Below are 72,089 nucleotides of genomic sequence, written 5' to 3'. Positions count from 1 at the left end.
AGTAGGCATTTTTTCAATTGACGCTTTTTGTCGTTTGGCCTATTTAGGACTTTTGAGTGGCGTATGTGACGTTTGACAATGTGGTAAGCACGCAACTCGCTGAGTGTCCCTGAGCAGAAGCAGGGATTTTGAAGGGAGGTTGAGAATACACGCTGCCACGTTTACAAGTACTTACCTTCTCTTGGGGGTGGGTAGTATCACATGTAGAAACTGCTGCTGGGTATTGCAGTCTACTGCAGACCACCAGCTTTGGAGCAGATGCACAAAGAAAAGGAAATTAATGTATGGCTTGGATTAACTCCCTACCACCGATGGTCTGGGATACAGCTCCCTCTTGTTTCTTGGGTCTTATGAAGCCAGTGGTTGCAGATATCTGCATTAACCTGTTAACGGCTCTATGGAGAACTGTTTGCAGACACGAACAGTCATCTTTTTTCAATGTAGGTGCCTTAGCCGGAGAAGGAATGCATGCATGCATTAAGAATATACATGTATACGTTTTTTCCAGTTGGGGGAGAGAGACAAAGAGCTTGTAGGTATATATGTTTGTATATAGAACACTACAAAAACTCTTATTAGTAACCACTACTTAAGTTTCATGTCTTTATCTAACGTTTTTGTAGAGGGGGTTACATTGGATTCGTTCAGTTCAAACAATCATTGGCAATGCAACATAATTAATTTCAACGTTAAATATTGTCTTCTCAAACTGAAATGTGTTTTCGTTCTCGCACACCAAAAGGTGGCCGCATCACAGCGCTTTTTTTTCCAAATGTATAGCCATACTGCACAGCCATGCTGCTGTACACCATGGCTAAAAATGTCAAAGCCAACAACTCTCATAGGCGAGCTGGCGAACTGTTGTCTTGTCTTTGCCAATGCCTGGCTAAGAACATGTAACTTTGGCAATTAAGGGAACAAGGATGAGGGAATTTAAACCACCTGCTCAAGATCACAAGATGTTCTCAAGTTATGGAGCCGGGAGTATAAGTATAGGAGGCCAATTATCGCAAACAACGGTTTATGCACTTCGCTTCATCTCTTGCTGTTCAAGTATGAGCGCTAATGAATGGAGGGTTGAATTGCACGTTTCTATGCCGTTTTTCTCTACTAGAAAAGTGAGGTATATAAAATAAATGTCAGTACTCTACTGCTTGCTTCTTAAATGCATTTTTGGTTTAATCAGTGTTTATGTAAAATCAAGGTTCAGTTATATCGAAAGACTTAACAATGAGCTTGACAGAAAATATATTCTACCGCCAAATGCCTTCGGAGGAAGGGAGCACGCATACAACATTAAGTAATCACATACATTGTTATTCATTTGACCTGCTCAGTACCACTTAAAGAAGGGACAGGTGTGTTGTAAATTCAAGCGCTGGCCATACATATGATGTGAAATTCTTGGTGCCAACAGGTATATTGTTTTACTAGTAGGAGTGGCAGGATTAGCCTGGCTTTTGTGCATCTCAAGGCACGTGCCTCAACGGCAAAGTTAACCCTTGTTTCAGCAGCGCTGCACATTTTCTCCTTTCTTCTAGCCTTCTTTCATGTTTGTGCGGGATGATCCCTGCCAAAGACAAGACGCACGCACACGACGTGCTCTGCGTGTGGGCTGCAGAATCACGTGATGGGCGCGGCCTTGTCGCAGCACTTATTCAGATACAGCAGGAATGAGAAACTTTGCAGAGCTACAGTTTCGAGATTATTTAACAAATTGGGATAAAGAACAGGCGCGGCGGGCACAAGAGCGATCGGGCTGAGCGGGATGGCTTTAAAAATAAATAAAACCTCTTACCTTGCGCTCGTTTGCAAGGTAAGTGGTTTTATTTCTTTTTTCACTCAATTTTACCTATCTCGTCGGATGTCGACTCTCCCCCACCCTGCCCTGCCCCCCCTGCCCAGTCACACCGCTCTCACCTGTGCCAGCCAGCCACCCAAAGTAAAGAACCCTGGGGATTAGCTGTCAGGCTAACCCCATACACCAACAGGCGAATAGGGTGACCAACTGGCATTGGTGCAAGTTCAGGACAGTGAGTGTAAAAATTCAGGACAAAGGGTCCAAATTCAAGACACAAATTCAGGGCAGGAGGTCAAAATTCAGGACAAAACTTAAAGAGAAAAGGTACGTTTTACAGACACATCTGAGGAGGTTGTGTAATTGTATATAAGTAAGCCCATCCTTATCCAAACATATTCAAACATTTGCAAACCTATCCATCATGTATCCTTCCATCTTATCATTTCACTCATCCATCCCTCCATCCACTCTTTCACTTATCCATCCATTATCCATCCATCCACCCTTTCACCCTATCCATCTGTACACTCATCCATTCACTCTTCCACCCATCCATCCATTCACTCATCCATCCAGCCATTTACCCTTTCACCCATCCAGCCATCCGTTCACTTACTCATACATCCACCCAGTCACTCATCCTTCCACCCATTCACTCTTTCAGTCATCCACCCATCCTCCCTTTCTCTCTCCATCGACCCTTTCACTTAACCATCCTCCCTTCCACCCATCCGCCCACCCATCATTCTACTCATCCACTCATGAATCCATCCATTGACCCTATCACTCATCCATCCTTTCTCTCATCCATCTATCGTTCACATCCTTCACTCATCTATCCATCCTTGTGTCCATCTACCCTCCCTTTCTCTCACTCATCCATCCTTACATCCGCCCTTTCACTCATCCATCCATTCATTCATTCACCCTTTTACTCATCAATTCATCCACCCACTCACTCGCTCCACTCACGCGTTCATCATCCACCCTTTCACTCATCCACCCATCCTTTCACTCATCCATCCACCCTTTTACCCATTCATCTACCTTTCCACCCATACATCCATCTATTTACCTTTTCTCTCATCCATCCTTCTACTCACTCACTCTCCATCTATTCAACCTTTCATTCATCCATTCACCCTTTCACTAATCCATCCAGCCATCCACCCATCTTTTCACCTACTCACCCGCTCACCTTTTCATATTAATTATGAGCTGAGCCTTTGTCTGCAGAGTTGCAGACAGAAGAGGCCCATCAAGAACTTCACCCTGTCTGTAGTTCTTAAAGCAAGGGGTGGGGTTCGGTGGGGGAGGGTTCACTATGCACCTGCACATACGCAATCTGGAAACTTGTCATGAGTCATGCATGATGCACAGTGCCAGGCCATTTGGTGACTGTGCCATGGTGTTGTTTCTGGGGCTTTAAGTGGGTGAAAAAATGGGGGGTCTCTCCAAAGTGTGTATTCGATGTAATTACAGACGTGGCTACAAACACCTAAGCTAAAAATCTGTGCTTAGTATAGTGTACTGCCCACCACCCCTGGGGCTCTGCAGGCTTGTTTGCTTCCCAGTATAAGAATTGGCTTGGTAGTTTGGTTTGCCCTGTTCCCATCATGCACTGGGACAGGAACAAACTAATTTGCATATAGCCAGGTTCTGAGCTGGGATGGTGCAGTGAGCTAAAAAACGGTGATGGATTAAAACCATGATCTCTTGACTTGGTAAGAGTATTCTGCATCATTCAGAAGCTCTGTCCATCACCACCCCCTTTTCCAAAATAGGTTTTATCCACACTATGTGTGGGAGGGTATACTCAGACGTGAGTCCCTTGCTCATTGCACCATCAGGATTCAAGCAAGCCGGGCCGAAGAAGGCTGTGATGCCAGAAACCGGTCCCCGGAAGCTTGTTTCCTTCCCAGTATAAGAATTGGCTTGGTAGTTTGGTTTGCCCTGTTCCCATCATGCACTGGGACAGGAACAGACTAATTTGCATATAGCCAGGTTCTGAGCTCAGATGGTGCAGTGAGCTAAAAAACGGTGATGGATTAAAACCATGATCTCTTGACTTGCTAAGAGTATTCTGCATCATTCAGAAGCTCTGTCCATCACCACCCCCCTTTTCCAATATCGGTTTTATCCACACTATGTGTGGGAGGGTATACTCAGACGTGAGTCCCTTGCTCATTGCACCATCAGGATTCAAGCAAGCCGGGATGAAGAAGGCTGTGATGCCAGAAACCGGTCCCCGGAAGCTTGTTTCCTTCCCAGTATAAGAATTGGCTTGGTAGTTTATTTTGCCCTGTTCCCATCATGCACTGGGACAGGAACAGACTAATTTGCAAATAGCCAGGTTCTGAGCTGGGATGGTGCAGTGAGCTAAAAAACGGTGATGGATTAAAACCATGATCTCTTGACTTGCTAAGAGTATTCTGCATCATTCAGAAGCTCTGTCCATCACCACCCCCCTTTTCCAATATCGGTTTTATCCACACTATGTGTGGGAGGGTATACTCAGACGTGAGTCCCTTGCTCATTGCACCATCAGGATTCAAGCAAGCCGGGATGAAGAAGGCTGTGATGCCAGAAACCGGTCCCCGGAAGCTTGTTTCCTTCCCAGTATAAGAATTGGCTTGGTAGTTTATTTTGCCCTGTTCCCATCATGCACTGGGACAGGAACAGACTAATTTGCATATAGCCAGGTTCTGAGCTGGGATGGTGCAGTGAGCTAAAAAACGGTGATGGATTAAAACCATGATCTCTTGACTTGGTAAGAGTATTCTGCATCATTCAGAAGCTCTGTCCATCACCACCCCCCTTTTCCAAAATCGGTTTTATCCACACTATGTGTGGGAGGGTATACTCAGACGTGAGTCCCTTGATCATTGCAGCATCAGGATTCAAGCAAGCCGGGCCGAAGAAGGCTGTGATGCCAGAAACCGGTCCCCGGAAGCTTGTTTCCTTCCCAGTATAAGAATTGGCTTGGTAGTTTGGTTTGCCCTGTTCCCATCATGCACTGGGACAGGAACAGACTAATTTGCATATAGCCAGGTTCTGAGCTGGGATGGTGCAGTGAACTAAAAAACGGTGATGCATTAAAACCATGATCTCTTGGCTTGGTAAGAGTATTCTGCATCATTCAGAAGCTCTGTCCATCACCACCCCCCTTTTCCAAAATCGGTTTTATCCACACTATGTGTGGGAGGGTATACTCAGACGTGAGTCCCTTGCTCATTGCACCATCAGGATTCAAGCAAGCCGGGCCGAAGAAGGCTGTGATGCCAGAAACCGGTCCCCGGAAGCTTGTTTCCTTCCCAGTATAAGAATTGGCTGGGTAGTTTGGTTTGCCCTGTTCTCATCATGCACTGGGAAAGGAACAGACTAATTTGCATATAGCCAGGTTCTGAGCTGGGATAGTGCAGTGAGCTAAAAAACGGTGATGGATTAAAACCATGATCTCTTGATTTGGTAAGAGTATTCTGCATCATTCAGAAGCTCTGTCCATCACCACCCCCCTTTTCCAAAATCGGTTTTATCCACACTATGCGTGGGAGGGTATACTCAGACGTGAGTCCCTTGCTCATTGCACCATCAGGATTCAAGCAAGCCGGGCCGAAGAAGGCTGTGATGCCAGAAACCGGTCCCCGGAAGCTTGTTTCCTTCCCAGTATAAGAATTGGCTTGGTAGTTTGGTTTGCCCTGTTCCCATCATGCACTGGGACAGGAACAGACTAATTTGCATATAGCCAGGTTCTGAGCTGGGATGGTGCAGTGAGCTAAAAAACGGTGATGGATTAAAACCATGATCTCTTGACTTGGTAAGAGTATTCTGCATCATTCAGAAGCTCTGTCCATCACCACCCCCCTTTTCCAAAATCGGCAACACAGACACTGCCCACCTCCCATGAGGCTCTGCACTCAACACTAACTCTGCCCACCTCCCCTGAGGCTCTGCACCCAGCGCATACACTGCCAACCTCCCCTGAGGCTCTGCACCCAGCACAGACACTGCTTACCTGCTGCAATGGAGCCCACCCAGAGTTTGCCCACCTGAACGCAGCCACTGCCCACCTGGCCTGCTGCAATGGAGCCCACCCAGAGTCTGCCCACCTCTCCTTGGCTATGAAGCAAGCACCGACAGGGCCAGATCTCCACATACTGCTGTGTGTGAGGGGCCCTCGGATCTGAAGCAAAGAGCTTCGCCATCACCACTGACCCCCCCACGGCATCCATGTCCATAAGGGGCGGATTCAGTGTCTGCCCTTTCACCCCACGCCATGGCCGAGCCCACGGTACACCCTGCTCTTGAGAAGCATCATTAACTGTCCTGAGATGGGAGGAGTGTACCAGGCCTGGAACAGTCCTCAATACTTTGTTAATCAGTGTGGGTAGGATTGTGCCATTTCTGCTATTATTACATTATAGACTGCTTGTTTGAAATTTAGTGACAGTAATTAAGCTCTGCTCTGTGAAGAGAACAACGTAGCTGCCTCTGTGTAATACTCACTTCTTAGAGTTTAAAAAAGATTGCAGCACGCTCTTCAATTATAAAGAGTATTCACACTTATATGTAAGATCTAACATATATGCCCCACAGGAGAGCTAGTTGCAGCTTAAATCAAAGAGACTGGTTATTTGTTTAAGCTATTGTATGCCTCCAAGAAAACAAAAGCACATTAAAATATTACTTTTCATATTCTGCAAAGCAAGCCTGTCTGATAGGGTGAAGGGCCACACTATAGTAGGAGGAGGGCATGCCAGGTACGATTTATAGATAAACAAGTCCAAGGGGCATATCTGAAAAGGAAGCATAGAATCTTGCTGTTTAAAGTCAGAGGCATGGGTTATCGTATTGAATGTTTATCACCTGTTCAAAATGGTATTGGCAGGTTAGGAGTTCGAATCATGGAAAAGTCGTCTCTTCCCTCCATCCTCCCCGAGGTTGATCCATTTGAAAATAATAGAGTAACAATAACGTCTGTTATGTGAGGAATAATAGTACAATACTGCTAGGTATCTGAGCCTTGGTACTGCATCCGAGTCTGTTACGCTTGACTTCAACAGTATCGGAGTCAAGAAGGAATGTGGGTGGAAGCTGTGCCGGCTTTAAGGTGGTAAGACCGGTGCCCGTTTAAAATTAGGGACAAATGGCGTCCGTTAAGGGATCCTTCACGGACAACGGACAGTTGGCCGAAATTACGGACTGTCGGTGAAATTTACGGGCGGTTGGTCACCCTACACACCAATGGTGTCAGAATGGTGTCAGAATACAGACTAGCTGATCAAATGGAAGAACATGCACAGCTGTGAACGTGAGGCACGTGCCCCATGACCCCTAGAAGGCATAGGGCACATGACCATCTAGGATGAATGTTTTCAGGATTTCATCAGAGCTGCTGAAGAACACATGGAAACACGTCTTAGATGGGCACCAACTCAAAGACTCCCCACTCGGAACACCTGCTGAACCCTGTGGAAAGTGGGATATGAACTATATGCAACAATAGGGAATCAAATCAAAGCCCCCTGTTCCCTTGTGGTGACAACACTTCAACTGGCACATCATGGTCACCAAGAGATGATCAAGAGCAAGGCTCGTCCTAGAAAAAAAGTGTGGTTCTGTGGTTTAGAAGCTCTAGTAGAGAAGATGGTCAACAGGCGCCAACTTTACCAAGGGTTTAAAAATGTGACTACACCAACTTCCATAACAAAATAGAATGTATGGAACCATGGACGAAGTTCAGCTCTGACTTCTGCATCCTGCCTAATGCCACTACCTACTTGTGGTAGTCAATATGTGCACCATGTACCCAGTGGCGTAGGTAGTGGTCTACACATCATTTGAGCGCATGGCACCAAAAATGGAAAACATGAAAGCGAAACACCACATCCTCAGATATATCAAGAAATATAATTGACCCCCATTCCAGGGTTCAGAACTTTAAGAATATCAGTGTGATGTCAATATCAAATCCTGTGTCCACAGCCAATGGGAAGTGGAGTCGTTCACAAGCACCCTCAAGAAAACAATAAAAATAAGAATTCATTAAATTGACAGCAATATATCAAGCTATACTGTTATTCAAACATACAGCAGTACACCCCATTTTGCCACTGAATTACCTTCTGCTGCCATGCTATATGGGTGGCCAGTAGGAGACACCATCCCATTAGCCCCAGGATGGACTCTTACCACCACCGCAGCCAAAGAAAGCCAAACACAGAAGGTGCCGCAATAATGACCACGTCAATCACTCATGAGAGGTCCAGCTGCCGCCAATTGATATCGGTGACCTGGCTCTTGCCATACAAGTACCATGTATGAACTGTGATTTCAAAGGAAAGCCCCCATTATCAACACTAAGGGCCTGATTCTGATGCGGGTTGGAAAGCTTCCTGACCGAATCGGTTTGGAAATGGTTTCCAACCCACTCGGATCGGGAGAGTTCGACCGACCAGGTACGATGCATCCGGATGGTTCCAGATATGATTTGGTAGGACTCCCATTGCCTTCAATGGGAGCATATGTTCCTAACCGCATCATAATTGGGCCCTGGGTCGGAAAGACACGTTCCCGATCCGAAAATATTGAATTTGAAATATGGACTGGCCAGAATATCGAATAGAAAATATAGAGAGACCATAATATAGAATTACCAAAATATAGTTGGATAGAATATCGAAATTGAGGTTTAAAATACCGATTTGCATAATATCGAATTTAAAATATCATTTTCCATAATATCGAAAAAAAAATTAGTGTTATGTATGCTAGTATATGTGTTAAAATTATACATCATTTTTGTAATGTATGTTTAATTTTTTTAAAGTAATGAATGTTATGTTATTTAATTTTTGCATAATTTAATTCCGTAGCAGGTTGTGGGTTTATAGGGAATAGGGTAGGAAGTAATTTAATTATAGTAAATTAAATATACATTTTTATGAATTATGAATTATTTGTAATTTAATTTTGCGTTTTAGTTATGTAGCGGGTTGTGGGTTTATAGGGGAATAGGGTGGGAAGTAATTTAATTGTAATTAAGTAAATAATAATTTTAATTTATTTGTATTGATAATTTATTGCTAATTCATTATTAATTGGTAATTAATGTGTATTAATTGGTAATTAATTTTTATTAATTGATTAATTGATAATTATGTTAATTGTATTACTTTATTATTTGGAGTGAGTTGTTGGTTATAGGGAAATAGGGTGTGAAGTCATTTAATTGTAAGTAATTATTGAAATTATTTTTGTGTATTGATAAATAATGTATTGTTAACTAATTAATAATTGGTAATTTTTTGTATTACTTATTGCATGTTTGCGATTGAAAATTAATTAGTTGTTAAATAACCATGAATATTTAATTAATCCAAAAAAAGTATTCGTATTTATAATTAATTAATTATTAAATATTTTGTATATTTTGTGATTGGTAATTCATTTTAATAATTTTTTTATTGGTATTGATAGTTAATGTATTCTTATTTAAATATTAAATTATTTCTTTTCCTACTGTTGCACTCTCTGGAGTGGGAATAGTCATTTTTACCCCTACGCTATTAGTAGTAGTAGTAGTAGTATTGTGTATTTGTATAGCGCTTTACTGTCACCCCAAGGGCATCCTGGCGCTTGAGATCACTGTCAGCAACAGAACCATCTTACACTGCCCTAGGGAACAAGTGGGTCTTCAACGCTTTTTTAAATGGTAGAAGGTCCCTTTGACCTCGTAAAAAGAGTGGCAGAGAATTCCATAGTTTAGCCGCTGCGACACTAAACGAGCGTCCACCCATCCTCACTCTCTGGAATCTCTGTACCACCACCAGCCACGCAGAAGAAGAGCGCAAACATCGTGTGGACGAATACCATGAAAACATATTCTGCAGTGGGACCGGGCCCTGTCCGTGCAAAGCCCTGAACACCAGGTAGGCAGCTTTGTACTGAACATGTAATTGGACCGGCAACCAATGTAAGTCCCGGAGAGCAGCGGTGGAGGAGCTGAAGTTAGGGCGAGAGAGGGCCAGCTTGGCCGCCATATTCTGCACCCGTTGCAGCTTACATAGCAACGTTTTAGGGGCTTCCAGAAGTAGAGCGTTGCAATAGTCTAAACGACTTAAGATGGTCCCACGCACTACTTCTGGTCTAGACTGTTCAGGTAGAAGGGGCAAAACTTTACGGTGCATGCGCAACAGCATCATGCATGTAGCCGTGGTCTTATTTACATGTATATCCAGCTGCAAGTTAGGCCCAAAAGTAACCCCTAAGTTACGTGCAGACTCAGCGGCTGACACTGTCTCAGGAAAGGTCGAGGGCCAAAAGTTGTCGGGGAGTGAACGCGGTATTTTATCAGAAGAACAGTAAAGCACCTCTGTTTTTTTGCTGTTGAACTGAAGGGAGTTAGAGCGAAGCCAATCAGCTGTAGCTGACATACAGCGGTGGAATGTTTCCAACGGGACCGAGTTGTTTCCTTCCAGTGAAAAGACCAATTGGGTATCATCAGCATAATTGAATGCTGAGATACCGAATGATTTTATCAGATGGACCAGAGGGCGAAGGTAAAGGTTGAAAAGTATGGGGCTGATGGCCGAGCCCTGTGGTACCCCCTGCCCCACATTACTCACCTCCGATCTAAATGGGGGCAGCGCCACCACCTGCCGTCGGTTGCTCAAATAAGAGACCAACCAATCCCTTGCCAGCTCGGTGACCCCGCACTCTTCCAGTCTCATGATGAGGGTAGAGTGGCAGACCGTGTCGAACGCGGCCGACATGTCGAGCAGCACTAAGAAGGCTGCCCGACCCATGTCAACCCGCGAACGAAGGTTGTCCAACACGGCCACCAGCGCAGATTCAGTCCCATGCGCTGGACGGAAGCCAAATTGTGCCTCATCAAACCAGGTGTTCTCTTCCAGGAAACCGGACAGGGCGCGGGTCACTAGCTTCTCCATGCTTTTGATAGGGAACGGCAGCAAGGAGATGGGTCTATAATTAGACAGGCAGGCAGGGTCCAATGTGGGTTTCTTTAAAAGAGGTGACACCACTGCCAGCTTCCAGCACTCGGGAACGATTGCAGTGTCAAAGGACTGGAGGCAGATGGAATGCAAGGGCTGGAAGAGTTCATCTTGGAACACCTTCCAGAATTTAGGAGGCAGTGGGTCCAAGGGGGAACCCGATGACACAGTTAGTGCCAATTTGCAGAACTCCTCGTAGGACGGGCTGTGGAAGCAACAGAGCTGGGGTCGACTGGAGTAGACCGCCAAGGCTTCCATGCTGGGAGAGCAACAGCTCAGCTGGGGTCGACTAGGCGCAGCGAACGGAGCTCCCAAACTGAGAGAGGGACCACCCAGCTGGGGTCGACTGGGCGCAACGTCCGGAGCTCCCAGACTAAGAAAGGAACCAGCTATCCAACGCTTTCCCTACTGTTGCACTCATTGGAGTGGGATTAGTAATTTTTACCCCAACGCTATCCAACGCTTTCCCTACTGTTGCACTCTCTGGAGTGTGAGTAGAAACTTTTACCCCAATGCTATCCAACGCTTTCCCTACTGTTGCACTCTCTGGAGTGGGAATAGTAATTTTTACCCTCCCGCTATCCAACGTTTTCCCTTCTGTTGCACTCTCTGGAGTGGGAATAGTTATTTTTACCCTCCCACTATCCAACTCTTTCCCTACGGTTGCACTCTCTGGAGTGGGAATAGTAATTTTTACACTCCCACTTTCCAACAAATTCTTTACTTTTTCAATTGTTGGAGTGTAAATATTAATGTTATCCCCTTAGCTATGTAATGTTTTTAATTTTGTTATATTTAGGGCCTGATTCTGATGCGCTTTGGAAAGCATTCCCACCTAGGACCTGATTCTGATGCGGTTAGGAAGGCTTCCTAATGGCATTTGCTCCTTCCAAATAGGATCGGGAACTTGTCTTCCGGACCGAGGGCCCAATTATGATGCCGTTTGGAATATATGCTCCCATTAAAGTCAATGAGAGTCCAACCAAATCGTATCGGGAAGCATCCGGATGTATCATACTCCGTCGGTCAGACTCTCATAAACCGAGTGGGTCGGAAACCATTTCCAAACCGAATGGGTCGGGAAGCTTTCCAACCTGCATCAGAATTGGCCCCTAAATGTAGTGTAAACTATTAATTAACATAAAAAGTATTACTTTAATTATTTAAACTAATATATATGATTTATTTTTATATGTAGATAATAGGTTTATGTATATATATGTAAATATATTTGTAATAATCCTTTAAATATTTTATAATTAAGATTAATAATTATTTTATAATATTATTAAGTAAATATATATGTTAAACACATTTTTTTACATTACATTTATTACGTTTACATTTTAAGCTTTTTTACATTATTTTAACTATGTTTTATTTAATTGTGTTTATTATTTAATTACTTTTATATTATTTTTAATACATTTTAAAAACTTGATATTTTGGTTGACTATATTTTAACATTATATATTTTGTACTCGATCTTTTAGTACTTACCTGTTTGTAGATAGGCATTCTATATTCTGTCCCTCAATATTTTAGAGTCGATATTCTGGGCAGGCTATATTTTTTACCTCGATATTTAGTCACTGAACCCTCTGTATTATGTCGTACACTATTAATACCCAAAATATCTACTTTTTATTCACTTTTATTGAGTTTGGTTGATGATTCCTCATCGATAGTGTACGCCAAATAATTGAAAAGGTAGTGTCTTCTTATCTCCAGTGGGACCTATGAGAACAGAATAGTATCAAGACATGTATTCAGATCCATGTCCTCATTTCTATACCTAGTACAGCAACAACTTACTCAGTGGCGTAGTAAGGTCAGGTGGTACCCTGTGCAGAAAATTTCTTGTCACCCTCGGCTTGACCAAATGGCAAAAATATATGTTTAAAACACATATTTTTGCCATTTTGTCACCCCCTCAGTGATGACACCCGGGGCGGCCCGCACCCACCGCACCACCCTTCCTACGCCACTGCTTATAATCATCACAACAAGTACTGTTTAGTGTAAAAGACAAATATATATCATTATAAAATACTGTATGTTCAACGATATAGTCCCGCTATGGGGCTACACTATGACAAGCATAGCTTTTGCTGGATTTGTTTGTTGATCTTCGTTCTTGAAATTAATAAAAGAGATCTGAACATAAAGTAATGTAAACAAACAATACACTGAATCAAAATGGTACCAGTTACAATATGGTCGCTGGGCAATAGGGCCATTGGAGGGTTGAGTGCTGTATTCATATACTGTGAGTACAAACACCAGTGTGGCTAATTTGGAGCCAATACTGCTCTCTATAGTGGCATCTATAAAAAGAAGGATTGGCGATTGACTATCTATGCTATACTGAAATGAAAAGCACAGATGTTGCAGCGAGCAGGGTGCCAAATGGGGCACCCAAGACCTACCCACGCACCATTGTGAAGCCCCTGGTAGCATAACCTGCATTCAGCCAACAGGCCAGTACTACCTTTTTGGAGGTAGCTTGAAAACTAGACATAGTAGCCAAAGAAGATATCTCCTAACCCTAACCCATGCACATCACAACGACTCAGGGACTATGAACAACACCTGGACATATTACAGGCTTTATAGCAAGCAGTCTCAAAAATCCAGTATACAATGCGAAGTTGACTACAAAGCCTGAGATGGCAAAAGTTATCACAAGTGGCATGGGCTCAGGGCCATCTTACCAAGCTGTGCACTGGGTCCTGCCTACTCAACCACTCACAGGAATAAAACTGTTTAATGGAAAATTAGTATTACATTCTGGTCAGCATGGATCCCCTATGCTAATGCGGCCCCCAGGCAACTGCTAGGCGTGCCCATGTGTTAAGACGGCACTGCATGGGCTACATTACGTGTATGAAGTTTATGTAAAGAGCTGCCCATACTGCAGAACATACCAATCAATCCATTGTGCTGCTTTCTTGCCACACCAGGTGAGCCAGTTACGTGTAGTCTGGCATGAATGCTAAAAATGCTCTTGATTTCATTGGTCCATGGAGTTAGCTACTCCTCTACCAGATATAATTATTCTTTTATTTATCATTCAAACGCTAATGCCTGTCAGAGGCCACTTCCCAGGGATTGTGGATACAGGATAGATCCATAAATAGGGCACTCTGGCACAAACCAGTGAATATGAACACATGTGGGACAAAACCTTACTCCAAAATCTGGAAACCCCATTTTATATCATACTAGCAGCCCGTCCCGTCCCGACGTTGTCCGGGTATGAAATAGAATGTGTGTGTAATGTGTGTATTTGGCAAGGGGAATTTATTTTAAAATCTCGCGGTAGACAACATTTTTTGTTTCATTAGAATTGGGACGGAGAAGGCCCAGCTGCAGCCCTGGTTGATGTTAGCAGGCACTTGTAATTGGTGTAGTGATCCACCACCTGAGCCCGGCTACAGCCCTAGTTGATGTTAGCAGGCGCGTGTAATGTCGTTGAATGAGAGAGTTATCAGCCGCAGGTAAATCCGTTTAATGAGAGAGTTGAGTGACAGTGAGTAGGAGAGGCTGCAGTAATTGTCCCCGCAGACACGCTCATTTGCGTGTTCCCCCGCTTGAGACCCAGATGCAGGCCTGTTTGATGTTAGCAGGCGCGTGTTCCCCCGTTTGAGGCCCAGCGGCAGCCCTGGTTGATGTTATCAAGCGTGTGTAATTAGTGTACTGATCCGCCGCCTGAGCCCAGCTAGAGCCCTGGTTGATGGTAGCAGGCGCGTGTAATTTCTTTGAATGAGAGAGTTCAGTAACAGCGCGCAGGAGAGGCTGCAGTAACGTTACTTACCACTCCTCCAGCTGAACGCGTTTGTCATGCCCCCAGCACACGGCCACAGCAGACGATCTGATTAATGTACGACCCACATGGCATGAAGGGCGGAACGTAGCACACGCCCCCAGCGTTTCTCACGCCCCCAGCGTGCCCCTTGATGCGGCGCAATTGTGTTCACATGGCATGAAGGCCGGACACACGCCCTCAGCGTTTCTAACCCCCCCAGCGTGCCCCTTGATGCTGCGCAGCAACGTAATTGGCGCTTGTATGTACGACTCACATGGCATGAAGGGCGGACACACGCCCCCAGCGTTTGTCACGCCCCCAGCCCACGATATGATGGCCGTACCCCACGCCCCCTGCGTTAGTCACGCCCCCCAGCCCACGCCCACAGCACAACGCAGACACACCCACAAGGGACTACTTGTTGTATGTACGACTCACATGGCATGAAGGACGGACACACGCCCCCAGCGTTTGTCACACCCCTAGCACACAGCCAACGATATCATGGCCGTACCACACACCCCCAGCATTAGTCACGCCCCCAGCCCACGCCCACAGCACAACTCAGACACGCCCACAAGGGACTACTTTGCTGGCACAGTTCTTTTACCTTTTAAATGTATATGGTGGCCGTCTGCATAGCCTATGTCCTTCTGCTGCAACTGCCCTTTCCAACGCTGTATTGGATGTTGTGATTGGTGCTGTGGTTACTGAGATTACCCGCCTCAAAGGTTTGGGCTCTCTCTTTATAATATTAGTATGGATGGTCAGTGCTTCATTTGAGCCTGTGGTTTACGGTGCTCGCACCGCAACTTAACTGTCAACATCGGCGCTTATGACAGTCTGCACTGTTTACCTAAATTACAGATTAACACGACAACAGTTGTTTATTATTTCAATGAACATTAAAAATGACTAATAGCTGCTCCTCAAGTCATTATTGTCGCTTATGGCACTGGAATAGTCTGAAATGTCATACTTGTAGGGTGTGTTGATTAGTAGTTGTGTTGATTCTTTCACTGGCAGCATGTATAGGGACAATGAGTAGCGTAAACTGCAGTGTCCTCTTGATGAGGGCCCGCCGCTATTTTTTTTTTACAAATTAAGCACTGCATAAGGTTCTTCCACAGGTTCAATTGTCTGTTGGGACACCCCATAAACATTGATTAGCAGAGCTTAACAGTTCAAATAAATAAACGGACCCACTCAGTCACAGAGTTCTAGATCATTAGAAATGTAAACAGTTTATTACAAAATTCAAAAGTAAGTGGTCCAGAAATGATGCCATAATGACTCAGATGAAAAATTAAACAGAACAGGCAAAATCAGAATTATTCCAAATGAACATCAAAATCAAAAAGAACTTGGACAGCATTCCTGGTAGAAGGTGGAAGTCTACTGGCTTACCTCCCAAATCAAGGTGTTCTTTTACACGATTCCCTCATACCAAATTAATAAAACTGCAAAATCATCACGGTCCGCATGAAAAACATAATCTCTTTGGCAAATCAGAATACGTGGGAAAATACATAGCATATTGCATAAAACATAAACACCATTTGTTTGCAATTGTATAGCACAAACTCGACCCAAGGGTATTGGAGCGCTTTACATGGACACCACTTACATTACACAAGGACACATTGATTTTTGGCTTTAAGGCACAGGGAGATTAAGTGATTTCCCAAAGTCACAGAACATTGAGCCAAAACTCGAACCTGGTTCCTCAGTTCCAAAGTCTCATCTCTGGCTATTACCCCACATACTCTCCCCTATCCCATCTAAAAAAAATATTCAGCACTCTCTTTCTCTTTGCTAACACCATCTGGAGATGTTCTAACCAATAAGAAGCATTTATGAATCACTCCTGTTTTATTGGTTTGATCACATAAGGACAAACTTACAGCCACATCGCCTATAACCCGGAGGCCGGCTTTCAGCTATAAACAAACAGCCCCCCACTGAAACTGGATTCCACCAGCCCTCCTGGCCCCCACCTGCCACACCTGTGATAGTACGACCAGTGTAATACCTGTTGCAGTGCTAACTATAGTTTTGCATGTTGCTGTATCAATACAGGCCGGACATGCTCGTGACTCAGGAATCCCACCCCCGCCAGTGGGAACGACATATGCAGCAGATTTAGGTACCTGTGGCAAGTAATCTCGTTAAATTCTAGTAAGAATAATTGTATAAAGGGAACCCCCAGTTCCTGATAGGTATCCAATTTGTTTTCCATCCTTAGCGTCAGTCGCTCCATGCCTTCGAGGTGCCATATCAGGATGAAGCCAAGCCGTATAGTTTGGAATCTTACCAGAGCCCCAGAGAGAGAGGATCATGTGGTGTGCTGCTCCTATTGCTAGAGCCATTTGTTTGCCCCTTAGGGATTTCAGAGGATATGTGATGGAATTAGGCAGCCCCAGAAGCACATACGCTGCGAAGCTGGGAATTTGCGTCTTGAATGCAGAATCAATATCATCAAGGATCTTTTCCCAGAATCAAGTTAGTTTGGGACAATGCCATAGCACGTGCACCAGAGTACCGGTGCCACAGCACCCCCTCTAGCACTCTTTACTGTGCTCTACCTCCCATTTCTGTATTCTAGGAGGGGTTAAATACCAGTATGACACAATCTTAACTGCTGAGTCAATACTCTCTGTATTGCAAGCCGTGGGGTATGCTCTATAGAATATGCCCTCCCATTCTTGGTGTGTGAGGGTTCTCGCTAACTCCGCTTCCCAGCAAGTCTGACCATCACTCTTAGGCTGACCAAGGAAGGAATAAAGCTCAGAGATCAGGCAATTGTCTTTATCCTTTTATAAAAGCCATTTCTCAAATGGTGTTAATTTGGGTTGAGCCTGAGGTTTAAGAGAGGGGTGCATCACCTAATGACGGACTTGCAAATAGGGCCAGCGATCAGCTTCTGATAGAGTAAAATCTTTTTTAAGTGTGTCAAAGGATATGATCAAAAAGGTCACCAACATGCTAACTTGTGAATTGGTCCATTCAGAGTTCCAGAGAGATATCTGGGTTAGTAAAGGGGGGGGATCATTGGTGAGGGAATTGTTGTTAGTTCATTTCTCAGTCCAACTTTATCCCATTCCGCTAAGTCGGTCTTGTGATGGGGAGGAGTACAGCGCACAAGTTCTGCTCCATCAAGGCAGCCAAAGTATTTTCCATATGTGAAAGCCCGCTATGCCCTGGTCCTTGAAGCGCCAGTGTTTCTCAGATGAAGAACATCCCCACTCTACTAGAAAGCTTAGCTGCGATACTAGGTAGTATCGAATGATATTGGGCACCCACAAGCCTGCAGCCGAAGTGGCATGGTATGTTAGAGGCTGCACCATGTGTGGTCGTTTCCCTCCCCATACAAAATTATCAATCTCCATTTGCAGAGTTTTCAGTGTGTTTCTCGGTGGGGTTTTGGGAAGGGTTTAGAACCTGTGTACATTTTTAGGTAGAATAGTCTTTTTAATTGCAGCGCTGCATCCCAGTCATGAGAGGGGGAGGAACTGTCAAGTCCCCAACTCTGCTTCCACCTGCCTTATGAGTTGATAGTAGTTAACCTCGGCTGTTTAATTCTGCATAGGGCACAAGTTGCATCCCAAGATAAGGAAGAGGGTCTGTAGATCATGCGATGGGATAGTGGGCCCGCAATTGTTCTGCATGAGTCTCGGCTACTGTACAGTTAATTATTTAGGATTTAGAAAGGTTGACCTTGAACCCTGAAACCTCCCAGAAGTGCTGCAGTTCCAGAATCAGCACCGGCAAGTACATCATGGGATCTGCCAGAACTACAATCACATCATCCACATAGAGACTAATGGTTTGAATGTCCCCTCAAAAAGGCACACCTGTGATGTGTGAATGGTGCGAATGCACTGTGCTATGGGCTCCATAAGTAGCGCAAAGAGGAGTGGGGACAAGGGGCAGCCCTGTTGAGTCCCCCGACATATGGCGAAGGGACGGGAAGTTACTCCATTCACTCGCACCATGGCCCACGCGGCCCTGTACCTCTGAATACCAATCAACAAAACTGCTCCCCAAAGCCAAAGTGTTTCAGAGTGGCGAGGAGGTATATTCACTGGACGCAGCCTAACCGGCGTCAACCGCGAGCAAGAGAGTCTCCTTCTTTGGCCTCTGGACCATATCTACAATGTGTAAAATGTGTATGGTGTTATCCCTACATGTCCTTTTAGGGATAAATCCAACTTGATTGGGGTTAATCAGGTATAGCATGTAGTGGTTAAATAATTTTGCGTCTATGTTAAGTAACAAAATTGGTCTATACAAGCCGCATAGATGTGTGTCTTTTCTTGGCTTGGACAAAACTGTAATGAAGGCCTTGAACACTAACTGCTTAAGTGTTCCTTTTTCCGCAAAAGAGTTGAATAGCCTGGTGAGAATAGGGGCCAGGGTGTGGCAAAGGGTCTTGTAAAATAGTAGCGTGAACCCATCCGGTCGGTGGACTTTAAGGGGTTTGAGGCACCCAATCGCTGAGATTACCTCAGACAGTTCAATGGGTTTCTTTAACACCTCCGCTTGTGTTCGGGATAGCTTTGTTACCTGTGCCTTTTCCAAGTATGCCCCAAAGTCCCCAGAGCCATAGTTCTGCGAAGAGTATAACTGCACAGAAGTTTGTGAATGCATTCACCATCTGGTCATTCCTGGTTACTTCCATACCATTCCGCACAGTTATAGCACAGACCCCGCACCAGAATTTCCCCACTTTTGTTACCACCCAGGTAAAATCCATGTTTCAAGCACAGGACGGTGTACTCCACCCTATCCAGATCTAATCTTTTGAGTTGTGTTCCGGCTTTATCTACGGCCCTCCAGATTCTGGGAGCTCCTGTCCTCTTGTGGATAGCTTTTAGTTCTTTGTCTTCTAGTTCTGCCTTTTTGTCCCATCTGATGCGGAAGTGGCAATACTTATATCCCGGCATTTCCAAGGGGGGATAATAAGTAAAGCTGCAGAGTGTAAAGAAAGATTGTTAGCATACAGAGTTAAGCTAGGTGATCAACACCTCACACTAGCAACTGTGTATGCCCCTAATGAGCATAAGAAAAGCTTTCTCCTTCATGTTGTACCTGTGATTATTCAGTCCCCGGATGTGGCTATATTGGTGGGAGGGTATCTAAATCTAGTCATAAACAATGACATGGACAGATGGACCAGAGATAACAGCCAGACCAGGGCTCTTTCCAAAAAGAGTTGCTTTTGGCTAGAGGAGAGAGGATTGGCAGACACGTGGAGGCTTGCATATCTTGACCAGAGAGACTATATATTTTACTCCGCTGCTCATAAGACGTAGGCACATATAGATCATAACGTAGGCACCCTTGCAATGAAATCGCTGGCCCAAACTCTACACCATTGGGAGCATCATTTGTGAAATATGGCCAGTCTGATATGTGGGCAAATGTCATCTTAACATAGAAATTCAATGAGAAGTTAAGATGCTTATCATACAGAATGGCTTTGAGAATGATTTAGTAAAACTAAGATCAAAATATGGTAATCTACTAAAGGATAACTGTGTTTTCTTGGATGATCAAATTTCTTTTTTGCGCTTTTCTAATCCTGCAAGCAAAATATGAATTTCTGAAGTATAGATTTCTGCATGTGGAAGTTTTAGATGTCATCAGGAGTTGATATAATATTCCCTTGCACAAACACTTACGAAGGATCTGTTCATTGGACACTGAGGGGCATATTTACAGGGAAATTCAAAAGCGGGAGCTGTGCCAACAAACTAAAGGATTTATGGAATGATGGTACACAGTTGTAACTAAATGTTCTCTGGATGTAATTTTGTTAATCATTGAAGAGTTGTCCAGATCCATTAAAGGAGTTAGAAGAAGAAATCGACAACTGTAAGAGGCACTTATGTATCAGGATTGAGGTCAACACATGGAATAACTCTTTGGAACAAATCAATATCGACCTACAAATATGGCAAGGAACTTGAAGAATGTAAACTACGGAAATTCAAAAGAGATACCATTGATTACAACCTTAATGAAGTGTACAGCTGGGCAGAGGTGTATTCCCAGAAGTGACATAGCAGAAGTCCAACATTTCATCATATCCGATCGGGAACTGTAATGTACCAGACTGCCGATCACAAAAGACCCTGGATCGAAAGAGGGCTCTGTTAAGAGGAGTCCAGTCCTAGATCACACAGTCACAGAAATCACGGCAGATAAAGCTACATGTCATTGTCTTTTTTAGCCAAAAGCTCGGACCTGGAGAAACCCCAAGATCTTACCATATCAAAATCCACCAACGTAAGCCAAAAACATGTAGAGGAAAAGGAAAAAGACAAAGGCCACAAAAATCTGAGGAGTCAGAACCCCTAGTCATCAACATTTAATCACACAATTTGACAGAGCAACAACTAAAGATTTTGAACAAAGGTACCTCATTCGTACCTACATATAACACCAACTTATTTGAATCTGAAATTGCGTTATATAAATTCATGAGACTACTGAGATTGCGACATTTCTCTAACAATGTAATTCCCGGAAGAAACATTGTTGTAGAACCTAGGTATGCAGAATTTAAAAATAAGAGTACATTCATGCCTCCTACTTCCCGTAAAATACTGGACACGTTTGAAATTCTGGTAAAAATGGATTTACAAGACATAAAGTACAAAGGCAACAAACGCACCAACTTGTCTAAACCGGAGCAGCACACATTAAAGATGCTAGCTAAAAACCACAACCTAACATTTCAAAAAGCAGACAAAGGTGGCGTGCTAGTAATTATGGACCGGGAATATTACCTGAGGAAGGTATCAGATCCTGTCTCAGATCAATCTATCCATATCAAGTTGAGCCAAGATCCAACAAATTAAATTAAGGAAATCCTCAACAAAATGTTAACAAAGGCTATGGAAATGGATTGGATTAATGACAACACTAAGGCATTTCTATCCACACCTTTCCCAAGACGACCGAAATTGTATACGCTGCCCAAAATTTACAAAGATCTGAGATACCCCCCATTAAGGCCAATTGTGTCGGGCTGCGGATCCTTATTTGAACCATTAGGTAAATATGTTGATAAGTTTCTACAGCCCATTGTACAATCTTGGCAATCATACATACAAGACACTGCAGGTTTCCTAAACCGGTTGATGAACTTACTTAAGGAAGACATGAAAAATTGGATTTTGTGTACCAAAGATATGACGGCGTTATATACATTGTTAGAAATGGGATCTCTGGTTGGCTAAGGCTTGCGCGAAAGCCAGGCAGAGACCACCATTCTAGTCAGGGCAAGGGAGTTACACACCAAAGATAACCCCTGCTCACCCCTTGGTATCTTGGCACGAGCAGTCAGGCTTATCCCGGAGGCCATGTGTAAAGCATTTGCGCACGTACACACAGAGCAGCAACACACTAGGCACACCACAAAAGGAATTCCACACAAGGTTATATCAAAAATAACCTTTGTATTACCATAAAACACATTAGATGGTAATCACACAATATACACTGTGCCAACTGGCCCTGGGCATTATTTACAGGGGATTATACACACAAGACAGGGTCACATGGACCACCGTCAGAATCATCACTTAGTAGAAATAGTAAAAGTAAGATTTATCATAGACGTAGAACACAACCAGTAATTACTGGCACAATAATGACCTCAGCATTATCACATTAGCATTAGGTATAAAACATATCCTGCATAAACCTCAGGGGCATAAATACATTATGTATAAGCACCATAGCATCACATTAGGCATCGTATTACAGGCATAACACCTTACGCATAGGGCATCACATTAGGCCTATGCATCACATTACAGAATGAGTGAAAACAACCAGCCTCTACTGGCACAGTATCCTAAGCATAAACACATGAGGCTTATATGCACTACAGGGCCAATTTGGCCACTGTCATAAAATCATGAGCATGAACCTCATAATGACATCAGCCCCTCATAGGCATACCCATCACGTTCAGCAACAGTATATCATCGTATGTCAATACCTAATCAACAATAGAACAGTGTATCACCACAACCCATCCTGCACACCCTAACCTAAGCACATTATGCCAGCATGATAATGGCCCACTATAGACCTATACCTCCTCAGCAGGGCATTATAAATTATCTGTATACATGTAATCAGTCTGGCACCCTGGACCATGCTTTGTACGGTACACTTTTACCTTTGGTGAGGCAACCATAAGGATAGCATCCCTCGTAGGCTCTCTGGGCCACAGACCCGCCTACACCATGGAGGGCAATAAACTCTCAGGACCCGTCTTGGGCTCGCCCCATAGTGCCTTTTCTACCAGTGAGGGCTTAGGCAATGTTTAAATCCCTCCACAAGAAGTCCCCAGAGGGCGGAGAGACCTCACTGGGTCCCCCGCGCAGGTCTAGACCTGTAATGGCAGCTGCCTCCGAGTGCAATGAAGAACAAAACTGCACCGATTCCGGTACTTCCTGGGCTGGCAACGCGACCTTGAGGGATCCTGTTCCTGCCACGTCCAGCGATGAGGACACCCCCACCCGCCCTCTCCTACCAGTGGGAAACCTCCGGTGGGGCCAAGAATCTCCACAATGTGAAGGCCGGCTCCTCAGGTGCTCCCTTTGGCAGAGGGGAGGCTCCCACAGCTGGGTACAGGGAAGCCCCACTCACCGGGGCTGTCGCTGTACTCTGCTACTCTCCTTGGCTCTCCGTGGCAGGCTTGGCGGCATCGGCAGCACACGGGGCTCTCTCAGACTCAGGAGAGCCCCGCTTGGGCAGGCGCCACTTCCGTGACCTTCCCCTTGGGCCGGCTACCATTGGGTGGCCCGCGGAGGTTCCGGTTGGCCAGCTCCCAACCAGGCAGCTTCACCTGAGTTCTGGGTCGTGCTGGCAGCAGCCTGGGGGTCTCTTCACTCTGCGGTTTTACCTTCACTTTAGCCACAATAGTGGGGTGGGCACCCACCTTCCTGAGCACCAAAAGGCGGGGTGGGCACCTGCCGACAATCCCTCACACGGGGTGGGCACCCGTCCTCAAGGTGCCGATACGGGGTGGGCTCCCGCTCGAATTTGTAGCATAAATTAGCGGGGTGGGTTCCCACTAATTTTCTAAAAGGGGCACAAAAACGCGGGGTAGGCTCCCGCTGAAAACCGGCAAAACGCGGGGTGGGCTATCCCTCGAGGAGACACAAATGCGGGGGAATACCCTTTTTTAAATGCTCGCAGCTCCATGCTGTAGCTAAAACCAGAGCGGTAATTGCAAACACAACAATGATGGACAGAATGTGGATCAATGTCACACATTCACCCCAGTCCAAAGATCTGGGCCCAAATCCATCGTTTTTCCACTCCACACCACCCTGGGTTAGACAATGGCGATATGCAAATCAGCGCTGACCCTGTGCCCCATGGGAACAGTCCAGTCCGAACTACAAAAGCCATGTCCTTCCCAGAACGGAATCAAGCATCCGAGGACCTGGATCAATGTCACACATTCACGGAATGCTCGGATGCTTGATTCCGTTCTGGGAAGGACATGGCTTTTGTAGTTCGGACTGGCCTGTTCCCATGGGGCACAGGGTCAGCGCTGATTTGCATATCGCCATTGTCTAACCCAGGGTGGTGTGGAGTGGAAAAACGATGGATTTGGGCCCAGATCTTTGGACTGGGGTGAATGTGTGACATTGATCCACATTCTGTCCATCACTGTTGTGTTTGCAATTACCGCTCTAAGTGTACTGGGGATGCTCAGACGTGAGTCCCAGGCACTCCACACCACTGGAGTCAAGCTAGCCGGGCTGATGAGAGGTGTTACCTCGAAACCGGGCCGGTCCTCGGATGCTTGATTCCGTTCTGGGAAGGACATGGCTTTTGTAGTTCGGACTGGACTGTTCCCATGGGGCACAGGGTCAGCGCTGATTTGCATATCGCCATTGTCTAACCCAGGGTGGTGTGGAGTGGAAAAACGATGGATTTGGGCTCAGATCTTTGGACTGGGGTGAATGTGTGACATTGATCCACATTCTGTCCATCACTGTTGTGTTTGCAATTACCGCTCTAAGTGTACTGGGGGATGCTCAGACGTGAGTCCCAGGCACTCCACACCACTGGAGTCAAGCTAGCCGGGCTGATGAGAGGTGTTACCTCGAAACCGGGCCGGTCCTCGGATGCTTGATTCCGTTCTGGGAAGGACATGGCTTTTGTAGTTCGGACTGGACTGTTCCCATGGGGCACAGGGTCAGCGCTGATTTGCATATCGCCATTGTCTAACCCAGGGTGGTGTGGAGTGGAAAAACTATTGATTTGGGCTCAGATCTTTGGACTGGGGTGAATGTGTGACATTGATCCACATTCTGTCCATCACTGTTGTGTTTGCAATTACCGCTCTAAGTGTACTGGGGATGCTCAGACGTGAGTCCCAGGCACTCCACACCACTGGAGTCAAGCTAGCCGGGCTGATGAGAGGTGTTACCTCGAAACCGGGCCGGTCCTCGGATGCTTGATTCCGTTCTGGGAAGGACATGACTTTTGTAGTTCGGACTGGACTGTTCCCATGGGGCACAGGGTCAGCGCTGATTTGCATATCGCCATTGTCTAACCCAGGGTGGTGTGGAGTGGAAAAACGATGGATTTGGGCCCAGATCTTTGGACTGGGGTGAATGTGTGACATTGATCCACATTCTGTCCATCACTGTTGTGTTTGCAATTACCGCTCTAAGTGTACTGGGGATGCTCAGACGTGAGTCCCAGGCACTCCACACCACTGGAGTCAAGCTAGCCGGGCTGATGAGAGGTGTTACCTCGAAACCGGGCCGGTCCTCGGATGCTTGATTCCGTTCTGGGAAGGACATGGCTTTTGTAGTTCGGACTGGACTGTTCCCATGGGGCACAGGGTCAGCGCTGATTTGCATATCGCCATTGTCTAACCCAGGGTGGTGTGGAGTGGAAAAACGATGGATTTGGGCCCAGATCTTTGGACTGGGGTGAATGTGTGACATTGATCCACATTCTGTCCATCACTGTTGTGTTTGCAATTACCGCTCTAAGTGTACTGGGGATGCTCAGACGTGAGTCCCAGGCACTCCACACCACTGGAGTCAAGCTAGCCGGGCTGATGAGAGGTGTTACCTCGAAACCGGGCCGGTCCTCGGATGCTTGATTCCGTTCTGGGAAGGACATGGCTTTTGTAGTTCGGACTGGACTGTTCCCATGGGGCACAGGGTCAGCGCTGATTTGCATATCGCCATTGTCTAACCCAGGGTGGTGTGGAGTGGAAAAACGATGGATTTGGGCCCAGATCTTTGGACTGGGGTGAATGTGTGACATTGATCCACATTCTGTCCATCACTGTTGTGTTTGCAATTACCGCTCTAAGTGTACTGGGGATGCTCAGACGTGAGTCCCAGGCACTCCACACCACTGGAGTCAAGCTAGCCGGGCTGATGAGAGGTGTTACCTCGAAACCGGGCCGGTCCTCGGATGCTTGATTCCGTTCTGGGAAGGACATGGCTTTTGTAGTTCGGACTGGACTGTTCCCATGGGGCACAGGGTCAGCGCTGATTTGCATATCGCCATTGTCTAACCCAGGGTGGTGTGGAGTGGAAAAACGATGGATTTGGGCCCAGATCTTTGGACTGGGGTGAATGTGTGACATTGATCCACATTCTGTCCATCACTGTTGTGTTTGCAATTACCGCTCTAAGTGTACTGGGGATGCTCAGACGTGAGTCCCAGGCACTCCACACCACTGGAGTCAAGCTAGCCGGGCTGATGAGAGGTGGTACCTCGAAACCGGGCTGGTCCTCGGATGCTTGATTCCGTTCTGGGAAGGACATGGCTTTTGTAGTTCGGACTGGACTGTTCCCATGTGGCACAGGGTCAGCGCTGATTTGCATATCGCCATTGTCTAACCCAGGGTGGTGTGGAGTGGAAAAACGATGGATTTGGGCCCAGATCTTTGGACTGGGGTGAATGTGTGCCATTGATCCACATTCTGTCCATCACTGTTGTGTTTGCAATTACCGCTCTAAGTGTACTGGGGATGCTCAGACGTGAGTCCCAGGCACTCCACACCACTGGAGTCAAGCTAGCCGGGCTGATGAGAGGTGTTACCTCGAAACCGGGCCGGTCCTCGGATGCTTGATTCCGTTCTGGGAAGGACATGGCTTTTGTAGTTCGGACTGGACTGTTCCCATGGGGCACAGGGTCAGCGCTGATTTGCATATCGCCATTGTCTAACCCAGGGTGGTGTGGAGTGGAAAAACGATGGATTTGGGCCCAGATCTTTGGACTGGGGTGAATGTGTAACATTGATTCACATTCTGTCCATCACTGTTGTGTTTGCAATTACCGCTCTAAGTGTACTGGGGATGCTCAGACGTGAGTCCCAGGCACTCCACACCACTGGAGTCAAGCTAGCCGGGCTGATGAGAGGTGTTACCTCGAAACCGGGCCGGTCCTCGGATGCTTGATTCCGTTCTGGGAAGGACATAGCTTTTGTAGTTCGGACTGGACTGTTCCCATGGGGCACAGGGTCAGCGCTGATTTGCATATCGCCATTGTCTAACCCAGGGTGGTGTGGAGTGGAAAAACGATGGATTTGGGCCCAGATCTTTGGACTGGGGTGAATATGTGACATTGATCCACATTCTGTCCATCACTGTTGTGTTTGCAATTACCGCTCTAAGTGTACTGGGGATGCTCAGACGTGAGTCCCAGGCACTCCACACCACTGGAGTCAAGCTAGCCGGGCTGATGAGAGGTGTTACCTCGAAACCGGGCCGGTCCTCGGATGCTTGATTCCGTTCTGGGAAGGACATGGCTTTTGTAGTTCGGACTGGACTGTTCCCATGGGGCACAGGGTCAGCGCTGATTTGCATATCGCCATTGTCTAACCCAGGGTGGTGTGGAGTGGAAAAACGATGGATTTGGGCCCAGATCTTTGGACTGGGGTGAATGTGTGACATTGATCCACATTCTGTCCATCACTGTTGTGTTTGCAATTTGTAGCTAAAACCAGAAGCGCTGCTCCTCAAAGTCTTCCCAAAAGCGTTCCCAGGTGCTAGGTGTCCACAAAGTCCCCAGACAGGCAGAACCAGAGGATCTTTGGTGCTGGGGAGTCCCCAGCAAAGCACAGCCAGGCAGGCCAGCACGCAGGGACCCCCAGGAAACAGTAGCTGGGTCCTGCGGGGGTTCCTCCTGGCAGAGTGTCTCCTCAAGAACACAAACACAACAGAACTCTGGGGTCAAAGCCCCTACATTTATACACCCCTTTCCTTTGTGACACAGCACAGGGCTGGGGGGGGGAACCAGATGCAACTGGTTTGGGGGAGCTTTGGAGCACTTTGTTGTGCTCAGCTCCTCTCTCCTTTGTCAGGTGGAGACTAGGGGGCATATTAGGAAGGCTAGGCGATGATTATCGATCGGCGCTTTTAGCGCGAGGATAATTATCGCAGGCTAACGCTGGATTCCTTCACGGAGATAGCGTGCTACCAGCAACACTTATCTTCCGAGTGATAGGAATCCATGCGTTAGCTGGTAAACAGTGTGATTAACGCTGGAAATCCAGAAATAATCACACTGCAACCAGCGAAACCTTGCTGATAGGGCAGGGTGATCTTAGCCATATAATCCACCTCCCATTGGATTACATGGCTAAATCTGAAAATTAGCAGATGTAAAAAAGCAGCGTTAACCGCGGTTAGCGCTGCTTTTTTTGTCTCTAACAGGGTTAGCGTGAAGCTTGAAAATAGGAGAAATGTCGCTTAGCGACATTTCTCTATTATTTTGCTCTGGAACGCCCACTTTGCATCTCATTAGAGATGCAAAGGGAAGCTTAGTGGAAAAGGGTGTTAACATGCGATTTTGCATGTTAGCACCCTGTTGTTGATAGGGCGATGTTTTTATCTCCGCTACTTTGGCTTTTAAAGCCAAAAAAGCGGAGATAAAGCCCTTGATAATATGCCCCTAGGTCCTCAGACGCACCACAGGGTTAGGAGCCAGCATTGTGGAGGGAAGGCACAGTCCTATTCAGGTCCCAGGAGCAACTCCTCCCTCCCATCTACATGCAGATCTCCCTAGTCACCACTGGGAAGAGTTATCCTGGCTCCTGGAGCCACCCACACCATTCAGCCCCTGTCAATCACAAGCCTGACATGCAATTCACATTAGGCAGGCAGACACACCGCACACAGAAATGCCAACTTCTAAAAGTGCCATTTCCCCACCAGTCACCATACATCTGTACACACCATTGCACAGCATTTATTGTCACGATTCCGCACATACTAAATTCACCCCTGCACTCCTCTCATACCGGGACTTACCAGGGACACACATATCCCTCATGCATTCCTATGGGAGGGCAGGCCAATCTCACCACATGTACTCAGAGAGCGCATGCACTTTACACTGGGCCACAGTGCTAAAGTGCACAGAGGCCAAAAAACTACCAATATCAGGTCACAGAAAAGGCAAAAAGTTTAGGGGTGAACCTGCTAAAAGGGCCAAGTCCAACATACATCTATCCCACTTCTTAAGGGAATGGAAGCAACAGAATGGGCATTGTTAACCCACACAGCACTAAGAGCCAACAGAGTGTTTTTGCTTGATATCCTGCAATTTTGCTTACAACATAGTCATTTTGAGTGGCAAAGTGACTTTTTCTTGCAAATTAGTGGGACCTCTATGGGTTCTGGGGGTGCCGCAGTTTATGCCAACATCTTCATGGCAAAATTCGAGCCAGACCACATTTTTTCAGCGAAAGAATGGAGCGAACATTTAGTTTGCTATTACAGGTACATTGATGATATTTTCTTAATTTGGCAGCACACCGAGTTAGCTCTGCAGGCCAATATAGCAGCATTAAACAATAAACATGAGAGGATTACATTTACTCATATGACCAACAAAACCCATATAGCGTTTTGGGAAGTTTGAATTTAAATAAATGAGACTGAAATTCTCACAATTGTATTTATGAAACGTATCGATAGGAATAATGCTCTACACTTCCAAAGTTTTCATCCTCCACAAGTACTAAACAATCTACCATATTCACAGATGTTGAGGGCCAAAAGGATAACATCCAAACAAGAAGTGAGTAAAGAAGCCATAGCCAAAATTAAGCTCAGATACCTGAATAGGGGATATCCAGTGACAACCTTTTTTAAAAAAAAATCTTTTTATTAAACATAAACAAAATAAAGCATCAGGTGACTTAGTTTCACAGTAGTCAAATATACAATACCATGTTCAGAATAATACCTTAGAATAATTTTTAGGGATCACGGGGGCTCCAGGTCCTCTGACACCGCTCTGATAACCGGGGGAGTGCATGTATTCCCCCTGTAGCAATTCCAAGCGTCCCACACCTTCCCCCACTTCCGGGGGCACCCCCTAGCAACATATACTGATCTCTCCCTGAACATGCACCAGTCTAGATCTTCCATCCACTTCCCAATCTGAGGCGCCTGACTGGCACCCCACAACTGGGCTATGTTACGCTTAGCAATCATACACACCAGGGTCACCCATTGTTTCCCATATGCGGTCAGGTCTGTGGGTTCCCAGACATTCAAAAGACATCGTCGTTTCTCCAGCGCTAACTCGACCCCCATCACTTCTCAAATCTTATCGTGGATTTTGCCCCAGTAGTCCTGTATTTCTACTGAGTGCCACAAGATGTGCATGAAAGTCCCAATCTCCCCACAACCCCTGCGACACTCCCCATTCACTGACATCCCCATCCTATCCAGTGACAACCTTAGCGAAAGCAGAACAACGAATTGGACTTGAAGAACAACAAGATTTACTTAAAAAAATTGAAGTCTGAGAAAAAACAAATCGTGTTTGTTTTGAAGTTTTCCACGCAATTAGGAGAGATCAAAAAAATTATTTTGAAAAGGTGGGAACTTTTGCAAAGTGAGTCAGATTTCAGGCAAATTTTCAATCACAGACCCTTGTTTGCATATACCCGGACTAAAAACATAAATGATTTATTATCAACAGCAAAAACGTCATGGAGATAAACCCAAAAGGTGTGAGAAAATGCTAGAATTGTGTACACTGCAATAATGTGATTTGTGGGAATAACATCACTCACCCTAGGACAAAAGGAACCGTGCAACTGAAACACTCTGCATATTGTAACGTAAGGAATGTTATATGATGTATCAAATGCCTGTGCAGCCTTCTTTATATTGGAAAGACTGAGCGAAAAGTGAAGACACAGATATCAGAGGACAAGAGCACAATCTGCAACAAAAACCTGAACTCTAACTTAGCAGTACACTGGACAAATCAGCGTCATATCACTCAGTTGAGTTTTTTGGTTCTTGAAATCGTTACACCTAAGGTTGCATCAGATCCCAATAAGATTTTACTACAAAGAGAGACATTCTGGATCATGAAATGTAATACCATGATGCCATTCGGTCTCAACAATAAGATGGAAATTAGCTGTTTTTTATAGAGCTGTTTTTTATAGAACAATCTAAAGAGCGCCCTACTCACCCGTGAGGGTCTTACGGAGCTAAGGGGGAGGGGGTGCTGCTACTTGGTTGGGGAGGATGTTCTATGTCTTGGCGGCGAGGTGGGAGAAAGATCTGCCGCCGGTGGTCGTTTGGTGGAATGGTGACGAGGTCATAACATAACAATGTTTGTATTGTCATTTACACATAAGGATACAGACAAGCTGCACATCTTGAAAAATAATAATTATATTGCGTATGTAATGATGTTTATGAGTTTGCAAAAACTGCATTTATTATGCATTTTTCCCATTTGTTGGTGCATTTCAGAATCCAGCACAATAGATTGATTTACATTGCATGTTTCTTTGTTTGGATGTCACACATCATTACTAACCTGATGATGGCCGCCGTCAAATGTTAGGGAAGTTTAAACACAACACTTATTGGGAATATGCACAGTTGTCATGGTGTGCTCGTTTATATATCGGTTTTAGGACGAACTTAAAGGCACATATGTAAGACAGTGCATATGGAGTTTAGATTCCCACACTCATTGGGAAGTCATGGGTAATAACCTGTTATAAGATGGCCACCCTGTGATATTATCAATGTCACAACTTCTGTGGCGTCGTCCATTTTTATTAGTGTTGTCACTGGTAAGACGTCAAATGTACGGTCACGTGTAGGGTTCAACAACAGTAGGGTTTTGCAGCCGTTGCTGAAGCAGTCACATCATGTAGCATTTGAGGAACTGTTGAATATCGGAGAGCAGTTGCGTGTCCATCATAACAGCGTGCTCGATTTGGTAGGGTTGGTGACTCACAGTGTTGCTAATCTGCTGGTTCAATTTTTCAGTACTTAGAGCGAAGTTACATAGATGACAAAACAACTGCGGGAAAGCAGTTGGGTCCGTTTGCTCAGAAGGTACGCCTTAGAAAAGGTGTGAAGATGGTGTATGTTGTGAGATTCAAATAAACAAAAGAAATCCAACATGTAATAGGGAGGGCGAGTGATCAATGAATATTTGAAGCACTCAGTGTTTGTGAAAAATACCCCTCACACACCAACAGGCCCCTTGGTGTCATGCTTCATCATCGGGGTCTTCGCACCCCTCTATCGGGATGCGGCGTGCTGCGACCAACGACTACGTGGGAGCACTTAAGGTGTTGGCTATGTGTGGTGTACAATGTGTGGGTTATGTTTTTAAGTGAGTAGGATGTGTGGTGAAAAAAGTTAAAAAGTACCTGGCGCTAGAGTGGAAAAGAAAAAAAAAAATATTCTGTGCTCTGGCTGGTACCGTTAAAAGAAAGTGCAGGGCGAGGTCAACCTGTTGTATTAATGAACAGGACCTCTGATGTGCTTTTGTGTCGACATGTTTCGGAGACAAGCTCCTTCTTCAGGACAGGGGCACAGACTCCCTTCCCTACTCACGTCTTCTACTACATAAAAATGTGTATTTACATAAAAGTGAAAATTTTAATCGGCTAAGTGTGCCTACAGCGGTCTGCTACAAGCACAATGACCTGTAGAAAGACAAAAAATATATGTCACCTAATGGTTACCCATGTAGCGGGTAGTTCATACAGGAGCAGTCACCTGGAACCTCACCATTTGCTTATAATAAGCTTGAAGAGAAAAAAGAAGAACTCACAACACAAACAACATAAAACACATAAGGTACTAGGATTTTACTGTACGTTATATTCATACTTCTGAAGCTTGGTTTGTTGGCTTCATGAGCAATATAGGAACGTCGGGGTGTTGCTTCAATGGCTATCTGTAGTGAAGAATGATGAGGTTTTTACAATCCATTCTGTAACACTTACTTATATAGATGGTTTCAGGTGTTCCTGGCCTATTGGTACTCCATCATTATTATACTCACAAAGTCAGGACGCTTTGGTCACCGCCTTACCCCGCACGCTGCTCCGCTGTTGTGGAGTCAGGTAGCGGTTATCGTTATTTATAGCCCATTTCGTTAATTGGGCGGAAGGGAAACCGTCCCATGTATGGGTATTCCGCTCTGTAGCCATACAGGGCGTCTGTATGTTCCAGACGAGGTAACACAGGATTAGCGTCTGCGAGCGCCGGTGGTTGCTTCTGAGCATGCGCGGCCGCCTGCCACTGATCCATGGCGCATGCGTACTGAAAGATGTCTGTTCTTTGCGCATGCGCACCTAACATACGCATGCTAAAATCAGTGGCCACAATGCGCGTGTGAAGTCTACCGAATATCGATCCCATCTCGGTCCGAGTGGTGATACCAGTACAAAGTAGAATAGGAAGGAGAGATTCAGCCTCCTGTTTATTGATAGAATCCTGGTTTCGGACCCATAATCTTCCTAATTGACAGACTGACATTGTCGTTTCTTTACTGTCTACAGTGCGTGTGCTTTAATTAGAATCATTGTAGCGTTGTTATTGTCCAAGTGGGCATGATCGATTTAAGAGGGATAAACGAATAAATCCATATAAAAAGGACCATACGTATGATTACAGAATTTCAGATATTTGGAATTCGTTGTCTTTTTATATATCGCCTATCTGACACCGTTATTTAGAGTGGACAAATATTGTTTTGTTCAGTGAATGTATTGCGCAGTGGTAGTCTCTTATGCTGATAATTGACTCCATGGGACGTCATCATTGAGCCCATTCAGATGGGTGCCCAGACGGAACACCCACCGCTGTTCTTTCTGGAAGAGGCCCACATCAGAGGGTAATTGTTCAATGATGGTCCACTTTAGATCGTTTACGCAATGTTGGGATGTCAAGAAGTGCGTGGCCATTTTCGTAGTGCTTTTTTTACAACGCACATTGCTCTTATGTTCGTTCATTCGCGTTTTTATGGCTCGTGTGGTCATGCCCACATACTCCAGATTACATGGGCATTTTATAAGGTAGATCACGTTTTTTGAATTACAATTCGTGAACCTCCTTTGTTCCCATGTGGAGCCATTGCTGAAGTTGAGTATAGTACTTTTTGTAGTCAGATGACAGCTGCTGCAGTTCCCGCATGGGAAATGTCCCCAGATGCTTATGGTTGGTTGTGCGGACACCATTGTTGGTTTTGGTCGGGTGTGTACCAAAATGTCTTTGAGGTTACGTCCCCTGCGGTGAGCGAACATTGGTTTTTCCAGGTCTAGTTCACCGCATGTTAGTATCCTCCAATGTCTGTTAACAAGTTTGGACACCTCGTTGGACACTGTGTTGTACGTCGTGATACAAATGGGTCGTTTGCTTTCAGTTGGATCCCTGATTCGTTCCTCTAACAACGCCTCTCTGTTGTTGTTTTTTGCCCTCTTGAAGGCTTTGTTAATAATCCTGTTGGGATATTCTCGTAATTTGAGTTTTTCTTTCAGATCATCCGCCTGCCTCTTGAATTGGGACATGTCTGTACAGTTACGCCTTAGGCGTAGAAACTGACCGTATGGCAAGTTCTCACGCAGATGTCGGGGATGAAAACTGTCATACCTCAATAGACAGTTTCTCGAGGTTGGCTTGAAGTGAGTCGTGGTTTTCAACACCCCCGCTTCTGCGTAAATGTTGAGGTCCAAAAACACCAAAGTCTGGTCTGAAATGGTGATTGTGAAGTTCAGGAAAGTGTTCTGGTTGTTGAGCCATTCCAGAAAAGTCATTGCAGATAAGCGATCACCTTCCCATATGACCAGAATGTCGTCGATATACCTCTTCCAGCATTTTATTTTCGACCTGAATGGGTTCTGTTCGTGGAGGATTTTGCTTGTCTCGTGGTGGTGCACATAGAGACCAGCCAGGCTTGGAGCAAATGTGCTTCCCATGCTGGTCCCATGGCATTGTTGGTATATTGTGGTTTTATATTGAAAAAAGTTTTTTTGCAATGCCAAGGAAATGCATTCCAAAACCAATCCTCGTGGCGTTTGATACTTCCATGGTGTGGAGAAAAGCACCTCCTCAATAATTAACAATGTTTCATCATGAGGAAGGCTGGTGTAGAGGCTCTCCATATCGAGTGACAACAATAGTTGGGTGTTTGGGTCAAATGTTGTTTCCTGCAGTAGTTGTAAAACGGCCTTAGTGTCCTTTAGGTAGGTACTAGTAGATTGTACTAAAGGTCTCAAAAAAGCATCAGCGAATTTAGACAATGGTTCTAAAATCGAGCCGATGCCAGAGACTATTGGTCGGCCGGGCGGTTGGTTAAGATCCTTGTGGATTTTAGGAATACTGTAAAAATAAGGGATGCGTGGTTTTTTCTGCTCCAGGAATTCTCCTTCCTTTTTGCTCAACCAGTCATGTGTTAGGCCTTCCTCAATCATCCCTCCGATTTTGATCCTGAGGTTTTCTGTGGGGTCTTGTTGCAGTACCATGTAATTGCATCTATCCGACAGTAGTCTTAGACACTCGTTGTCGTAATATTCAGTAGATTGTAATACAATGGCTCCCCCCTTATCAGCTGGCTTAATAACTACGCTGGTATCCTCCGATAGGGTTTTCAAGGCAAGTTGTTCTTCCTTTGTTGTGTTGTGGAAGGTGCGTGTGGATGAAACATCCAGTTTATTAACATCAGTCATAACCGCTTTTTCAAAAGCCAGCAACTCAATAGGGAGTGCTGAGTCTGGAGGGGTAAAAGTAGACTTGGGTCTCAGACCTGTATCGGTTGTCAAAGCTTGTGTCGGTTTGTCCATAAAGAAAGCTTGTAGTTTCAATTTTCGGACAAATTCCTTCATTTCCAGGTTCACCTTAAACATGTCCGGTCTTTGGGTCGGTACAAAACCCAAACCTTTATTCAGTACCTGTCGCTGGATACTCGTTAGGGGTTTGGACGTTAAATTCACCACTAAGTCCCTCTCTGGTTGCTGGTTGATGCTTGGTTGGGCAGGGAGCCTGTCATGCTCCTGGTTTGCCGCGGGTTCCCTTGGTCTGCCTCTTCCCATGTTACATTGTTGCCTTTCCGGTTCTTCCCCCGTGTCCCTGGGCGAGAGCCTAAAAAAGGTTGTGGACCGTAGAAGCCTCCGTTGAAGTCTTGGTTCCATTGTGGGAAACCTTGGGCATCTGTGGGGTGATTGAACTGGAATGGCTGGAATGGCGGTGGTCCCATGTATTGTGGGTACTGGGGTGGGTAACCTCTCCACCCTCGTTGTCTTGGGAACTGCTGTCTCCTCTGTCTCCATCCTCCTCGGTTTTGGCGATTCTTTCTGCCACCGCTGGAATTTGAACTGGCGGTACTGTTGTCTGACCCATCACTGTCAGTATCATTTTTCATGGAAACATAATCAGCTTTAGTGTACGGGTAGGTCCCTTCAGGTGTGAATTTATCTTTGTCCTTGGCCAGTTTGTTGAGCTTGCTTTGTTTCAAAGTGAATTCGAATTCTGTCATTTGTTGGTTGAGCTCGTCTAGTCTGTTTTTGAGGTCCTCGGTTGACATGTATGTGTTTAGTTTAACCTCGATCTTTCCAATATCGATTTTTAGTTCCTGTGTGATCCTGGTTGCTGTCTTTATGATCAGAACTAACCAGTCCCTGGTACAGTGCCAAGAAATTAATGACCATTCCTTTTTAAACTGCATGTCCGTCTGGAAAATGAAGGGTTCGTTTTTTACGATCAAGCCTGGTGGTCCCATCTTGTTCCTTAGGTATTGTGTCATTATCAGACCGTGCAGAGCTGCCTTTATCTGGTTGCGTCTTAATTTCACCAGTTCGTTCCAGTCATCAATATTCGGGCCGGGTTCAGGGTTACTACGTCCTTCAAAAGGGTTTACTGCTGCCAGGATTCTGTCAATTTCATCTTCGCCGAAGGTTAAGCCATGTTCGTCCTCCATATTTTGCGACCGCTGTGGTCTACAGGTACCTAGTGTATGTGATTATGTGTTGTGGAGAGAGTTAGGGGTATAACTCCCGAAGCTGCACGCTGCCTAGACTATATCAAAAACACAGGAAGGAGGCAGAGCCAATCGTTGGATTTGTGCTCCAATAGATATTCAAATAAACAAAAGAAATCCAACATGTAATAGGGAGGGCGAGTGATCAATGAATATTTGAAGCACTCAGTGTTTTCTCAAATTACGAGAATATCCCAACAGGATTATTAACAAAGCCTTCAAGAGGGCAAAAAACAACAACAGAGAGGCGTTGTTAGAGGAACGAATCAGGGATCCAACTGAAAGCAAACGACCCATTTGTATCACGACGTACAACACAGTGTCCAACGAGGTGTCCAAACTTGTTAACAGACATTGGAGGATACTAACATGCGGTGAACTAGACCTGGAAAAACCAATGTTCGCTCACCGCAGGGGACGTAACCTCAAAGACATTTTGGTACACACCCGACCAAAACCAACAATGGTGTCCGCACAACCAACCATAAGCATCCGGGGACATTTCCCATGCGGGAACTGCAGCAGCTGTCATCTGACTACAAAAAGTACTATACTCAACTTCAGCAATGGCTCCACATGGGAACAAAGGAGGTTCACGAATTGTAATTCAAAAAACGTGATCTACCTTATAAAATGCCCATGTAATCTGGAGTATGTGGGCATGACCACACGAGCCATAAAAACGCGAATGAACGAACATAAGAGCAATGTGCGTTGTAAAAAAAGCACTACGAAAATGGCCACGCACTTCTTGACATCCCAACATTGCGTAAACAATCTAAAGTGGACCATCATTGAACAATTACCCTCTGATGTGGGCCTCTTCCAGAAAGAACAGCGGTGGGTGTTCCGTCTGGGCACCCATCTGAATGGGCTCAATGATGACGTCCCATGGAGTCAATTATCAGCATAAGAGACTACCACTGCGCAATACATTCACTGAACAAAACAATATTTGTCCACTCTAAATAACGGTGTCAGATAGGCGATATATAAAAAGACCACGAATTCCAAATATCTGAAATTCTGTAATCATACGTATGGTCCTTTTTATATGGATTTATTCGTTTATCCCTCTTAAATCGATCATGCCCACTTGGACAATAACAACGCTACAATGATTCTAATTAAAGCACACGCACTGTAGACAGTAAAGAAACGACAATGTCAGTCTGTCAATTAGGAAGATTATGGGTCCGAAACCAGGATTCTATCAATAAACAGGAGGCTGAATCTCTCCTTCCTATTCTACTTTGTACTGGTATCACCACTCGGACCGAGATGGGATCGATATTCGGTAGACTTCACACGCGCATTGTGGCCACTGAACTTAGCATGCGTATGTTAGGTGCGCATGCGCAAAGAACAGACATCTTTCAGTACGCATGCGCCATGGATCAGTGGCAGGCGGCCGCGCATGCTCAGAAGCAACCACCGGCGCTCGCAGACACTAATCCTGTGTTACCTCGTCTGGAACATACAGACGCCCTGTATGGCTACAGAGCGGAATACCCATACATGGGACGGTTTCCCTTCCGCCCAATTAACGAAATGGGCTATAAATAACGATAACCGCTACCTGACTCCACAACAGCGGAGCAGCGTGCGGGGTAAGGCGGTGACCAAAGCGTCCTGACTTTGTGAGTATAATAATGATGGAGTACCAATAGGCCAGGAACACCTGAAACCATCTATATAAGTAAGTGTTACAGAATGGATTGTAAAAACCTCATCATTCTTCACTACAGATAGCCATTGAAGCAACACCCCGACGTTCCTATATTGCTCATGAAGCCAACAAACCAAGCTTCAGAAGTATGAATATAACGTACAGTAAAATCCTAGTACCTTATGTGTTTTATGTTGTTTGTGTTGTGAGTTCTTCTTTTTTCTCTTCAAGCTTATTATAAGCAAATGGTGAGGTTCCAGGTGACTGCACCTGTATGAACTACCCGCTACATGGGTAACCATTAGGTGACATATATTTTTTGTCTTTCTACAGGTCATTGTGCTTGTAGCAGACCGCTGTAGGCACACTTAGCCGATTAAAATTTTCACTTTTATGTAAATACACATTTTTATGTAGTAGAAGACGTGAGTAGGGAAGGGAGTCTGTGCCCCTGTCCTGAAGAAGGAGCTTGTCTCCGAAACATGTCGACACAAAAGCACATCAGAGGTCCTGTTCATTAATACAACAGGTTGACCTCGCCCTGCACTTTCTTTTAACGGTACCAGCCAGAGCACAGAATAAAAAAAAAATTCTTTTCCACTCTAGCGCCAGGTACTTTTTAACTTTTTTCACCACACACCCTACTCACTTAAAAACATAACCCACACATTGTACACCACACATAGCCAACACCTTAAGTGCTCCCACGTAGTCGTTGGTCGCAGCACGCCGCATCCCGATAGAGGGGTGCGAAGACCCCGATGATGAAGCATGACACCAAGGGGCCTGTTGGTGTGTGAGGGGTATTTTTCACAAACACTGAGTGCTTCAAATATTCATTGATCACTCGCCCTCCCTATTACATGTTGGATTTCTTTTGTTTATTTGAATATCTATTGGAGCACAAATCCAACGATTGGCTCTGCCTCCTTCCTGTGTTTTTGATATAATGTATGTTGTGAGATAACACTCAGTAACTTTATTGTTGAGGAGACACATTATCCTGCAGGGAAGGTTGTTCACATGCTGTGTTAGCATGACACAACAAACTTATTCACATGAAACAGAATCACTCTGGTGTCGGTTTGTGCATGAACAGGTCATAAGTGGATTTGGCATCGAGTGCATGAACTTGTAGTTCATAAACACATTAACTTCTTCCAGTTTACCATGGTGAAGTGTAAGGTGATATTGATAGTTGTGCTGATTCCTGAAAACTTATGCCACTCAATTTTGTTTTTCATTTTCTGAAGTGTCATTTTGAAACTATGCTTTTTCATGTTTATTCAAATGCAGTGGACCCTGAAGAAGGGACTTTTTGTCCCAAAATGCATTGGGCAATGGCAACTCTGAAATGTGGAACTTACAGATGAAGATTTCGTCATCTCACTTTAACAATGGAATAATGTTTGAGTGCTACTGTTGAAAATTATCACACACATTGTTTAAACCTTGATTTATTCATAAAATATGTGTTGAATACATAAATTATTTGGAAAACTAACTGATTGTAAGAAAATTCATTATTGAAATATGCGTACATAGCATGGCTTAATATTGCTTAACAAGTGTTTAAATAGTTGACATTGTATTGTAAATACACAAAGCAGTGCACACAGATTTTTAAGGCAAAACACAGCCCTGATCATTTCTTTAGTTATTATAGGGATTTAGGTAGTTCCCCAACCCTGTGATGCACGCAATATAGAAGTACATTTACGAAATTGATTAAGAATTCAAAACAGGAGTGCCCCACTAACCCTTCCAATTTGTCCAATTATGGCAGCACCTTTCTCCGACATTCCCAAAACACAGGGATGTGCCGTATTTACAACAATATGGCATCCCCCTGTGTTTTCACTAGCGCTGGCACTAAAGTCAGCTGCTTAGCGCCATAGTGCAAGGGTACCTGTGTTGCAGGGAATTCTTGTTTATGTGTAGGAAGGTGTCCCTTCCTGCACATAATCAATAATGGCCATTTGTTACTTCTATGTGGGCTGCAGAATGCAGCACACATAAAAGTAGCAAATCATCATTATTTGATGATTGCTTACGGGCAGGAAGGGACACCTTCCTGCACATAAATAATCATTAATGGTGTTCTGCTCTTTCTGTGTCTGCTGCAGAATGCATTTCTCCTTGTTGGGCCATTCTATCGCCTGCTATTGCATGGCGTTAGTTTTTGGCGCTGCCGCAGATTTACACCGCCGTGTAAATCTGGGGCAGCCTCAAAATGTAATGGGTGTTGCGGTGGAACGTCGACAGCAGCACCCATTGCATGCCCCTTTCACGCACAGTGATGCGAGTAAAGGGGCCGTATTTATAAGGTGCTGTTAAGCCACTCATAGTGGCTTAGCGCCACTTTGTAAACATGGAGAAGGTCATAGTGCCACCAAAACATCGCTAAAAGTGACATTCTGGTGGTGCTATCCCCTTGTAAATATACCCCTGTGTCTGGGATCCAGACTCCCACATTTTGTCCAAGTGCGTATTGTGGGAAGATTCCGTGAATATATTCAGCCGTAAGTGTCAGATGAAGATCATTGGACACATGCTTATGGGATATGTTTTTTTAAAAGATGGTATAAATGAATTACAGAGCTACAAATAAATAAAATGTTTAGTAAAAGCAAATTAAGTTAAAAAAATACAGCTGTTGTAGAGATATATTTAAGGATTTTTCTTCTTGGTGTTTCTTCCTTCCACATTTTTAATATACCGACAGTTTCTTTTCTTCCCTTCGATCCCTCCTCCATCTGCTGTTTCCCTTTTCTGTCCCTTCCACTTATTTTACCCTGCTCTGTTAAACTATCCCTTTTTTGACAGCTGAGAGATTATGTGATTGCTACAGATTTTTTTTTGTTTTGACTGGTTTGCTAGTGGGGGATTTGTTTTATGATGATGCGTTACATTTTCTGATTTTGTCCTCACCACTAGCCTAAAGTGATATGTATTTGCTGGATTTTGATAATACAATATGATTGAAAATTAAATGTTTTGTTTAACTGTACCTGAATCTAATAATACTCACCTGGTTAATGAAAAACAGCAGATGAGCCTGCTTCTTCTAGTCACTTTAGTGAAAGTCCAAGAGGCCATCAAGAGGGTACGAATGCCAAGCTGCAGGACCAGATGGAATTTGGGCATTTGCTTAGGAGAGAAGCATCCTCAATTTTGGGATGTTTCCAATAAAATGTTGTTTCCTAAAGCTGGTAAATTATTCAGACCAATTTTTTTTGCTAAATACCGATAGGAATATCTATGTGAGTATCTTTGCAAAGCAACTCGCTACAATACACAAAAACTAAGGGCCCGATGTATGAAACCTTTTTGCAGTGGCAAACTGCCTCATTCACAGAATCAGGCTGTTTACGATCGCAAAAAGGCTTTTTCTAATGCATCAATTCCAAATTGCTATTCGGTAACACATTACCGAATTGCAATTTAGGCTTGCAATCAAATACCGATTCAGTATTTGGCAGGGGCGTGTTTAGGGCATCCCTTCCAAATACCCAATTGTAATGATATGTATTATTGTTTTGCAAATGAGTTCCAATCGCCCAAAAAATATATTTTACCACCTCCTCAAAGGTGGTGGCAAGTCATTAGCAAACAGGAAGGGTGTCCCCACGATACACATTCTTTTTCGTGAACGTTAAAAATATATATCTTTTAAGAGTAGGCAGTGGTCCAATGAACAACTGCGTACTCTTAATAAAAAAAATTATACTTTGCATTCTTTTGTGTTTAAACGCATCCTATGATCCTTTAAAGAAACCGGGTTGCATTTAAAGAAAAGAAAAAATACTTTATTTAAAAGCCCTGACAGACATGGGGGTCTTCTGACCTCAGCAGCACACCAACCCTGTGATGGCAGCAATTCCTTGTGGGTCACTATCTTCAATCTACCTCATTTATATTCATGAGGTAGGTAGAAATGCATTTCACTGTGAATCAGTAATTTGCAAACCGACCTATTAATAAATAAGTTGCTTTGCAAATTACCACACTGGTTACAAAAATACTGGTCACAAGTTGCGGCCAGTATTTTGCGGCCAGTTGTACGTACTCCTGGCCCTAAGTGGCTTATGTCAGCAGAGCTGCTTTCTGTGGAGGGACACATGTAGCATATCAATTATGTTGCTGGGCAGAGATAAATCTTGCCCCTCTTTCTTTGGTGCTAATATATACAGAGAAGGCCTGTGAAAGGATCGAATGGCCACTTTGTGGGATGAAATCGAGCAATTGAACGCCTCTATCTATTTGTCTGCTAGTATGTTTCAATTGCGAAAAATTTGAAAGATCTCCCACTTATTATCGCACGCAGCACTTGTACAAGTTGTGATTTCCCTGGTGTTATCTCGCCTGGACTTCTCCAACTCCCTCTACCTAGGCTTACCCCAGTCTTTGCTCCACCGTCTCCAAATTGTTCAAAACCAGGCAGCAAGACTAATCTACAAAACCCCGAGATGGCAATCGGCGAGGCCCCTGCTGCGTAAACTGCACTGGTTGCCAATTGAACAAAGAGCTGCTTTCAAAACAGGCTGTCTAATTTTCAAAACTCTTCACTGCAATAGTCCGGACTTTATGAAGGGTCTCATTGTAAAGCACTGCCCGGCCTGCAATCTCCGCTCGGCCCACCTACATCTACTAGTCATACCTTCCATCAAACGGAAAAAACTCGGTGGTTGCAGGTATGCTTACCTAGCACCCAGGCTCTGGAACTCTCTCCCTGACGTTGAAGACCAGTAACACCCTATTGAGCTTCAGAAAGGCCTTGAAGACCTGGTTATTCTCTCAGTCCTGTTAACCTGTTGCCCGCGCACCTCTTCATTCATACATACTTAGCGCCAGGAAAGTTATGGTGTCAGTGCGCTTTACAAATTCATATTAACATTAACATTACCTGTATTTTACTAAATTACAAAGTACCACAAACAATTGTGGAAAAGTTGGCATCTTCTCTCAAGTTAAAATAGAAAGAGGAACAATGGTAGGGGTACCAGCTCTTTCCATTCCTCTATAATATACGTTGAGACATTCATTTGCCTTTTAATGATGCTGGTAAAGAACATCTCTCCTATGAAATTAGATTTTTAGAAAGCAGCTGGCTTACGCAGATGAAGTGCTTGTTTGCACGGGTGCCCGAGGAACATCGTTCTGGTGACATTTAGCCCTTCAAGACAATATATTTGACTGATACACTAAACAGGCAACAAGAGCTGCAAAAAACAGAACTCCAATAAAATACGGAAGGAATGTGGGGCCATCATGAAGAGATGGATGCATTTGGCACTTTAAGTATATCCAAAACAAACCATTAAGTATAAGCAAGAGAAAAGGTGCATGACATGTTGGTACATCCGAAAATCCTGTATTTGTTTCAGGCACTTCCTATCAAAGTACCACATCAGTTTTTCAAGAAGCAGGGTTCGGTCAACCCATCATTCATAAGGGTTGACTGGCAACTACAGCTCGGGCTGCGATGTTTCCAGCTGGCAAAAGAGCAAAGTGGGTGGGCCCTTCCTTATTTCAAATTCTTCTATCGGGGAATTTGGGGTTGGAGGTTGGGCAAGCTAAAAAGACAAAGTACACCTTCAGTGTAATCAATGTATGACATCCTTGTTGCCAGTCAAAGTCTCTTTTTTGGCTGAGATTTCAAAGTGCTAGGTTTCACCTGCACGACTTCTGGTATATACCCATGACACAAGAGTTAGAGTGTGGAAATGAATAATAAGGCTGCAGCAGGTTCCCAAAGAACATGGCATTGGAGGTTTGGGGGAATACTGAGTTTTGTAGTGATGATGTACCAATGACTTGAGGAAACATATTGTATTGAAAGCGGCTTCACTTTATTCATGTAACTCGTAACAGTGCCAAGAAGCCACTGCCACCCAAACCAAACCACCACATTCCATACAGAATGTAGAACTCATAGAACTCATTTAGCCAAAGCAGTCCATCAATACTTTGCATGAAAATCATTAGACATCAGTATGCTACATTACCACAATATTTTCCTCCCTTTAACAAACTAAAACTTACTATTCCCACAAATAAACAAATAACAAAACCTTCTCAACACAAAACATCACAAATAAGCAATCATGAGTTTACATATCATAACTATGCGATTGTGAGTTTACTGCACCCAATTCAAGCACGAAACCGTAACGGTTTCCTTATCCCTCTTTTTTCTTTGGCAAGGACTTGACCACTTCCTGACTGACATTGTGATTCAAGACCTTTGTCTTATTTATCTTGAGAATCTTCATTTGGCTTGGTCACCTTCACCGCCCTACTCAAATTCCACCTTCATGTCATTTTATCCTAATAGCACTACCTTTGACTGCATCTACAGGTGCAGGCTCTCCAAACTTGGTACATAAATTGGCTCTTGTTTACGTACCCAATCCTCCACTTGGATTTTATGTTCTAACACTTAGTCACCATGTTTGTCATCAAAGTATTGTTTCAGCTTCCTCTGGGAGGCTCCACCTTGGGACGGATCTCCCTATCTGTAATATGTTCATGCTCTGAACGAGATTTATACCCCTTTAGCCAAGGTGGACACATCAAACATGCTGGCAATCAACCTCTCATGACCTCAGACTGTGTCTTGTCAGTCACTCCGTTAGGTCACATCCGATGGGAGAACTACATGCTGTCCACTGCTTTACATATATCCTTCTTATTCCTGAATGCCCAGAATACACTCCACTCATGTACGATTCATTTTATCAACTAGACCATTGGCTTGTGGATGATATAAAGCCACTCTTTTGTGCACAATACAACATTTTGACAGAAAATCTTTAATTTTCCTAGAAATTAACTGGACCCCATTATCAGATACTAACTATTTGTGCAAACCTTCTCTGAAAGAATATGATGACAGACTTGTTTTTAGGTTCATGAACAAACTCTACCTCCCACCATTTGCTGTAATGATTGACAACCACCACAGCAAACTTTAAATTATGCAGAAGGACCCTAAATGGACCAATGAAAGCTATACCCAGTTTTGACCAATGCCCTTCTATTAGTTCCACTGTAGGTAATGGTGGTGTTTCAGTCTTAAGCGATTTATCACTATTAGAACATATTACACACTCCCTGGCAGTTGAGTTATATCTGTATCCATACTTGGCCACCAAAATATTAACCGTATTTTCTTCTTTATAATGGTTTGACCAAAATTTAACTCATGACTAACATGTACGATTCTATCACATAACAAACTTGGAGGCACAATTTGTAACCCCTCATGACCATGTTTGCTTTCTACAACGTCAGCTCATCCACCACCTTACGTAGAGTTGCAACCTTGGATGGAATGATTTTTCCTTAAGCTAACCTTCCCTGATGTATTTTTGGACTAAAATCAAATTGTCATCTCCCTTCACACACTCAGACCACTCACTGACATCAAAATCACTTTCTTTACAAACATCAACAGCATCTATAATACATTCTTCATCTTCCTCATCCTCCCCAGATGAAGATGATATGTCCAATGGCTGGGGTCCCCTTGACTGTTAATCCGCACCAATGTTCTTCCCCTCTTGAATGTGCTGCATATCAAAATTGTATTGTAGTAATTTAGAGCTTACCCCAGCAACTCTAGGTGTATGACCCTTGATGGTTTTCCCACTCAGAATATTTACCAACGGTTTATGGTCAGTAAGCAGTGTAAACTTTCTCCCCCATACAAAACTTTTAAATCATTCAACTGACAACTACATGCCAGCAGCTCCTTTTCAATCACGGAGTAATTGTTTTTCATTTTCACGTACTGCCCTACATGCAAAACCAATTTTGACCTTTCTCTTTTTCCGGTGTGCTGTGAAAGAGATTGCCCCTAATCCACTGTTGCTGACATCCACAGTAATCAGGCATTGACAATCAGGATTAAATGGTGATAACTCCTTACCTATCACCCTAGCGGTTACAATTTCCGCCTTCAGTGTTTCGAATTTTGTCTTACATTTATCAACCCAGACAAAAACGTTTTATTTTTTTTCAGTAAACCTCGTGAATTTTGTGTTGTGCTTGAACAATCCTTTAAAAACTTAGTATAGAAATCACCCCCCCAAACAGTAGGTAGAAACTTGGTCCTTGCTGTCAGGAATGGGAATGTTCTTAATCACATCTACTAACCCTGGATGTGGTTCAACCCCCTTCCCGGATATAACATGTCCTAAGTATTCCTTGCTTGACTTGCCAAACACACATTTCTTAATGTAAGCTACAACTCCTGCTTGTTCAATCCTCTTTAAGACAACCTGCAAAACCTTCATTATGTTCCTGTATATCTCTTGCCGCTACCAGGATGTTGTCTTGGAATGTAACAATCCCTTTGACTGATTACATTATTCATTGAAAAACTGATACAGCCAAGGCTAGCCCAAATGGCATTCTCTTAAACTGGAATGTACCCATCGGTGACACAAAAGCTGTGAAATGTCTAGTTCAACCTGATAGTATGCAGACCCCAAGTCGATCTTACTGAATACCCGTGTCCCTGAAAAAGTTGTGAGCATATCATCTATATGTGGTGTCTCCCTCCTAACAAACAATTGATATCTGTGCCCAATGCTTTCAGCATTCCTTCCATTGCCTCCGCGGGAGCATTATTGTAAAAATTAACAATAATCAAACAAAACACTGTATTAATATGTATCCTAACCATATGATAATATCTATTATTAAGAACTATCTCGATTTTCTCACATTTGAACATGTTCGATACATAAGTATATATCCCCCCCTTGGCCCTACCATGTACTGAGCTTATTGCCGGTGAAAATAAAGTTTTAAAACCGCACAAATGGTGTGCCTCTGTAGCCCAGGTTTCTATTAAACTCACTATATCATAATCATTCACAAGATTAACCCAGATTTGGTTGGACGTTTTTGTTTTTAAACCTGCTACATTCCAGTACATTATCAACCACCTACCCGTATTAACTAACATATCCACTGGACCAATAGAGCCAGAAGTGTCATTATTATTTTCTAACGGTATATTCACAGCTATAGCACTTTCCTTCAATACGCCAGTCTCTTCAAAGTTAGTTATCCCAGATCTTAATCTAAGGTCCATCCGTGGGCAGTTTACCCCTTCATGGGCATTTCCAGTCAAAGGTACATTTGCAAAATTTGACACCGGTTTAACAATAGAGTTCCCAGACCAAGTCAGTCTACACCCTCAAGCCCAGAGAGCATCTCAAAACGGTTAAATGTAGGAATGTTGAATTTATTTTTATGTGCAGCCATAAATCCTCCACGATGGAAAAGAATCCAACGGTAAGTCAATGCGTGGATGAATACTCTTTTGTTTTACAACATTTGAGGTTTCCTTAGCTGTATATATAGCTTTTTTAACCTGTCCCACAGCCCCGGAGTCCTTTACCGCCTCAATCGCCCCTCCCCCCTTGCGTCCCTCCCCCTTCGGGAATCGATATCCTTTTTCCTGTGGTTGTATCAACTTGGTTAATTCCGTTAAGTAACAAGGAGGGTATGTTAGATGTTATCGGAGTTGGCATTGAGGCGATAATACTTATGGGTTCGCAAGTTGTATTGGATCCTACTACTCTTTGGTTGTGTATACTATCAGCAAGTTTTATCAATGTATCAGAGCTGGCTGTGTTTAGATGTTCGAGTATTCCTAATCTTTCACTGATAAGTTTAATCCTTTCTAACAAAGGTAACATTAAAGACTTCATTAAATGCTCAACTTTCTCCATAAAGCCGTCGGCGTTTTGAGACGGGGGCAACGGAAGCTCAGACAACTTTACAGGCGATGCCTTTGGTGAAGGGATAGGCGTCGGTGAAGATATAATAGTCGATGAAGGCTGTATCGTTATTACAGGATTTTCAGCTTTTTTAGACGTTTTAATTCTCTTTGAGCACTTTCCCTTCTGGTAACCCCCACCACGTTTCCTCTTAACAGTAGGTCCTAATCCCAAAGATAGTTTTTTAGACTGAAGATTGGGATTATTTGTAGCTGTAGACCTTATAGGAAAGCGCGGAGTAGTTTCATTAGATGTACTATCTGAAGGAGAATCATTGATCAAAACAGTACGGCTAGCTTTTGTTGTCGCTGGTAGATTAATCGGGACCTGTGACTGATAATTATTACTATCACCCGCGTTAACATCATAGTTGAGTGTTTGTATAACTACTTGTTCTGGTGTAGTAGCTATACCCTTGAAACATTGTTGATCCTTATGTAAAGCGCTCAGATACCTACGGGTCTAGCCAGCGCTATATAAAACTCTTAAAATAAAATAAATTCCACCCAAATGACTTTTCTTAGGCTCCGCAGATCAACACAGCTTCACAATTCTCCATTTTTTTTTTTTTAGCAAAGACCAATAGAGAAAGCCTTAAGGTTGACTCCACAGTTTCAATTGGTCCATCCAGGGACATTTTCCTTAACAACTCTGCCAATTCTTTAACAGTTAATGACACACCTCTCATCTTGTGTTTAACTGGAACTACTCCATCCTACACTGGAATCCAGTGCTTAAAACCCTTTATTTTTCATAAACCTCCACTGAAAGCATTAATAAACTTGTAGAACCATCTCTTAGTCATTGATGGATCCTCATGTGTCACCACATGTGAACTACTTTGATTGAAGGGGGGGCCTTCCTGTACATAAACAGTCTTTACCCTGCATGCAGACACCCTTGCACTGTGGTGCAAGGGTGCATGCATTGGCACTACACTGCTAAGTGTAGCACCAGTGCAGGGGAAATGCAAGGCTGAACCATATTCTCATAAATATGGTGCTGCCTCGCATTTCTGAAGTGACGGAGTGAGACATTAAGCCATGACGGTTAACGCCTCAATATCCCTCTAGAATTCTTGCTTAGATTCTGCCTAACTATACATTAATGACTTTTAACATTTTACATTATTTGTAATTCTGTATTTAATTTGAGCCTTTATGACATTTCAAGCATTTTTCTCTGCACAGCATGTTGACAATTTAATAGTCCAATTGATAACTTTATTTCGGTCAATGACCATAAAAGCACAAGTAAAATATATACATGCAATAAAATACATAAATAGTTAAGAACCAGTAGTTAAAACATTATTAAACAGTCAGTTATCAAGAAAGTGATCTTCATTAAAATTAAATTTCAGTTAATCAAGGTGGACCTTCTCCGCCACATACCGTGCAAAAAGCGGGAGCCGAAAACACAATTACGGGAGAAGTATCATATTTTAAAATTCTCACAGCTAGAGCACAATGTTTTAGTCCCAGGTTCCTGCATAATGGTACCAACCAGGCTCTCCGAATTGTGCTATAAGCCGGGCAGAAAAACAAAACATGGGCAGTGTCTTCTTTGCTATTATTACAGGCTGGGCAAGTTCCCTCCTCTTGACCTGCCCATTTGCAGGTCAATGACCCAAGTGGCAGGCTGCCGTGCCTGAGTTGTGTGTATAGTTTTCTTGCTAAGGGAGGTTCAATTTGGTCCAAGAATTCCTCCCTACTGGGCACAAGTTTTACCTGCAGAAATTCCAAAGACATCCTGCCCATGTTTGGCAGGCGTTGCAGCAAACTTAGGTTATAGTGCCTCAGACAGGCCAGCAGCTCAGTTCTCCGCACCACAGGGCAACTCTCCGCCGGGGACTCCCATATTTGAGGCATTCCAATTCGATGGGCGGTAGATTTAATGTGGAGCAGCCATGGTACTTTCTTACTCTTCAACGGCCCCCAGACAGCAGCGAACTCAGCTCTGTAGTCCGCAAGCTCAGGTACTGTCCAGAGCCTTCTCCAATACAGGAGGGGTCGGGCCGCTACTAGTTCAGAGATGGGCTCCACGCCTAAATCAAATATCAAGGGTAAGAGCGGGGTGCTTTGGGGTAGACCAATCGTATTTCTCATAAAGGCCCGTTCAACCCTAAGAAGGCTTGTTATACTTGAATGTCCCCAAAGTTCAGCACCATAGGTTACCGCAGGTCTAGCTTGAGCACTGTAGATTTCAAGCACTGGGGAAACTGGCTTAAAATACGTTGTTCGGTGGAACTTACCAATGCCCCCTGATATCTGTGCGAGCTTTAGGGTGGATTTGGCTACCTGGGGGCCCCCAGTCAAAGTGACCCCCAGGTATACAAAAGTTCTCACCCTTTTGAGCGGGGTACCGTTTAACGTAGGGCTAGGGCGGGTGCGTTTCGGGGGACCGAAGATCATAAATTTTGTTTTTTCTAAATTAATCTCGAGTCCCCGCGAGGCGCAGAATGAAACAAAGCCGTCCAAAACCCTCTGGATGCCTGTTGATGTTCGCGACAACAGTAAGGTGTCGTCTGCGAACATCAGAGCAGGCACCCTCCCTGACGCCAACCAGGGGGCGTCGCTATCCCTGACTCTATTTAGTTCCCCCACCAAACCGTTGATATAGAGACTAAAAAGCGTGGGAGCCAGGGCGCAGCCCTGGCGTACGCCTCTAGAAACTTGGAAACGTGCGGATAGTTCCCCGTTCTTCCCGCACCTCCCCCGGGCATAGTTCCCTTCGTGTAAACGCTTCAGGACCTCCAAAAGGTAGAGAGGAAGGCCAAGATCTTTTAAGACTCTCCAAAGACTCTCCCTCGGCACAAGGTTGAAAGCGGCCCGCAAGTCAACAAAGACCAAGTAGAGGCTGCCACCCTCAATACTTATGGTCTTCCAGTAGAGGACCTGCAGCCTGAAAAGTTGGTCCATAGTTGAAATCCCAGATCTAAAGCCAGCCTGAAGGGTAGTCATTACTTCCTGTTCCTCCGCCCATCCCATTATCCTATCCAGGAGTATGCGGCCCATCAGTTTCTGGGCAGTGTCCAGGAGACTTATTGGTCTATAATTTGACGGCTCAAGAGCGGACCCCTTCTTAAAAATTGGGACAATTTCGGCCCCCGCCCATGTGTCAGGAATCTTTGCCCCCTGTAGGACTGCGTTAAATAATACAGTTAAGTATGGAGCCCATATATTTGGCTGGGAACGGAAGAGATTACCTGGTACCCTGTCAAGCCCTGGCGCTTTGTTAGGAAGTTGTCTACTAATCGCAGTCTCCACCTCCTTGGCCGAGATACTCTCACCACATCTCAGGGCCATCCTCATCTCTGTGTCCCTGTGTTCTAGCTGGTATCCCGTGCCCGAGGCCCCCCGCAGTCGACACTCGTGCGGGGGTCTTGGGCAAGAGAATTCCAGGAGGGACCTTCAGGCTCTGGGATCCCAGACCTATCTAGATGGGCACTATGACCGATCACAGGACCAGTGTAGAGTGCAGAGAAATGCGCCTCCCACATTGAGGGGGGTATGTTTGGTAGAAGGGTCCCCCCGCCAGCGTTTGCACCAGAATTTACTAATACCCAGAATAGTTTAGGATCTTTAGTCACAAGGGCACCTCTGAGTTCTTCCCACCTGTCTTCTTCCCACTCCCTTTTACCCCTAATCAGCTCCTTTTTGTAGATCTGTCTAGCTGCCCTAATATTCTGTCTATCTTTAGCCTTAATCGCTGCAAGGAGTTCCCTTTTCGAGTTCCTACACGCATCATTAAACCAGGGGTGTGTTTTTGGGACATACTTCTTAATTCTACTTATAGGGTAGAACACATCCCCTAGTGCCTCAACCAGCTGTTTGTGCGTATCTAACGCCTGCTGCCAACTAGGCGAGACACCCATCTGCTCAATAAAAGGGATAGCGAGTTGGTAGATTTTGGCAAGCTTCGTGGTTGAGTCTACAAGATGGGGCCACTTGACCCTCCTTCTATTGTTGGTCAGCATAAGAGGAAGTGTCGTCAAGGCAGGTATGTGATTAGAAGTGGTTAATCCAAATGACCCTCGTTTAAAAGTTACTGCCAGGGCATTGTGATCGCTGTCCTGTCTTTGGATGACCCTGAATTCTTTCAGCTTGTCCCAATTTTTAGCATCCACCATTAAGTAGTCAATGATGGTAGTTTTATTTGCCCGATTAAAAGTTGCCATTGCTGGGCGGTCAGGTTCCAGTCTCCCATTGCATGCCCGCAGGGATGTCGCAAGGGAGAAGCTTTTTATTTGGAGCACAAGAGGTGTCCACGCCCTGACGGGGGCAATGATCGGGTCCGGGATATGCCATAGTGCATCTACCTCATCTTGATCACCCAAGTCTATACTGCCCAAAGGTTCGAATTGGCAGTTAAAATCCCCTCCAAGAATTATTGAGATAGAGGGGTCTAACCCTTGAATAAAAGAGTTCAAAGCTCTAAATGTAGCCGATTCCTGGCCATTCCTAGATGGCCTAGAGTAGATGTTTATTATTGCTACTTGTGGTCTGCCTGGGGGTTGTATTAGAATACACTGAATATCCGGGGATTTTGTTTGGATCTTGGTAGCTTGGATTCCCAGGTGAGTTCCTATCCAGATTGATAACCCGCCAGATGGACGGCCTCTGCCTGTAGATACTGCCAGGGTATCAAATGTTGCAAAGGTCGGGCTCGAGCTCTCTTCTAGTGCCCATGTCTCTTGCAACAAGCAGATGTCATATTCTGCCATAAAGGTAGCCCACTCGGGAGTATGCAGCTTATTTTTTAACCCGGCAATATTCCAGGAAACTACCTTCAAGCATCCTTCCTCTGAACTTACTCGTCCTTCGACTTCCCTAGTCTCCCTGGTGCTAGTCCTTTTCCTTTCTAAGTTACCAGCTTCTGGAGCTTCCTTCAGCATTTGGGGCAGAATATTCTCTTTTGGTACCCCTGTGCTTCTATGTTCTACATTTGTGTCCTCTAGGGGTGGGGTTTCACCTCGAGTAAGTCAATCTACATCTTCCAGGGCACTAAACCTATTCCAATGTGGCTGTATCGGGGGTAATAAACCAAAGGAAGACATGCCCTGCCTATAGACCTCCCCGTTTGTAGTTCTATGTGATATGGGAAAGCCCCCCCTGTTAGTGTGTGTGGGTCTTGTACGACATGGTTCCAGGCTGGGAGTGGGGTAGAAGTACGAGAGGTGCAGAGGACATATTTGCGTGTCTGAACTATAGTGCGGGGCATTACAAATATACCTTACAGCAGAGACGTCCCTGAAATTCAGAATTATCACGTCACCGGCTACAGTCTTTGGTCTCCTCCCAATCCAGCCCACTCTTCTTGCTGACAGGATTTCCCCTGGGACATTCCCCGGAAGGGGCCTATTTGCTCTGAGCCACTGTATGCACTTATTTTTCAGCTCAGTCTCCCTTTCTCTTTTCCCCTCGGTTAGCGGTGGAACTCCTACGAGTGCCACCACATAGGATTGAGCATCGGGGGGTAGATTAATAGTTGGTGGTTGTCGAGGAAAGTTTCTAGATGTTTGGCTTTGTTTTGATGGTGAACTGGTGTTGTTCATCGCCTTGACACCCTCTTTTGGATTTGGGTAGTCTTTCTCATTGGAGTTTGGCATGTTACCTGCTGCTTGGGAAGACTGTTTTTGAGGGTTGGCCCTTGGCAGGTGTTGGGGCGGGGCGTGCGTGGCCTTCTGGGAAATTGGTGTAGCTGCAGCGTTAGTGGTCTGTACTGGGGTGTTGTTACTTCCCACTACTCTATTTCTTAGGGCGCTTTGGGACGATATATCAGTAACTTGGGGTACAGAGTTAATCACTTGTTTAACAATCTCAAGAGGTTCTCCCCCTTTTGAGTTAGTGGCAGCAATACGTTTATCAAGTTTTGAAACCAGAGGCTTGAGCTGGGCAACAATAGATCGCTCTAGGGAAGCTTGTAGGTCGGCGACCATGTTTGTGACCCAGCATGGTATTCCTAGTGTTGGGCCATTTGTACTGGTGGTCGGTGTCACCAAGTCATGGTTTGCCAATTTATTATTACCCACTTTATGTATACTATTGCCTCTCTTTTTCCTCACGCACGGTTTACGTGCAGCTGTCCTTTTCCCCGGGGGAGGGGGCGATAGAATAATTGGTTGTTCCTGGGCAGCAATGGGGCTCTCAGCAGGCAACTGGCTGCAGGGCAGGTCTGCAAAAGATGGAGCCAGAAATGAGTTGGTGTCCAAGACATCAATCGTGATAGCTGAGGTGTCTTTTCCCAGGGTTTGCATGCCTAACGTTGGGGTTATCGATAGCCTCCTCTCTGTGTTCTCAATTGCGTTTACCACTACACCGATGGTCTGTTGCAGCATTTTATCGATAGCAGTCAGGGTTGGTAGAGGTTGTGGATCGGCTGTCAGCAGCTTGGTGTGGGATCGTGTCGCAGGGGTAATAGTTTTAGTTCCCCGTTTAGTCATTTTAGGGGTGGGATAGTTCAAAATCAGTAGCTGCTGGAATACATCAAAAGGTCGGGTGCCCCAGCTCCAGGTCTCCCACTGTCTCCCACTGCGCTGATCAAGCACTATGCAGATAGAATAGTTGTCGGTATCGACCAATTAGAAAGAGTACCTTTATAATCTTCAGTAGATGGAGAAAGGGGGGTGTCCCGTCCCGTCCTCTGACGGCCACAGACGGCCCGCCCTTTGCCCGGGCTTCGCTCGGCGTCCCGCAACGCGAGAGCCGATCCTCAATAAAGGGGCGTTGCGGGCGGGGGGCGTGGTGTCCATTTAATATTAAAATACACATTTTGCTCCATTTTTGGCATAGAACTCAGTATTTTATGCTTTCAATCATTTATTCTGTTTAACTCTGTTAAAATGGTGTCTTTCTGATTGGGAGTGTAGTCTCTAACCACTAGATCAACTGGAGATACTATTGGGGTTTGGTTCCCACATCTACAAAGCAAAAGCAAAATGTTTTCACTTACACAGATGACTAAAGTGGACTGACTGATTGCACCATGCTTCAGGCAGTGGTGGAAGGAAGCAGAATCTGGTCTCTTGGAAATTAAGGGTCTTATTTACAAGCCCATTGCGCCACCGGTGCGTCACTTTTTTTGATACACCAGCGGCGCAATGGGCTTGCCCATATTAACAAGGCCACGTAAAGTCACACTGCATGACTTTCCATGGCCTTGTAAATATGGCCCCCTTTCATGCATTACCCTGCATGAAAGAGGCGTTTCATGGGTGTTGCTGTGGGTGTTCCCACGCAACATCCATGGAACCTGACACATGCCAGATTTACATCGTTTGTAAAGCTAAGCATGTGCCAGGATCCTACGCGTCCCCCTGGGAGGCTTTGGAGTGGCAAAATGAGGAGAAATACTTTTATTTGTCCTTGTTTGTGCCTCTTTCTATGTGTGCTGCATTCTGCAGCACAGCACACACAGAAAGAGGAAAATGCCATCAATTATTGTTTTTGTGCAAGAAGGTGTCCCTTCCTGCGCGAAAACAATCATCGCCGCAAAGCAGGCACCTTTGCAACATAACACTAAAGTGCCTGCACAGCAGCCAATTGTGTGCTAGAGCAGGGGAAAGCACAGAGATGTATCGTACTGTTGTCAATACAACACATCCCTGTGCTTCTACAGTGATGCCGCTCGGTGCAGCAAAATGGCTTGCAGCATCGTGCTGAGTCATTTTGTAGTAAATGAGGCCCTGAGTGTCTCTGTGCATATCTTCATATGTGGAACACCCTACATCTAGAAACCACAAAAGTTACACATGCTATTATTGCTTATACCACTGTAATCTCCAGTCGCATGATGGCTTAGGAATCCCCTCAGACATCTTCTGCAATTGTTTATATTGTGGGGTATTCTGAATATGTTGATGCTGTACAAATTAAGGGAAAAGTCATTAAGAATGGTGAATATAATATTAACATTTTAGTTTCAGGTGTGGATCTAAATCTCATTTAAGTAATTATATTCAATGTCCAGCAGCAGGTAAACTATGCAATAAGTGCAAAAAATTAGGTCATGTTTACAGTGTTTGCAGATCTGGTAAACACCAAGTTGAAGTACACAGTGTTGAGTTTAATGAAGGGGACTGTCCTATGGATCTATCAAATATGGTCCTGTACCTGGAGATTGACTCTGTGTCTATTAACAAAATTAAGGGACCTTTATGTGAGGTAACTCTAGTTTCCAAAGTAACCCTTAGCATGAAGTGACTCAGGTGCACCTATTACTACCACATCAGATAATGTATTTTACCAATAGTGGGGGGTCTAATGTTATCCTGAGCAACCAGACATACATCCTAAAGCTTAAGGTGATCCGGATATTGTAATGGTTGGATTCCTCATAGACACTGTGTCTTGGCAGGTCAACGTCAACTTAAATATATGTTGCCGTCAAGGGTAGAAATAAAGTTGGTTGGCAGGCCCTTGCTAAACTTGGTCTTATGCTTGTGCCTGGTGCGGACCACCAGTCAGGGTAGCAAATATATCACTACTGATGATTTTAATCCCACTGAAGATATTGTTAAAAGATTTCCTGAATTTGTTCTGGTAAGATTGGGCCTATTCAGAAATATGTGCACACAATTTAGTTGTAGTGGCATGCTATACCTATTACACACAAAGCCAGTCCACTTCCCTTAAGCGTTGGAGCTGAATTGAAAAAGCTATTAGAGAGGTTAGTTGGAGATGGCATTGTCAAACCCACCGACTCCTTTGAATGGGTAAGTCCTATTGTAATTGTGCACAAAAAGGATGGTGAGATTTACTTCAGCGCTGATCTACGCAGCCTCAACAGGAGCATTGTGGTTGATTGCCATCCTCAGCCCAAGTTTCAAAACTTACTTGCTAGCACTGGAGACTCTACATTTTCACAATTCTGTATCCCAAATCAGCTTACCACTTGGTCCCATGAAAAGAAAGATCCCAAGAGTTAACCACCTTTTTTAATTCCTTTCGGAGTATTTACGTTTTGCAGACTCCTTTTTGGTTTGTCTTCAGCAGCTATTATTGCTCAGCACCTCCTGGATAACATATTGGAGGGTGTGTGCAAGCATTTCAAGATGATATTTAGTTTTTTGCAACATCTTTATCTGAACATAATCACACTCTTGAAATAGTTTTCACTACATTTAAAGAGTTTGGTATCACTCTTTGCACGGATAAATGCAAATTGTCACCAGAAAACATTGACTACTTAGCACACTCTATCACTCCCAATGGTATTTCTCCAGAAGTTTCATTGATTATAGCTTTTGAAGATGCACATCCACTAAGTGACAAATATACACTTCGCTCCTTTCTCGGGCTAAGCAAATGTTATTCAAGGTTTGTGCAAGGTTATGCTTTTATTGTGCAGAGGAATTTACTCAAGAAAGAAGTGAAGCACATCTGGTCTTATGATGTGCAAGAAGCTTTTCAGAAAGTGAAGAATCTCATTATTTCATCCCCAGCTTTAACTCCATTTGTAGCAGGTTGAAAATGTATCATTAATGTTGATGCCAGTCAAGTTGGATTGGGGGCTGTGTTTACACAAGTTATGTCAGGACAAATAAACCCCATTGTCTCTGCCTCTCACTCACTCAGTAGTGCGGCAGCCAATTACAGCACCATTGAGCGAGAGGCACTGGGCAGAGAAAAGGTTCAAGACTTTCATTTTGGGTTGCCATTTTGATATAATCACAGACCACAAGCCATTGCTCCATCTGTTGAGTGGCAATGGTTAGGAAAAGCATCATCACGATTGGGCAGGTTGTTATCAAAGCTGCAAGAATTTAATTTTATGGTGAAATACATACTTGGTGGGAAAAACATATGAGCCAGGTTACCCTTCGTAGGTGAAGAATCCAACACACTTCAAGATAATGATAATGTGATTGCTTTTGTGGAGGGTATACTGCGGAACGAAAGGGTGATCACAGATAAACATTGGTTATAAGTTTCAAAACAGGATGCCACGTTACAGTCAGTTTCATGAAAGAAGGTTGACCCAAGGAAAGAAATGTTGAGGCCTCTTTGAGACCTTTTGTACAGATTTCATAGGACCTATCAGTTGTTGAAGGGGTGCTTGTACATTAGTTTATGTGTGTGACTGTGACTATCAGAGGTGATAGTATTCAGGAGGCACACAAGGGCCATTTAGGGGTCTGTAGCACATGCAAATATATGAAACAATGTTACTGGTGGCTTGCATTGGAAGCTCAGGTATCTAAGTGTATTGATAATTGCACCACCTGCTTGATATCTGATAAGCACTGGAAGGTACAGGAGTTAGCTAGTCATATGGTCCCTCTATCAAAGGAAGCTTGGCAAAAAGTGGCACTTGATTTTACGTGTCAATTTGAGTTGTTGTCTATTGACAAAAGATACATGATGGTTTAGATTGATTATTTTTCAAAATAGTTGTATTTTGGTTTTACCTCTGTTCCCAACACTGATGCTTTAATCAAATTTATTTTAAATATTTTTTTATGTACAAGAAGCAACCAAAGAAATTGTTACAGACCCCACTTCACACCAGCGTGCATGAAGGAATTCATTTAGGGTTTTCACATTACGCATCTCAGATTTGTGCTTTACTTACCTTCTACCAATGGTTTGGTTGAACATTTGAATAAGTTCTTTAAAAAGGGTGTGCAAACAGCCATGACCATGGGGCTTGTGGTCAAAACAGGGAGAACATTTGGTCATATGTAGTAACTCCATACAGTACAACAGGTATGTCCCTCTATATGATGTTATGCAAAATATATCCAGGGGCTTCAGCTTGTCCTGACTGGGTGAGAGAGGTAAGAAAAAGGAGCTTACCTGATTTGCAGGCTATTGCATCCTGAGTTGAAGCGAAGCAATGCAAAGCCAGGTTAAAGAATGCTTTGACAAAACACACCATGTCAAAGAATTAACATTGAAAGCAGGGGATTGGGTTTGATCAGAAAACTTACTAAGGTGTAGAAGGGTTTATCGAAATTTTCAAAACCAGTTTGTGTTCAAAGAGTGTCTAAAGGCTCAGTAGTAATAAAGGACAAAGGCCAGTGGACTAAGAGAGATCTGGTCAAGATTCCCCAGGCTCAGGAATCCAGAATTCAAGCTGTGTTTGGCTATGATGACAGCAATTGCTCTCTGAAAAGCACTTGGTGGCAAACAATTGAAGATCATTCAACTGACAGTCAAGGGTCATCTCAGAAAGATAATGCAAATAATGTGTTACTTACATAAAGGCAACTTGGTACAAGCATTATTCCGAAACAATCTAATGATTGCATTGTGTCCCATAACACCGGAGCTGTACGCAATACTAATACGCTTTCTAAATTTAAGGATTACTATATGTCTTACAAAAAAAATAATAGGTGTAGAGATGTAAATATTGTGCCGTTATGCTTATTTCAGATGTTTTTATTTTATATTTTTTCATACAAATTATTTTGCTTTGTTTTTTCGAAAAGGGGAAGGTGCTGTACCACAAGACATTGCAGTAATGTATGGAGTGCGTTGTACCTTTAAAAACTTGTTATGAGCGAAGTCCTGTTTTTGTGGAGCGAGCTCACTTGTCAAAAGTAAATGGATTCCGATTGCTATGTTTCCTTTTAAGTTACAGCGTTATTACCTGTGCTGCTGTCCCGCTCAGGTTGCTCAGTCTTTGTTGGGCGTCTGATGCATGAGGACAGGCTGATTGTGGGCTTCTTATTTATTACCTTGTACTTCATTAAATAAAAGCTGTACTTATCTCTGCTTGTCTCCCGAAGTCTCTATGTAACACCCCCGCAGCTCTGCATTAACTTACGTTAAATATGATAGTTACCCAAGACACACAAAAGTAAGGCTGTGTAACCCACCTTCATTTAAACATAGATAAGCCAGTGACTGGTGGTGTTTATGTGCTATAAAAAGACGATATTGAAAAGACAGATTGAAAGAGTTGCCTGTTTTCCCACTTATTGTTTTCTTGTGTAAAATGTTTAAGATAGCCTATCGGAAAGGTAGGTAAAACTCTGAAATGGGTCAATAGTATTTGTCATTTATGGAGTAATACGTCACATGCTGGCAATCAACAAGAGGTAAAATAGGACAAAGCATGAATGAAAGGACTGTAAAAAGTTTTACAATCACTCAACTGTATGGTTGTAAATGCCACACCTCGGCTAATGTTTGAAAGAAGGAACCTGTGTCAATGTCAAGGGTTTCTTTATATTGCCTATAGCTTCATCTTCATGCAGATATACCCATCAATGCATACAGTACACACATATCCATGAACCCTACCAAAATATTTTAGAGTGGGAAGAAACACACATTATTCATTAAAAGTGTTTGGAATTTGCAAATCTTTTAATTCACATGTGTTTACAATTGCCCTGTTGTTAACTTCAAACACCATATTCACCTGAGGGAATTTACAGTTTTCATGCACAGAGGCTTCATCAAGTATAAGACATCCTTTTGGTGCTGCAAGGAAGCAACCACTCGCGAAAAGTAGGGGAGTAAATGCAGCATCAGATGACAGTGAGCTATGTGGTAAGGAAAGATGATGCTGGTAAAGTAGGCTGGGGCAAACATTTTCTGACACTCACATAATCTTATGTGAGTTCCAGCATTTCATGTTACTCTTGTTCCACAACATTTTGTAAAGCACACCATTATGCCTAGTGCATAATTATAGACTGTCCAGGTGTAAAAATCCCAATGCGGGAGCATGGCAACAATGTAAACAACCAGAAACTGAGCAGCCGTTCACGCACTTGTGTTTTTACACTATTTTTCTAGTGTGCAATGCATCCATGAGTCCAAAATGGAAGTGAGGGCGCATTTCGCATTAAAATACAGTGCTAAATGTAGGATTTCCATTTTGTGGGATTATAAATAAATTTGTGTAAATTTTCAGAAATTTCAATTAATTACAGAAAATGTATGGAAATTTCCCACACCACCGAGTATACAGAGATTCTGTCGTTCAACAATTTCATGACATTTTTATTAATTTCCCTTGTAAAAGTTAATCTCTCGCGAAAGGACATATTTTTACACTGTGCCCAGAAGTGTTAGGTAGTTTCCCGGCACAAGGCAATGAAAGGGCTCCTTCCAGGTGTACGTTGTGGTGCAAATCAGTTCTAATAGTACATCTTGGCAGAATGCAGCACACATAGAAAAAGGAAAAACGAGGAGAAATAAAGATATTTCTCCTTGTTGTGCCTACCTTACGCCTACCCTGGGGAGGCGTAAGCTTTTGACACGGCCTCAGATTTACAATTTCTCGTAAATTTAAGGCAGTGTCAAAAGGCCATGGTTGTTGATGGGAACGCCCCCACTTGGTGTGAGAATACCCCTATCAAAACACTTTGTACACCCCTTTAACGCAGAACACTGCGTCAAAGTGACTGATATTTATCATGCGGCATTAAGCCAAAAAAAGTGGCTTAGTGCTGCCTCATAAATATCATGCAGGCTTCTGCGCCATGGAACGTCTCAAAAAGTGACGTTCCGACGGAGCAAGGGGCCTCATTTGCCTCATAAATAAGGCCCATGGCACTTATTTCTTTCTCGCAACCATTGTCCAGGCCTCGGGTCAACCCAACTGTATCCCGATGTGCTGGGCCAATGCCAGGACACATAGTGCCAATGGTCCAAGGTGTCAGACTTTGCTATGGCAGCGTCTGTGCTTGGTTTTACATGGAGGAGAGGTGCATGTCTACCTGAACATTGAAGGGTTGTTTATTAACAACCCTCATTTCGCTTCCATGTGCCACAGGGTGAAGCAGAGGCACGTTGTCACTGAAGCATCTTAAGGTCCGATACTCTGGAATCTTTGAAGCCCAACCCAGAGAGCAGAACTTAATCATCTCCAGTTCAGAAATCTGTTAAAAACTGAGCTCTTCTAGACAGAGTTTTATCCAAGACATGGATTAATCGACTTAGGCAGAGATGGTTTAAACTACTAATAAATTGTTGCAGTGCTCGATCCCGCAAGTGTGCAACAATGGATAAGGGTCACAACTTACATTCGGTTAAACTAATGCTACCCTAATATTTAGATCTTATATTGGAATGTTTGAGCACTCTGATGAGGCAACCTTTAGCGCCATATAAAACTCCAGAATAAATAAATAAATAAATAAATCCCCTACTCGTTCAGTGGTGTGATTAAAACTTGTTTTCATTTTTAAATTGTTATGTGCCGAGCTGTCCAGTCCAAATGCAGTACTTCTGCCTGTATATACCCCCAGTCAAGATATCTGGGGTAGCATAGTGAGCAAAAGAACAACGGATTTAACCCAGATCTCTTGACTAGGGGTGAATGTTTGATTCATTCAGCATTCTGAAAATGTGTTGCTGCAGCACTTTTCTCCCTAAGTGGGACAGGTATGACCAGACCTGGATTCCTTGCGTGCTGTGCCACTGGATTCAAGCTAGCCTGGCTGTTGAGGGGTGTTACCATAAAACCAGTCCCACGATGCTTGTTTCTGGTCCAGGGAGGGCCCAGCTTTGCAGTTCAGGTACGACTGCTCCAATGAGGAACAGGGTCAAGACTGATTTGCCTATGGCTGGATCCTAACCGGGGTGGCGTAGTGAGCAAAAGAACAATGGATTTAACCCAGATATCTTGATTTTGGGTGAATGTTTGATTCATTTAGCATTCTGTCTATCATTTGTTTCTGCAGCACTTTTCGCCCTAAGTGGAATGGATATGCCCAGACATGGGATCCTTGCTCGCCGTGCCCCTGGATTCAAGCTGGCCTGGCTGATGAGGGGGTGTTACCCTAAAACCGGTGCCAGGATGCTTTAAAAAAAAGTTTTAATCGTTTTTATATAGCGCAAACTAGACCCAAGAGGGTATCAGAGCACTTAACATGAGCACCAGTTTCGTTACAGATGGGCACATTCATTTTTGTTCGGCACTGGGAGATTAAGTGATGTTCCCCGAATCACAGTATGTTGAGCGTCATTGCCGAAACTCAAACCAAGTTCCCCAGCTTCAGGGAGGACCTGACTGTTCAGTTTGAGTTGGACTGTTCTGATTCGAGCAGGATCAAGACTAATTTGTAAATAGCTGGGTCCAAACTGAGGTGACATGGTATGCAAAATAACGATAGTTAGGGATGCAGCCTGCTGAGTAATTACCAGTGGCTGAGATTAATTCAAGCATTCCATCCATAACTTTTTTGTATACTTTTTGTGTCACTGTAAGTTTGACAGGTATGACCAGATGTGGGTCCTTTACACACTGTGGGGCTTATTTACAATGAAACGGCACAGCGTGGCACTGCTAGCAATTTTGCTGCGCCGTCATAAAAAATGCAGGGATGCGCCTTATTTACAGGAATACATAGCACCCTTGTGCTTTACCCTGCACCAAAACAGCAGCCTAGCACCAAGTCAGGCACCCTTGCGCATGCTCCATAAGATCTTCCGGTGGATCCCCACCGACACCAGGAAGACAGTCACCCAGGCCCTTGTCACCAGCCGACTGGACTACGGGAACACCCTCTACGCTGGAACCACAGCCAAACTCCAGAAAAGACTCCAGCGCATACAGAACGCTTCTGTACGACTCATCCTGGACATCCCCCGCCACAGCCACATCTCTCCCCTGCTGAGAGACCTGCACTGGCTCCCCGTCAGCAAGAGGATCACGTTCAGATTCCTCACCCACGCACACAAGGCTCTCCACGACATGGGCCCCAAATACCTCAACAACCGCCTCACATTCTACACACCCACCCGCCAACTCCAGTCCGCCAACCTCGCCCTCGCCACCGTCCCACGCATTCGCAGATCCACTGCCGGAGGAAGATCCTTCTCCTACCTGGTGGCCAAGACATGGAACTCCCTCCCTGCCCACCTACGTCTGACCCAGGACCACCTCTCCTTCAGGAAACAGCTCAAGACCTGGCTCTTCGAACAGTAGTGGCTCCCCCCTCCCCCCCCTCCCCAGCGCCTTGAGACCCTAACGGGTGAGCAGTGCGCTATACAAATCTGTCTGATTGATTGATTGACCCTTGCACCATGGTGAAGGGACACCTTCTGGCATAAAAACAAATGTACGTCCTTATACCGCCGTCTTTTTTCCCGCAGGGAATCACAACGCGGTCGTTACAACAACTGCGTTGTGATTTCACATACCAATTACTCCGCAAGTCGGAACAACGACTTGAGGAGGGGGGGGGGTGCTGGATGTTGGAATAGTATAATTTACTATTCCAACTCCAGTCTGTGCGGACAGTAGGGAAGGTTTTGGATTTTAAATCCAACACCTTCACCCCCTCCGCAAGTCGTTCTTCCGACTTGCGGAGTAATGGTATGCGGAATCACAACGCGGTCATTGTAACGACCGCGTTGTGATTTCCCTCAAGGAAAAAGTTTTGTGGTAAACGTTTTTTATCCATAAAAACAATCATTTATGGCATTTTGCTCCTTCTATATGTGCTGCAGAAAGCAGCACACATAGAAAGAGCAAAACTAGGAGAAATACAAGTATTTCTTCTCGTTGCGCCACTTTAATGCCTCACCTGGAAAGGCATTAGTTTTTGGTGCTGCCTCAATTTACCAATCCTTTTAAATCTGGACCAATGCAAAAAGCCATGGGTGTTGCGTGGGACCAACTACAGCAACACCAATGATGCGCCCCTTTGACGCAGAGTATTGTGTGAAAGAGGGCCATATGTACAAGACTTTGCAAAGCCACGCAAAGTGGTTTTGCATGGCCTTGCAAATATGGGCCAGCACACAGCGCCACTGGAGTTTCAAAAACATTGACGCTCCTGTGGTGCTAGGGACTGGTACACATGCCCCTGTGTCACTAAATTCAAGCTCTTCACTGATGAGCCCATAACTAGGGCAAAACCAGTCCTGGATTGCTTGTGTTCATCTAGAACCGGCCTTGGCAGATCGGGCTGTGCTGTCCTGATTGGAGCAGGGTCAAGACTGATTGACATATAACTGGGTTCAAATTGAGGTGGCATGGTGTGCAAAATAATTATGGATTGGGATGCCGCCTGAGTGATTACCAGTGGCTGAAATGAATCCAAACATTCCATCCATCACTGTTTTTTATACTTATTGTGTTGCCCTTAGTGGGATGGGTTTGCCTAAACGTGGGTCCTATTCACACTGTGCCACTCGAACCAAGCTGCCTGCCAATCAACCCTGCTGATGAACCCATAACTAGGGTTAAACTGGTCCTGGGTTGCTTGTCCATTCAGGGAAGTCCTTGTTTGGCAGTTCAGGTTGTACTGTTCGGATTGTAGCCGGATCAAGGCTGATTTATATATAGCTGTGCCCAAACTGAGGTGGCATGGTGGATTGGGATGCCTCCTCGAGTGTTTACCAGTACATGAGATTAATTCAACTATTCCATCCATCGATGTTTTGTATATTTATTGAGACTAAGCAGTGGACAGCATGCATTGCAGATATGTAACAAGCCGCCGTGGTGAGGTGAGAGGCAAGAGAGGGAACACTGTTGTGGGGCACAAGTACAGTAGGCAGCGGGGGAGGAGGTGTCTCAGAGGGAGTTTGTCAGAATAGCTTCCCCCATCTCCATAAACAGCAGCAAAGGCAGATGTATTTTTACGGAATTCCCCCAATATAATCCACCCAGTGTTGTCATCAATTATGTCATTTCAGATGCTGCAGTGGTGTTATCAATGATTTCATAGAACATGCCATGAGTGATGTAATATGTGAGATAATCAGCAGTGCATAGCGAGGGCATGAGTTATAGCTAGTTTAGAGCACAAGTAGGATGCAGTGATATTATCAATAAAGTCATATATGAGGACAAATATATTATTAATGTATATTAATCTATATTATTATTTTTTCACTGAAAAATCAAATGTTACAGGAACATTATAGTTAGGAAATAGAATTTTAAAAACTTAGAAATTCACTGGAAAAAACAAAGGTTACAGGGACAAAATAGTGAGGCTCAGATTTCAGGTATCAAACAATAGAAATTCAGCAGTTATAGTTACCTGAGCTAACTTATGACCCTGCAATGCCCTTCTTATTACCTCACACATTACATTACTCATGACATCGTCGGTGACATGACTGATGACATTTTTGTGGGTCTTTGAATGAGTGGGTGGGTGATTGCCTGTGTGGGTCTGTGAGTGGGTAGCTAGGTGTGTTATTGGGTATTTGAGTGGGTGTGTGTGTGTCTTAGTAGGTCAGTGAGTGGATGTGTGACTGTCTGTGAGTGGGTGCGTGAGTGTCTGTGTGGGTCTGTCAGTGGGTGTGTGAGTGCCTGTGTGGGTCTATGATGTGTGTTTTAGTGGGTCTGTGAATGTGTGTGGCTGTGTTAGTGGGTCTGTGAGTGGTTGTGTGACTGTCTGTGTGGGTCTGTGAGTGTGATTGCCTCTGTAGATCTGTGAGTGGGTGTGTGAGTGCCTGTGAGGGTCTGTCAGTGGGGGTTTGAGTGCATGTGTGGGGTTTGAGTTCATGGGTGGTCTGTTAGTGCCTGTGTGAGTCTGTGAGTGGGTGTGTGAGTGTGTGGGTCTATAAGTGGGTGTCTGAGTTTTTGTGTGGGTTTGTGGGTGAGTATTTGAATGTCTGTGTATGACTCTGAGTGGGTGTGGGAGTGTCTGTGTGGTTCTGTGAGTGCCTACATGGGTATGTGAGTGGGACTGTGAGTGGCTGCATGGGTCTGTGAGTGGGTGTGTCAATGTCTGTGTAGGCATGTGAGTGGGTGTGTGAGTGCCTAAGTGGGTCTGTGAATGGATCTGGGAGTGCCTGCATGGCTCTGTGAGTGGGTGTGTGAATGCCTAAGTAGGTCTATGAAGGGATGCATGGCTGCCTGTGGGGATAAGTAAATGGGTATGAGAGTACCTGGGCGGATGTCAGAATGGGTCTGAAAAGTTTTTTTTTTTCAAAAGTGCATCAAGATTCACAGATCCGTCCTGGATTTAAATAGGGGCTGCGCAGAACCTTGTGGGGGAATCCTTGGATTACCGAAGTCGGTAAAAAACAGTATAACTCAGTTTTGTACCCAACATAGGTCCCTCTGACACTCCTCCATCACACCTATGGGTCAGGACCTGTACCCTGACCCCTTTAATCACTTTGAGGAAACATTTTGATGCTCGGGAACCATTCCCCGATAGTTAAAATGACAGCCGCAACCTCCCAGTCAGGTTGTAGTCAGCAAATCATGGGGTAGCTGGTGGCTCGTGACTTCACTGAACCACTGTGGGGGATTCGCATCCCTAGCTATTGATATTTCTTTAATAACTCTACAACCACTGAACATACTCACACCAAATCACAAAAAGGGCTCTTACTAGACCAAGAGCTACCTCTCTGCCGAATTTGGTGGTATTCCGTCCAGCAGTTTGGGCTGTAGTCCTGTTCAAAATCCCAATAGGAAATTGTATGGGAATCACACTTTTTTTGACTGGCACTTTTCCTAAGCCTCCGCTTGAAAGATCACCCCATCATTTTCTGTCCACAACTAGTCACAAGATGATGCTTTTTGGGGAAATTTTCATGAAGATTTGTCAAACGGCGCCAAAGTTATAAGCAAACCAAAAAAAGTTTTTCCTATGGAAACTAGGTCCTAACTTTAACTACCTACTAGCGACCGCCAGTAGGTAGTATATACACATATGCGCCTTCATTATATTGTGTAACACATGCCAGTTTGTGATGTGACTAAATCATTGCTTCCCTTTTTTTCTTTTTGTGTACTCACATGCCATTAGATATGCTCAGTGTGAGAAGTTGGCCTGGTATATGATGCTCACTAGTTCTAGTGATCACCTTGTACCATGCCAAGCAACCCTTATGATGATTGGTTGTAAGTCAACCTTGTAGACAAGCTATCCTAGGGGTAGCATGGACTAAGCAGTCTTAGGCTAAACTCTGTAAAGGCATGTGAAGCAAGCTGTTTTACCATACACAATCCCCTTCAATACCAAATGAAAGGACACCACACAGATATATATTGAAAATATATATAGATTTATTTCTACAAATATCCCCTATACTCTTTATGAGCACAGAAGCAAATGCGTTAAAACAAAACACAGTTTAAATATACAAAAGTTGCACGAATATGGATGAGCCCTAGGGGCCACCTAAACCATATACTAAAATAGTGGTATAAGGACCACTAGGGGAAAAGGAAAGAGGCCTAGGGCCTGAGGAATCGCTGGAGCTATTCGGGACTAGCAGTGATGAAGTCGGGAAAGGCCCGCGGGACTCGGGTGCAGCGCTTAAAGCGCACGCATGCACCAATGCGATGTCAATGGTGCGTAAAAGTTGCAAAGTTAATGTTTAAGGAACCTTCCGATGGACCTACAAGGATAAAACTTTAGACACAGGCACTAGAGGTGTACACCAGTGTGGGAACACCGGCGTTGCTGAGTTACCTCACCCACAGGAAGCGGGTGCACAGGTGCGAAGTAGTGTCGGGTTTCGTCACGCAGGTCGATGGTGCTTGGAGCTGAAGATGCTGCAGGCGGGTCGTCGAGGAGAGTTCCGGTGGATCCAAGGGTGGATATGAAGAGTTGAAGACCTGAAAGCAGAGGGGACAATGTTCAAAGTCACTAGCCAGTGACTACCGTGGAACCAGGATGGAACCAGGCGATGTCGGGTGCAAACAGGTGATGAAGTGAAGATTGTCTCTGCAGCCACGTGGACACGAAGAGGTCAAGGACGTCCAGGTGTTGGTCACAAGCTGTCCCACGAAGGCTCTCGCTGTTGGCGGTGTCGGCTTCTTGATCGGAGCAAACAGGCCTTGGCTAATGCAAGCCACGCAGGAATCGATGCAAGCTTCTCACTCGGACCAGCAAGGTCAGAGCGGGTGCTCCTTTTCAGGGGAGCAAGGGCCAGTCTGGAGCAGCCAGACCAGTGGTGTAAGTTGTAGTTTTCGTCACCAAGATGGCCGCTAGCCACGTGGAAAGTGGCCGGGATGGCACGTCGAGTGGCGAAGTGCAAAAGGGCCCCACGCAGATCCTGGAGATGCTGGGGGGCTGATCTTCGGTGCAAATGCTGCTCGGTGTTTGGGCTTCTCAAACCCCAAAGCACAGCATTGAGGGTGCCTCGGGTGCTGCGCAGTCAGCTTCTCGGGGGTCTTCCAAGATGTCCGGTCCCACATCTCTCGGTGCCTCCACGGGTCTCTTCTTTGCAGGGACTGTGGATCGGGCTCTGAGATGTCTGGGAGTCTGGGTCTTGTCAGGCTCTGGCTCGGGCTCCAGCGGGAGGCGGCGGCAAAGCAGACGTCGAGTTGCTGGTTGGTGCCTGTATTCACAGGGTGGTCACTCCTTGGCCACAAGGGAGATTCTCTTCCGTCTTCTGTGCAGCAGAATGTCGAAGTCCAGTCTTCTTCTTATTTTAAGTCGAATTCAGGATGATCTGAAGTCCTGGGACACAGCTCCTACTCTTATTCCAAATCTGGGGGCCGGATCACCTACTAGGACCCTCCTCTGGGTGGGACCAGGAAGGGGGGCGGTTACACCCCCTTTCCTTTGTGCAGTTTCGCACCAAGGTTGGGGCTGGAGAGCCCCAGCACCGGTTTGAACTGGCAAATGCACAGGGACACCTTGTGTGCCCCAGGCATGCCTGATTCTATTCAGCCCTGTCCTACCCAATACACAAAATCCTGTCTGGGGTGGTGCTAGCACCTCCCAAGGCAGGAAACCCTTTGTCCAAGCCCCCCTCGCTGGAAGGACTCCCAGCAGCAGGAGGTCAGACTTGTGTCTGTGGTGGCAGCATCCATTTTGTGATGCTGAGGCTCTATTTAACTTTAACCGGGGTTCAGGTTATGTACATGTCGTGTCCCTCTAGAAGGGTGGAATGCTACCCCGTCGCCAGAACTGGCGAGGGGGTAGTATTCCAATTCGTATGACACCTTACTCGACATGTTTTGATACAGCCAAACCAAAGATAGCATTTAACCGCGAGGTTCATAATGCACTTAAGAGTATATGGTATGGCAGTATCATGGAACAGCTAAAGGACGTGGTTCCGAAAGCTTCAGACAGGCTCAACTCATGCTAGAGCACCATCTCACATATTTCCAAGCACTCTGCCTCCAGGATTGATGAGGCCTTCCATAGGAGTGGCTGATAGGAACATATGTGTCCATTTTAAGTTAGATATAGGCATACTATACCTAAGCATGAGGTGATTACACCAACTTGCCCCAGCTGAGTGATCAGCCAGTTGTGTCAAATATGGAGGCCAGGCCAGGGGTGGCACAATACGTGCTGCAGCCCCTGGTAGGCCTTGGAAGCACCTATGCCCTGGGTACCTTGGTACACTGTTACAGGGGCCAATAAGGTGAACCAGTTCCAATTTCGTAATGCACCTAAAGTGCCTTGGCATTAATTTAGAGAGATAACAGCAGGCTGTGGGTCTGATTAGCAGGCCCACAGCCACATTAAGTCATAAACCAGTGAAGCAAAAAGCAAAAATTTGGGGTGACCATAGGATAGCAGACCCTACACTCCTACACAACCCCCCCCAAACGCAGGGACATTAGACTTACCTTGACCAGTTGTGTCTTCATGTTCTAAGTGGAAGTACCTGGAGAGACCATCTGCATTACCATGGTCAGTCCCTGGGCGGTGCTCCACTGTAAAGTCCATCCCCTGTAGGGAAATGGACCACCTGAGCAGTTTGGGGTTTTCACCCTTCATCTGATTAAGCCATAAGAGGGGCTTATGGTCGGTCTGAATCTTGAAGTGAGTGCCAAACAAGTATGGTCTCAACTTCTTCAGGGCCCACACCACAGCAAAGGCCTCCCTCTCAATGGCTGACCAACGTTTCTCTCTGGGGGTCAGCCTTCTGCTAATAAAAGCAATGGGCTGGTCTTGACCATCTACATTAAGTTGTGAAAGCACAGCTCCCACTCCCAACTCAGAAGCATCTGTTTGGACAATGAACTCTCTTGAGTAGTCAGGACTCTTCAGGATATGTGCAGAACACATGGCCTTCTTCAGGTCTTCAAATGCCTTTTGACAGTTTACTGTCCACTGACCCTTTTTGGGCATCTTCTTGGATGTCAGATCATTAAGAGGAGTCACAATGGACCCATAGTTCTTAACAAAGTTCCTGTAGTACCCAGTCAGGCCCAAGAAAGCTCTGACCTGAGTCTGGGTAGCTGGAGGGGACCAGTCCTTTATGGTCTGGATCTTACTCTCCAGTGGTTGAACTTGGCCTCCACCTACAAGGTGGCCCAAGTATACAACCTTACTCTGCCCTATCTGGCACTTGGTTGCCTTGATAGTGAGGCCTGCCTTTTGCAGAGCCTCTAGCACTTCCTTCAGGTGGACCAAGTGCTCCTCCCAGGTGGAGCTAAAGACAGCAATATCATCCAGATATGCTGCGCAAAAGTCATCCAACCCAGTAAGGACTTGATTCACCAACCTTTGGAAGGTGGCAGGTGCATTTTTCAAACCAAAGGGCATCATCACAAATTGATAATGCCCACCTGGGGTAGAAAATGCAGTTTTGGCTTTAGACTCCTCAGCTAACCTGATTTGCCAATAGCCAGCTGTCAAGTCAAATGTGCTCAAATACTTGGCAGAAGCCAATTTGTCTATGAGCTCATCTGCCCTTGGAATAGGGTGTGCATCTGTCTTGGTGACAACATTGAGTCCTCTGTAATCCACACAGAACCTCATCTCTCTCTTTCCATCTTTGGTGTGAGGTTTGGGGACCAGAACCACTGGGCTAGCCCA

This window comes from Lissotriton helveticus, chromosome 8 (genome assembly GCF_964261635.1).
Source record: "Lissotriton helveticus chromosome 8, aLisHel1.1, whole genome shotgun sequence".
NCBI classification, from domain to species: domain Eukaryota; kingdom Metazoa; phylum Chordata; class Amphibia; order Caudata; family Salamandridae; genus Lissotriton; species Lissotriton helveticus.
The sequence above is the reverse complement of the archived record's forward strand: the minus strand, read 5'-3'. Positions refer to the sequence as shown.